The following is a 72,089-nucleotide window of genomic DNA, read 5'->3' as shown; positions in this document are numbered from 1 at the left end:
CCTATAGAGTATAGTATGAGAAGCCTGAGTGGTAGGGATGGTGTTGTGCTTCGCTGTTCTTTGTGGACAACACTAAACATATACAGAACGTTGAAAGATGTCTTTTTTCCCTTTTCAAAGTATTTATTTTTCTTGATGTACGTACTTTGGCCTATGTTTTTCATCCTCTCTTTCTGATGCTTTCACTCTGGCTGTTCTCTTTGTCTCTCGCTCTTTCTCTCTCTCTCTCTCTCGATCTCTCCCCCCACCCCTTTTTCTCCCTTTCTCCATTTTTCCCTTTCTCCCTTTCGCTACCGTCTTGAAGTTGTTGACTTACACACACTTCTCCTCTATGAACATCAGCAGACACGGTATCAGTGAGAGTCTGACTGACTTTATCACATGGTACACAGCTTGTTAATAACTTCCTCTGACAATTCCTCCTCGTCTTTGCTGATGACCAGAGGGACAGCCATGATTGTCATGTTTGTAGGGAAAGAAAGACTCTAAACAATGATGTCACGTCAGCCCCTCTATTAAAAGACTTCATATTTTGAGCGGCATAATTAATACTCTTGGGCACGCCGCTTCCAAGTTGGCACTCCAGGCAAAGGGCTGCCACTCACCTGATAATTATTTTTGGAAACGAAGCCCAAATTACAGTGATTGACAAATGCAACAAAGCAGAGACTGCCTCGAGCGCTCATGGAGAAAGAAATGAGAAAATAGTTAACTAGATAATGTACTGGCAGAGTAGTGTTAAAGTTTGAGGTGGCTGGATTTATGTGTCCTTTTATGACTCTATATTTAACTGTGGCTTAGTCAGACAAATTATCCACTGTTATCTTCTAATGGACAAGCAACTAAACCTAAGTGGCTTCAGTATCTGCACTTAAAACTCCTTACTGTCAGTCAACAATGGCACTTAAAGACGTCCTCCAGCAATGTTGGAACTTTTACTGTTCAAAAGCGATATCCCAAGTATTAATACAGTAAAGTACACATACTAAAGGGTAAAAAATATGTTTTGAGCAAAATAGCGTTTTTTAGACACAACTGCAAACTTCATGTAGTAGGACATTTAAGGAGTTGGACTGATGGGAATATGTGATGTCATTGGCCTCTCTCTTGCTGGAGGAACAATAGAGGAGCAATAGAGAACAAAAGACAAATCCCACCCCCTTGTGTGATGTTGTCATGACTTACCTGGACCACCAAATGAAATGTGACTTTTGTTAAATAAATTAGGTGTTAAATTATGTGAAAGGAGACTGGAGTGCCACTTTAAACATAACTTTGGCCCTATACTGCAAATGTGAAAAATAAGAAAACATTTTAGGGGGGGTCATATTATGAACTATGTCCTGTGACTTTCAATATGCTCATAGACAGTCAATAAGCCAACTGTCAGTGTTTGTTATTGTGTGGTGCTTTAGAAGTCCCTCATCACTGTAAACAAAACTAAAGAATTCAAGAACATGTCTTTCCCCGTAGCTCCCCATAGTACAGTGTCAGCCTCACTGGTTGTACCTGCTAGCTGGTGAGTCTAGCTCATGTTACAAGTGTTGAATTTCATGTTGTATAATTACACAAAATTGAGTAATTCCATGCTAAATATTACTGTGCATTCATTTTGTTGTTGTGAGTGCCCTTTTTAATGCTGCACACTTCCTTCCCTTCCTGTATTCCCCCTCATAAACATCTCCTGCACTCCTTACCTCTTCCCTGTCTACTGTACACTTGTGGAAGAGGTAGGATACTGTAAAATCATCCCATGAAAATCAACCCTATATGTTAAAACACAGTATGAGTTTATATGGTCACTGACCGTGTACTATAATGGTCTCCCACGATTATGTTATGATATGTATGCATTTCAGTCATTTATTAACTTTTTATCTTGTAATGTGTCCCTACTTTACATGCTAGCTAGCTACTGTACATTTTATTGTACATGTCGTCATTGGGCTAGCATTGAGCCCTTTTGTTGTTAATTTATACTTTGCAGAGGAACTGGCGTATAAGGTCAGGACAGCATTTGTTTTATGGACATTTTCCCTGTTATTATCAGATATGTTGTGTATTTAATAAGATATTTTGATGATATTTTACTGCTCGCAGTTTGAAAGTGTACTTCGCCTACTGTGCTGTACGTAATGCCTGGCTGTCATTGAGAAAGTTGGCTAGCCTTGACCTATAGGCTACTGTACATTTACATGAAATACTGTACATTGCATTTGCATTATTATGTGAAACAACATGATTGTTATTGGCCCTGTCTGATGTAGCCATGTGGAAGTGAGGAGTTGGCGTATACAGCAGAGCATTTGTTTATGGATGTTTTTCCTGTCATTATCAGAGAATAAAAGATCTACACCAACCCGGATCCTATGGTTATAGGTAAGCCGATCAAAACACAATGCAGAGGCAATCTACACCGGTCACACTTGGTGCCGTGACCCGGATGTGCGGTTGGGCTCAGCTCGATGGCTGGGGTCACTGTGTAGCGAGTTTGAATGGGGTGCTTGAAATGGAGTTAATTAAGAACATACCGTAAGTGTGGGTGGGTCATCTAGGGGATTATATTTCTATGTTGGCCAGGTATGGTTCCCAATCAGAGGCAGCTGTTTGTCGTTGTCTCTGATTGGGGATCATATTCAGGCAGCCATTTCCCCTTTGTGCTTTGTGGGATCTTGACTATGGATAGTTGCCTGTTAGCACTATTGTTAGCTTCACGTTTCGTTTCGAGATTTATTGTTTTTGTTTTGCTGTGAGTTTCACCTAGAAATAAAAAGATGTGGAACCCAGATCACGCTGCGCTTTGGTCCAGTTATTCTAACGATCGTGACAGTAAGTTCACATGTTGCGGTTGGACACTTCTAAGTGCTCCAATGTGAGGTGGCTCAACCCGTTGGAATGTTGTCACGGTGGGCGGTCATGTGTGTTGCGAAGCAAAGAATCACTGGTTGGAGCCTAGTACGAGGCAGTTGACTGTGGAGTAAGCTAAGCTATTAGCAGCACACTGACCTCAGTGACATGCCTCTCCGCTTTTACACCTCTCCTCCCGTGTAAATCAGACACTCCGCCATTCCACACAGAAGAGAGAGGGATGAATTACAGTATGTCAAGTTATTTGTTTTGTACCAAAATGAAATATTTATCAGGAGTGAACACCTACCAGGAACAGACGATAGGCCAAGGTGCTTCATCTTCCGAGCCTCATATTTGTCTTCCACCTCTGCAAAGGCCAAGCCATGTCCTGAGGGTTTTCAGTGATTCAAGGAAGTCCACTAGCTTTGAATCCAGATTTCAAAGCATGCGTTGAACTGGAGGACAGTGTTGGAACTGGAGAGAAGTACACACTGCAGCCAATTATTATGGTGATCTTCTAGACTTCTGCATATGTCCAAAGGGGTTAGAATACATATCTTCATGCTTCCTTATTTCTCCTGTTTCCATATTCATTCTGAAATGTTTCAATAAAACACTATCAGGAGTTGGGTCTTTGTGGTTAAGAAGTTTTCCACATGACTGTTTTGTTTTGAGTGAGATGTCAAGTTACCATAAAGTTACCAGTTGTAATTTGTTTTTTTACAGAGCACCATGAGCATACACCACATATTACAATTTAAGCCTAAAATACTAGTTTTTGAAGGAAAGATTGATGGAAATTGTGGGAGGAAAACATGGCAGAGGAAACATTAAATCCTGTAAGTAAAGCTATATTTTGGAACATTTCACAGAGACAAACGCCGACCGGAAAACCATAACATAGTTGATCATTGAAATGGAATATTTCTACAGGGAAGCTTGCAGAAGGAAATGCATTCCATAGTAAGGGGCAGTTTGGTGGTAAAAGTGAAAGTATTATTACTTTATTCCTAGTGGACTACTAAACATTTACATTATTGGTTAGTAGAGATGCCTTGGACCTCTGCTCTGCGTCCTTTGGTACATCGTTAACCGTATATCAACAACAGCTTCCATTCCTCTTCACTGGGAAAACCATTACCATATTTGAATGCTAAACACATTAGCAGAACGAGAGGGAAAGCAAAAACAATAGAATCATTGTACCTCTGTCCAAACCCACTACAACACTGACCCCTCTGACTTCAAAGTAATAATGATTGAGACAGCCATCCAGACTTCCCTGCCAGTAGGCCTACCTGGAAAAGTCCTTTCGGAGCGAGCGCTCGTTTGATCATGTGCGCAGGCGACGTATGTCACGCTGGGTTATTCCCACAGTTAATATTCTTTCATGGCCTGCCATGCGGGCTGAACCTGATTATTTTGGCACCTGGGCAAACAGCTATGGATTTCAGGTGCTGCATACTGTATCACAGACCCTGGTCACCAGGGTGATCCTATTCGCTGAAAAGTCAGGCTTCTGGCAAAAGACTCAGCGCCTTGGAGTAATGAACCAAGGCTTTCTCTGTGAGCATAGGCAGACCAGGTTACATTAGAAATGCATGAAGGGCAATAGGTGGTTACCCTAGGTCTGCTCAAACCCATTTATATTCCATCAAGTGATATCAAAGAAGGAAAACATTTGTTGAAGGGGGAGAAGGAGAGGTGTGAGGAGAGATGTGGTGGGATTTCAGTACATTTCCATAACATGCAAAAATGGATTTGTCAAATGTTGATGTTTGTTGCATAAAAAGATGCAATGGACTTCAAGTAAAATGATCACCACATAGCACCAGGAGTATTTGAAAGCCTCACCAGGCTTGGAAAGAGTACGTTTCTCTTCATAACTAAAAAATGATCCCATGAATGTATTACTTTCCTTTCTCAACACACGAGTCCAGTTGGCACATGAGAGAAAGAGGGGGTGGGCCAACCAGTGCTGGCCAAAATGAAGACCTGGTTCTGGGCAACTTTCCTGCTGTCCACCCCCTCTCTCAAAGTATTGGTGCTTACTTAATCATGATTAATCGCTGCCTGGATAATCAGATACAACATCAAAAGGTTGGAGATGACAGTCCAAGGACGCTAGGGAGGAAACAAGGTATAGTACGCATTCATTAGCTGTGGCATGGCAGTCATACATTAGCCCATAACCCTTTATTGTCCTAATTAGGCTGGAGTGGAGACACTAGCATTAGCACTTCCAATATTATGCACATACAATCAGAGGGATATTAGTTTACCTGAACCTTCAAACAATAAACACACTCCACTCTGAAAAATCCATGCAGCCTTCTGTATTCTATCATATTCAGGATATGTTGGGTCCTGTTTTCATCAAGTGAGACGTAGTGGTAGTCCTACTAGTTTCTCCATACGGTATGTTGTGTTTGTTATTCTTTTGCTCAAAGTCGGTATCTTATATGGGCAGCCTTTTCGATTGACTACACCTACGTTGTTCGGGAAACACAAGACTCTTCCTTTCTTTCTCTCTGAAATGTTTACTCATCTCACCACACTGTGAGAAGTAAGAGTGACTGTATATTTCCTTTTCTCCTCCCTGCTTGTAAATCTCTGCGGATGAAGCCTGGCTTTCTGTGCGCCATTTTCCAGCTACAGTAGCATTGGTGCTGGCTGCTGGATCCTGTTCAAACCCATTATTTCTGAGAGCCAAATTCCCATGGTCCCAGGAACAGGCGTGCCAGCTCTGCCTTCTTGGCTCTCTTCCCTGGTATTGTTTCCTTTGTTACATCCAAAGCTGCATTTCAGACCGTTAATGTTTGCACTGGGAGGTCCAAAATTCCCAACGTTCATCCCCAGAAAAGGTAACTCGAAGTTCAGAACACAATCACTTTTTGATGTTGCGTTGCTTTTTTTCTCATACAACCTCATGGTGTATTTCTGTAGTAAGGCAAAAGCTATTGCTAGAGTTATATATTGTATGTAGCTTATATCATAACCAATCACAGGTACAGTTCAGTTGTGCTCGTGGTTTGTAAACCAGTACCTAGAAACATCAAATTATTGTTTGATTTCATCGATGTACAATACTATCTTTATAACATTCATACAATCACTTTTTAGGTACCCTTTTGGCCTGTCATTTGCTCTGGCACACAAGCCACTACAGCAACTACAGCTACATCCCCACTCATTTAATTCTGACAATCCTAAGATTACTCCAGGGTGATCACATAAGACCTCAGACTGCCATCAAGGAATAACGTCTGAGCGTTCCTCTCCATTCAAATATGATGGCATTTCCCCGTCATTAATCCACATTATCTCCAATCATACCACCCTTACCACCATAACTCCCTTTCTCTGATGTCAACTCATGTAACCATGGTGGCGGCTCACACAGGGGACTTAATGTAAGGTTTGCTGGCTTTGCACAGCGTGGGGGGGTCGTCTCCGACTGATGTTGCTGTTCCACTCTGAGCCAGAGCACTTGTTTCCCAGAGCAGAGACAGGGAGACGCGGCGGTGTCAGGTAATTCTCAGAGGAAGATCCACACACTCCTGCAGAGAGCGGTGGGGGAGCCTGTATCACATCTCAGGAGTTGTAATAGCAGCTTTGAAAACGCCAGTCCATTAATCCCATCATGTGATCTGGTGTCTAATAGACCTGCATGTAATTCACAGCATTGTGGGGGTGTTTGCTGTCAGTCACACCAGGAGAGGCATACTGTGTACAGTGTACATGTTCTGTAGAATAAATAGAACGCGAGCAGTTGGGTGGCACAACTCTTTCACAAACACACACACACAGAAACGCATGCACACACACACCTGGAATAGAATGATCACGAATGACTGCCTGTGTGTGCATACAGTATAGCCACAACCCAGGCAAAGGATTGTTTTGTACAGCATGCTTAAGAAACATCCAGACAAAGATTTTTTTTAATTTACATACATTTATACAAATAAAAGCGAGCTGTGGGATTTTTTTTGTCTCTCCTTCATACCCAGAAAACACCAAATCATAGCAAAAGGAATGTGTACCACAACATGGAGTCCCTCAGTATTGAGTGAATGAATCCCTCTGTAAATGTGTGTGATCATTCACAGGAAAGCTGGTCTGTCAAAAGTTGAATGACAGATGCATCTTCTGTCATGAGATTATCTAAAGTAGAACTGTACACATTAGGGCTGGCGTTAACTTTAACACATGTAAAACCATTACCGCTATTGCGGACAGTAGGACATAATCCTGCTTTAAATTCAGATATTGACACACAATCAAAAGCTAAGCTGTGATAGCAGCTAGGTTGTTTCTGTCTAGGGGGCTGAAAGACAGACAAATGAAATAGCTCCAGATTGACTGAAGAGAAATACGCACAGTAATAACATTGTAAGTGTGTGTGTGTGTGTGTGTGTGTGTGTGTGTGTGTGTGTGTGTGTGTGTGTGTGTGTGTGTGTGTGTGTGTGTGTGTTGTGTGTGTGTGTGTGTGTGTGTGTGTGTGTGTGTGTGTGTGTGTGTGTGTGTGTGTGTGTGTGTGTGTGTGTGTGTGTCGTGTTGTGTGCATGTGTGTGCGTGTGTGTGCGTGTGTGTGTGTGTATATTCTTTCTCGTGTAAGAGGTGATTAAACTTACTCTCTTGCAAAGACAATCAATTAATTCTTAAGGTGGAACCAATTAATAGTGTTTCACTTCAGAACCTAGTGCTGGCTTTAGCCATTCATTTTAATAACCATGCCTGCATTTCTAATTATGAACCATGCAAATGGATTTTTAAACCATGCTAAATTAAATCTAAGTTCATTAGATATAAACTGTTGAAAGATTGAAGGGCAATATTATATATTTTTTTAAATGTTTGAACGTTATTGTCCTATTTTTAATGAGGACGTTGCAATGTAGGCGGGGGGAAAGGAAGTGCGGATGAATAATCTTACCAATATGAAATATTAAGTCACTGTTTTACCCTGTGTTTCTTCTCAAGCTCGTATGTAAGGGTGGATAATAGAAGATTTTCCTTTTGTGAGGCTGCAGTTTTGAATAATACACTGAAGTGGATGAAGGGAAAGCTCAATTGTCTAGAGGCAACTGTGGCTCTGAATTACTTGTGAATATATTCATTATTCCTTAAAAAAGGCATTGTTGACAGACGTCAGTTTCATCATTAGTGAATAAGTATGGCAGACAGTAAATAAGTAAACTTTGTTTCCTCCGATTTTGTTTTCTTAGGAAAAGGGTTGAGGTTAGAAAACTTCAGCTTTCAATTTTTAACCATGTTTGTTTGCTAGATAAATCCAAGCTTTCGCTGTGCTTTCTAATCATAGTTATCACAGTGTAAGTATTCTAGACTGTCATAACATGAGACATGATGTTGCTTTGCCCTTGAGATGAGAAGTCTGGTAATAAATGTTGCAGTGTGTTACAGTGAAGGTTATTGCTCGCAGTGCATCCTCTGCTTTTACAGCTAATAGAAAGAACATATGTTTGACATGGCACCACCCCCTCCAAACTATCCTCCCTCTCTCTCACACCACAGAACACATACAATTAATGGTGAATGTTCTAAAGATAAAAACATTTTAAAAGGCTGAAGGTTTAAACATGAAGATGAGAAACTTTAGTCACGGCTATGGTGGAAATGATTCACCTTGGCAACACCAGCAGACAATCAAGTGGCTGGATCTGAGTTCAACACCTAGCAAGTCTCCTCTATTAACTTCGGTGCCATCTTTCTCGTGCTCGTCTGTCATAGTGGGACTCAGAGACAGATCTGGGTCTACAACAACAACCTCTAAGGCCTCTGCGTTGTGTGGGGTTAGCACTGTGTTCAATGTGTAACATCTGTAAACCGCAGACCAGATTATTATTTACTCTGCATGATGTTCTGCCTCCTCGGCTGGTGAAGTAGAATGCCAGAACAACCTTTGGATTTTGGCCAGTAACCTTGGAGAGAGAGGTGGGGATTGAAAACTGGAGTATGAATCCAGGTCAGTCATTACGCCTTCAATTCTGAAACAATGAGACAAAATTAATCTGACTGCACTGAAGCAAATGTTCTGTTTTGAACGGAGTAATGACGGCAGGGAGCAAAAATGAATTTACAGGATTTAATCTTTATTACTGGAGGCAAGAAACGGATAATAACCAATTCAATAAACAGATGGATTAATGACAAGAGGAAGAATCTTCCTTTAGATTTCAGATCCTTTGACTAATTTGATAATTGCTTAGTTTTCCATTATAGCCTAGGGAGGTTTTTCCTTTACCTGTTGGAAAAATGAAAGTGTTGAACATAGCATCTTTCAGCCTGATGTGACACCCAAAACCCTAGAGTGATTGTGTCTCTTACCCTGCAGGAGAGACAGAGAAGACGATTTGTTGAGGGGCCCTAGGGATTGAGTTTCCTTTGAAAACAGGTAGTACCACAGCGTGCCTGGAGGGAATATTTGTAGATACTCAGGAAATGCACAAAAACAAAACATTTCCCTCCAACAAAACAAATGATACAGCACAGCATTACATTATGCAAGTGATTTAATCTGTGCCACACTCTGTCAGATTTCACTTGATATATTAACCATATCTACAGACCTACTATTTAAAAAAAAAAAAAAGCATTTCCTGGGATGTTCGTGATTGTTTTGTTATGACTTTTCGTATCACCCATTCAACATGAGCTACAGAAGCTATATGTTGCTCTTGTTGTCAAGACTGGCCAATTGAGTCACTCGTGCCTCAGTGAGATGGGTCAGCAAGTACAATTTCCTCATTTTTGACAAATCACTCCAAAATATATTAGCAGAGAGGCCAGCTGTCAATCCAGTCGCCCAGTGGTCATTACAGGGCTTTTGGAGGTGCTGAAAAATGATGTAATCAGCCTGTCCTTCCCTCCTTCCCCGGCTCCATCCATCCTCTCTGTGGTCCCTCTCCCCTTGGCCTCGCTCTGGATCAAGTCCCCATGCAGCCTCCTGACCCCGTTAGAGTAGCATGATGGGCGGTCCTGTCACTACAAATGGCTGCCCAGGTCCGGTCTGCGGATCACCCCTCACTGTGAGTAAACCTCCGCGTTATTTCTGTTTTATAGGTTACGCTCGGATAACTGCTCTGGATGGATGTGGCCAACTTAGTCATTGTCACTCAGAGCGGGGGAGTGGACGTGTTTACTGGCTGGCAATGGAGTTGGCGTGAGAGCTATGAGAAGTTATGTGCTGTAGTTTCTCTCAGTGTGATAAAGAAAACCACATTTCTTATACCATGTTTAAAATGAAAAGAAGTGAAGGGGAGGGCTGCTATGTCTTTAAACATGCTGACATATACCGGGTAGTATGGTACCAAAGACGGTGTTCAAAGAAGTTATTTACATTTCATGGAAGAGGTGTATTTTCACTTCTGGCGAGCTCTGTGCCTTTGATGGAGAGGAGGACAGACGTGGGTTTGTTATTGAAGTAAAGAATAATAAGGCCACTGCTAGTTGGCGGTCTCTGCCTGTACAAAGACCTTGAGATATGAATCCAATGCACTATGTATGGCCCTTAGAACAAGCAGGCATCCAGGAACGCATGTGGCTTTTGATCCTGCTTCCCCTCTCCGGTCTTTCATCTGACCCATCCTCCCAAAGTATTGTCACTGAGACCTGGGCAGAGGATGGAGCAGGAGTGTACCTCTGTAATCCTCAAGGACTGCAGTGTCTCCTCGTTTTCATGCCCAATTTCAATTAATGGGTTGTTAATGTCATTATTTGGCCAGTAAACATAGCTGCTTTCCCCATGCTCTATATACTGTAGGTCTAGAATTACAGGCTACCCTAAAACTGCTCATGTCTGGCCAAAAACATAAAATAAGAGGTCATTTCACTTTACTTGTGTTTCAATATTTCACTTGATTTAAAGTAAATGAACTTGTACTAGACAAAGATGTGATGTTAAGTATTGGTCAAAAAACATTTTTCTTTCATAAAGCAATGTGTTTTGTTAGAAGCTTCACCTCGAAGTCTCCAGTATGTGTGAACATGCCAGCAAATTACACCCTGTGAACAACTCATCAGAGCTATGAAGAGGAGGGCTTTAGGAAAGATAATATGTTTGGTTTGGAGCTGTTCTGCTGAGCATGTACATTTTTCTCCCACTTACATTTCCCTGGTCCGCCCCTCCACAGCAGTATATCCCCCAACACTGAAACAGCCCACTTTAATTCACTGGATTCAGCATTTAGAACATATTGACTTCATCCCCATGACCTAAGGGTAGCATTTATAGTTGGAACTGTACATTATATATACAGTAAATAACATATCTGAAAGTTTAAGTGTTCTTAAAGCACGGCCCATGGTGAGTAGTTTAGATACATGGTTGGGGAGTAGTGACCTTTGGTTAGTTACAGCGTGAGACCTAGCCTGGATGCCTCCATCACTCCAGTGAGAGGTGAAACAAAGCATAAACTTTGTGAAATTGAACAACAATCATAAATGTCTCTAGATGAATAGCAAGGGCGGGAAACATGTAATGCAAAAGTTTTGATACATTTGATAAAAATGTTGCCCTCAACATGTCGACAACAAAAGTACTCACGTGATAACAATGTATCAAGCAAGTCAGAAAGCTTAGTCCCAGGTTAATGAAACAGGGTACCTGAAGATGATCCTAGACATGTGTGTGGTACAAGCCCACAATTCTCATCTAGTGTGGGAGGTTAGGTTCTGGATTACTAATCACAGGGGAGAGCTGAGAGGTGGGAGAGGAAATCTGCTTCATTCATCACAACCGTCCTCTAGTGAGGAAACATGGCAAATGGCCAAATGAATGCACTTCATAAAGCCCCACTGACTCCTTTGATATGTATCTCAATGAGTTTCTGTACTAGGGAAAGATATCTGCCGATATTACTGTCAGAGGACTGCTAAACTCAGCTTCCCCCCACCCAAGCCCAAGCGTTATGGACGACTTAGTGCATGAGATACAAGAAGAACAGTACAGTGGGACGTACAATACGGCAGGGAGGTGGTATGGGCCTGCCTGCCCTGAGACGTACAGTACCTTTCAAAGGAGAAGGCAGTGACAACAGGAAGGAACTCTCCCCATTACTCTCCACTTTAGTGCTTTCTTGCAGTATTGTGTTCCATTGCATGCTCCTTCGCCTTTTTTGATAACACGAGTGTTGGTATTATGGTGGAAGTCAGCACAGAAGAGTGGTTTTCATAACCGCAGATGACAAGCCATATAACACCATCTTAAAGCACAAAGAAATTCATTTAAATATTTTACTGAAATATTTCAACATTCAGAACAGTGTTGATACATGCTATAACACTACTATGACAATGTCATTACAATGGGAATTGTCAATATTGTCACCAGTAGTACCTTAATCTGTGAGAAATAGAGTCAAGAAGTTTGGCTTGTATAATTACACCTCTCACGATGGCATATTTACTGCGACTGCACTTGAGGTCATGCCTCCGTCCTGGTAAACGTAGGGAGGTGTGAAAGAACCAATTACAGCTCAACAGGGCAACCTTTTAACAACCATTACCACATCCTATCTACACATTATCATTATAGAGCCGTGATTCCTAAGAATTACAACATTAGGGTGAGACGCATTCAACTCATGTGAGCATGTGTCTGACGATAAAGCCAGCATATCCCTGAGAATCCGCACAATGAAAAAAGACAAGTGAAAGAATAGAAAGCGAGGGGAAAAGATGAGGGGGGGTGCAACAATAGACCATACAGTACATTAGCTGAGGATGTCAAGCACTCCAGTCGTTCCCAATGAAAAGCACAACAAATAAGACGTTGCCCTGTTTGTATTCATTATCAGTCAGCACATGCCCCGGCTCCTGCATTAAACATTAGACTGCCTCTGATGTCTACTTAATAGTTTAATTCCCTCCCCACCGCTCAGCCTGTCATAATAAACCCAGCGAAGCACACACAATGTCAAATAAGAGTGTGAGGGGGCTGTGTGTGTGTGTGTGTGTGTGTGTTGTGTGTTGTGTGTGTGTGTGTGTGTGTGTGTGTGTGTGTGTGTGTGTGTGGTGTGTTTGTGTGTGTTGTGTTGTGTGTGTGTGTGGTGTGTGGTGGTGTGTGTGGTGTGTGTGTGTGGTGTGTGTGTGTTGTGTGTGTGTGTGTGTGTGTGTGTGTGTGATAGTGAGAAAAGAGAAGAGTCATTAAGCCACTCTCCTCAGTAGCCTCTTCTTTCATTACTGCAGCAGGGATCTTTACATAGAGTAAGACCCGGAGTGACACTCGATGTTTGTCTATACCCCATCCTGTATGTGCGTGTGGATGGGTGCGTGTGAGTGTGTGCCTGCGTGAATGCTTTTTTGTGTGAGCTCGCTATCTCCCTGATACAGGGAGAGGTTGGCGCACACGCCACATGGCGATAGCAGGTCCTTGAGAATGGGACCAGCCTCTTAGGTTGGCAGGCTGGCACCAAAAAGCCCAATCCTGTCAAGAAGGAGGAGATCAAATAGGCATAAAATCTCCATTCCAGAGAAATGATTAGATACATTATATAAATCCACTGTATCTCTTGTAATTCTGTGTGCTCAAGAAATATGCCAGTGGTATTGGTAAAGGTACAACCTTCCGCACAGTGACCCTGATAAAAGGATGACTATCTGGGCCATAATCAGAGAGGGATGGCAATATGACGTCTTTCACTTCTGACATCAAAATTGTTTGGATATATATAGACTTCATTGTCTGTTGGTCCCAAAAATGTGAGAAACGTACAGAAAGTGCACTGCGTCAAAAAAAAATCCACAACCAAAACAATGACATGGTATAGACATAACATTAGTCATCCAAACTCATGAAGAAGAAAAAAGAACAGCCTACAGACATAACATTAGTCATCCAAACTCATGAAGAAGAAAAAAGAACAGCCTACAGACATAACATTAGACATCCAAACTCATGAAGAAGAAAAAAAACAGCCTACAGACATAACATTAGACATCCAAACTCATGAAGAAGAAAAAAAGACAGCCTACATACTTTTACCCCTCCCTTCCCTGTCTTGTACATCCCCAACATAAATACTCGGAATGTATTACACATCCCCTTTACAGTATGTTACTGTATGTTACAGTATTGTCTTCATCAATGTTTTCATTTATTTGGTTGTTGTCGTTTTCGTTCATGACTGAGAAGATTAAAAAACAGGCAGCTGTCAAAGTGATAACGTCTCCTAGAGTAATAAACCAAATCGTTGACCGAAACGTATTTTTTTATAGATATCAATATCTGACTTGAAATATATATATATATATACAGTACCAGTCAAAAGTTTGAACACACCAACTCATTCAAGGGGTTTTCTTTATTTTTACTATTTTCTACATTTTAGAATAATAGTGAAGACATCAAACTATGAAATAACACATGAAATCATGTAGTAACCAAAGAAGTGTTAAACAAATACAAATATATTTTATATTTGAAATTCTTCAAAGTAGCCACCCTTTGCCTTGATGACAGCTTTGCACACTCTTGGCATTCTCTCAACCAGCTTTATGAGGTAGTCACCTGGAATGTATTTCAATTAACAGGGTGCCTTGTTAAAAGATAATTTGTGGAATTTCTTTCCTTTTTAATGCATTTGAGCCAATCAGTTGTGTTGTGACAAGGTAGGTATAGTATACAGAAGACAGCCCTATTGTGTAAGACCAAGTCCATATTATGGCAAGAACAGCTCAAATAAGCAAAGAGAAATGACAGTCCATCATTACTTTAAGACATGAAGGTGAGTCAAAACTGAACATTTCAAGAACTTTGAACATTTCTTCAAGTGCAGTCTCAAAAACCCTCAAGCGCTAAAATGAAACTGGCTCATGAGGACCGCCACAGGAAAGGAAGACCCAGAGTTACCTCTGCTGCAGAGGATAAGTTCATTAGAGTTAACTGCACCTCAGATTGCAGCCCAAATAAATGCTTCACAGAGTTCAAGTAATAGACACATCTCAACATCAACTGTTCAGAGGAGACTGCGTGAATCAGGCCTTCATGGTCGAATCGCTGCAAAGAAACCAATACTAAAGGACACCAATAAGAAGAAGAGACTTTGGACATTAGACTGGTGGAAATCTGTCCTTTGGTCTGATGAGTCCAAATTTGAGATTTTTGGTTGCAACCGCCGTGTCTTTGTGAGACGCAGAGTAGGTGAACGGATGATCTCCGCATGCGTGGTTCTCACCGTGAAGCATGGAGGAGGAGGTGTGATGTTGTGGGGGTGCTTTCCTGGTGACACTCTCAGTGATTTATTTAGAATTCAAGGCACACTTAACCAGCATGGCTACCACAGCATTCTTCAGCAATACGCCATGCTATCTGGTTTGCGCTTAGTGGGACTATCATTTGTATTTCAAACGGACAGTGACCCAACACACCTCCAGGCTGTGTAAGGGCTATTTGACCAAGAAGGAGAGAGATGGAGTGCTGCATCAAATGACATGGCCTCCACAATCACCCAACGTCAACCCAATTGAGATGGTTTGGGATGAGTTGGACAGCAGAGTGAAGGACAACAAGTGCTCAGCATATGTGGGAACTCCTTCAAGACTGTTGAAAAAGCATTCCAGGTGAAGCTGGTTGAGAGAATGCCAAGAGTGTGCAAAGCTATCATCAAGGCAAAGGATGGCTACTTTGAAGAATCTCAAATATAAAATATATTTTGATATGTTTAACACTTTTAAATTTTTATTCCATAGGTTTGAGGTCTTCACTATTATTCTACAATGTAGAAAATAGTACATTTAAGAAAAACCCATGAATGAGTAGGTGTGTCCAAACATTTGATATACAGTATGTATACAGTATGTGCTCACTTTCCCTTGCAGGAAAACACATGCCACTCGGCACTGTAAGAAAGCACTGCATTTACAGATATTCTTTCACAACATGCGAAAGGAGAGAAGAGTTCGCATTTTCAATCATTTAGATTATTAATCATGTACATGCACCATGAAGAAAGACTCACATTAGTAATTTGATGTGCCTTTTCTGGGGAAAAATATGTATTGTATTGAACAAGGAGAAAAATGGGGCCCAAAGAGAACAGCTATAGTGATACAATGTGTGTCTTTTAAAAGGCATGTTTAGCCAGCAGAATGTTAACTAAGGTAAGCAGTGTTGTTTTAGCCCCAGCAGTAACCACACCAATTATCTGTAAACTTATTTTTTCGACTTCCATGCATACTTAATGCATCCCCTGTTCCCCCCTCGCCATCTGCCCCCTCCCCTCCTTCTTCTCCTCCTCCTCCTCCCCCTCTCCAACATTCTGGAATTTTACGAGATAGGACAAAAATGGGCACTTCCCTTATTACCATCTCACAGTGGAAATCAAATATGCAAGGAAAGTAGTGTATCTACTAATTAGTGCTGAATTCATAATTACTGTGCTCATTGATGGAGATACATTTGAATACGTTCATTTCCTTTGGGAGAGGGGCAGGCTGTCCTGGATAGTCTGGGAGAAAAAAAATCCCCTAGCCCCCCCTTTTCTTTTGGAAATTAGGGATCCGTGGCACATGGCGATACTACCAGACTAAGATCCCAAATGCCCACAATTTTCTTCAGATATAATTAATCAAGTGAAGCTTGTAACCTAATGAATGTGTTTGATATGACACTCCTATTCAAATATGGGCTTTATCGCGATGTGCTCCGGAATTGCTGAGAGCGATGCATAGGCAGTGACATTGCTTGGAAATGTTCTTCAACAGTTTCTCTTTGCATGTAAACGATATCCATGCTTGTCAAAGCATGAAAACAAAACTGACAGTGAAACACATTTTAATTCCTCTAGATTAATAACAATTAAACCAGAGAATGGTGGCGAGCTGACAGTACTGTGTTGTCGCCGTGGAGGTAAACTCATTGACTGCATCTCATTCTGACAAGCAGCTGAAAAGGCCATTTTTAAAAACTTGTTCCTAGTGATTATACAGTCACAAAAATATACATTGTCCGCAGCCATGATTTGCCAGACAGATAGATAAATTACAATGAGATGGATCGAGTCCAATACAGTAGCCAGACAAACAGATAAATAGACAGATGGGTGAACGAGCGAATGGACAGACAAACGGACACACCGCCAGATCTTTACGTCCTTACCCTGACCGCAGGTCGTCAGACCACTAAAGTCACATGGCACACGAAACGCTCTAATGAACAGAGAGGACTCTGGGAAGTCTGGTGTATAATGAGGCACCATGCCGGACGGGCTTCCAGTGCAGTGGGGACTCTGGCCATATGCAGGCCCAGCATCGCATGCAGGAATTTACATAGTGTAGGTCAATGGAGCATATGCACACTCCAAACTGACTAATGACTTCCTGTAGCTCCTCTCTCTGGATGAGTATGTTAACCTAATGAGAGGAATGTATAGGAAGTTACTACTGTAATATATTTACTAATACATTAGGCAGATCTCTAACTACATCTTTGGAGTACAGAAAGAGAGAGAAGCTGCTATAGCACTGAGGTGGAGCAGCGGGGGGCTAAAGCCTAAATGTGGTGCAGTTAGGGTTGAAAGATTCCTGGAACTTTCAATAAATTCCCTGGTTTTCCAGAAATCCTGGTTGAAGGATTCCGGATTTCCTGCTTACTCCGGGAACTCTCCAACCGGGATTTCAGGGAAACCAGGGAATTTATTGAACATTCCAGGAATTTTGCAACCCTAAGTATAGTTGCCATCCTTGTCCCACACATTGACACCCACAAACAACAGATGCTACAGTACCCACACCAGTCTGAAAGTCTGCCACCAGCCGCCCACAGCATGCATGCATGTGTGTGTGTTCGTTCGTGTGTGTGCATTCTCCCCTATTGGAGGGGAGAATGGTGTTAAAAGTAGGAGCGGCATGGGGGGTGGCTCTTATTTGGCTGGGTGAGAGAAGAAATGCCCCCAGGTCTCCTGATGGAAGAGACAGGTATTAGCTCTGAGACCTCCACAGTCCCAGCTTGCCATTAGTTTCCTCTCCAGCTGCACCAGGATCCGGACTATGAATCTGCCACGGCTGGTCATTCATCAGTGTCACAGTCCGCACCAGCACACACACACATTCCAATAACAACACAGTGAAATAGTGAGTGAGTGAGTGAGTGAGTGAGTGAGTGAGTGAGTGAGTGAGTGAGTGAGTGAGTGAGCGAGCGAGTGACTGAGTGAGTGAGGTGAGTGGAGTGAGAAAAGGAGCGAGAAAAGAAGAAGTGTGAAAAAAACCATTGTCGTAGAACTTTACTTTAACGGTGGTCTATGCCACTATATAACTAGCTGGCAGTTATCGGTCATTGAGAGACTGTGGTTTGTGGTGCATGATGCAGGTGTTTGTGGCCGGTGATTTTAATGCAGGAAAACTGAAATCCGTTCTACTTCATTTCTAAAAGCATGTCACCTGCTGCAACTAGAGTGAAAAAACTCTAGATCACCTTTAATCCACACAGAAAGTGCATACACAACTCTAGATCACCTTTTAATCCCACACAGAGATGCATACAAAAACTCTAGATCCACCTTTAATCCACACAGAGATGCATACAAAACTCTAGATCCACCTTTAATCCACCACAGAGATGCGTACAAAACTCTAGATCACCTTTAAATTCCACACAGAGATGCGTACAAAACTTCTAGATCACCTTTAATCAACAAGAGATGCGTTCAAAACTCTAGATCACCTTTAATCCACATAGAGATGCATACAAAACTCTAGATCAGCTTTAATCCACACAGAGATGCATACAAAACTCTAGATCACCTTTACAGAAGTGGTCTGAATAATGTTAAGCTACAGGACTGTTTCGTTAGCACAGACTGGAATATGTTCCGGGATTCATCAGATGGCATTGAAGAGTTTACCACATCAGTCACGGCTTCATTAATAAGTGCGCCAAAGACGTCGTCCCCACAGTGAACGTACGTACATACTGTATCCCAACCAAAAACCATGGATTACAGGCAACATCTGCACTGAGCTAAAGGCTGGAGCAGCCGCTTTCAAGGAATGGGACACTAATCCGGACACTTATAAAATATTGTGGTACGCCCTCCGACGAACCATCAAACAGACAAAGCATCAATACAGGACCAAGATCGAATCCTACTACACTGGCTCTGATGCTCGTAGGATGTGGCAGGGCTTGCACACTATAACGGATAACAAAAAGGAATCCCAGCTGCAAACTGCCCAGTGAAGCGAGCCTACCAGAGGAGCTAAATGCCTTATATGCTCGCTTCGAGGCAAGCAACACTGAACCATGCATGAGAGCACCAGTTGTTCCGGACGAATGTGAGTAAGATCTTTAAGCAGGTTAACATTCACAAGGCCACAGGGCCAGACGGATTACCAGGATGCGAACTCAGAGCATGCACTGACCAGCTGGCAAGTGGTTTTACTGACATTTTCAACCTCTCCCTGACCCAGTCTGTAATACCTACATATTTCAAGCAGACCACCATAGTCCCTGTGCCCAAGAACGCCAAGGTAACCTGTCTAAATGTCTATCGCCCGGTAGCACTCACATCTGTAGCCATGAAATGCTTTGAAAGGCTGGTCATGGCTCACATCAAAACCTTCATCCTAGACACCCTGGACCCACTCCAACTTGCATACCGCTCCAACAGATCCACAGATCACGCAATCTCAATTGCGCACTGCCCTTTCCCACCTATACAAAAGGAACACCTACGTATGTGAGAATGCTGTTCATTGACCAGAGCTAAGAGTTCAACACCATAGTGCCCTCCAAGCTCGTCACTAAGCTAAGGACCCTGGGACTGAACACCTTCCTCTGCAACTGGATCCTGGACTTCCTGACAGAACGCCCCCAGGTGGTGATGGTAGGCAACAACCCGTCCGCCCCGCTGATCCTCAACATAGGGGCTCTTTAGGGGTGCGTGCATAGTTCCCTGCTGTACTCACTGTTCACCCACGACTGCGTGGCCATGCACGACTCCAACACCATTATTAAGATTGCTGACAACACCATGGTGGTAGGCCTGACCACCGGCGATGAAGGAGGTCAGGTGCCAGGAGAACAACCTCTCCCTCAATGTCAGATAGACAAAGGAGCTGATTGTAGACTACATGAAACAGAGGGCCAAGCACACCCCCATTCACATCGATGGGGCTGTAGTGGAGCGGGTCGAGAGCTTCAAGTTTCTAGGTGTCCACATCACTAAGGAATTATCATTGTCCAAACACACCAACAAAATTGTGAAGAGGGATCGGCAATGCATGGGCATGGGCCCTCCGACCCTCAAAAAGTTCCACAGGTGCACCACTGAGATCATCTTGACTGGCTGCATCACCGCTTGGTATGGCAACTGCTTGGCATCTGACCCTAAAGCGCTAAAGACAGTAGTACATTCCTGGGGCTGAGCTCCCTGCCATCGAGGACCTATATCCCAGGTGGTGTCAGAAGTAAGGCCCTAAACATTGACAAAGACTCCAGCACCCAAGTCATAGACTGTTCTCTCTGCTACCGCACAGCACGAAGTACCAGAGCACCAAGTCTGGGACCAAAAGGCTTGAGAACAGCTTCTACCCCCAAGCCATAAGACTGCTGAACAGTTAATCAAATGGCTACCCATACTATTTGCATTGACCCCCTTTTTTTTCTTGCACTGACTCTCTTGCACTGGCTCTATGCACAGTCACTGGACTCACACATACTACACTGACACTGACACTTCAACACAAACACACACACATGTGGTGGTCGGTGCCATTTAAGACGAGGGAGGACGATTTTTTATTACACCAAATTGGATGACTGTCAATCATATTCCATTCACCCAGCTCAATGTAACATTGATAGGTTTAGACTACTACATGATACTCAAATTTTCCATATACCCATCATGAGATTGCTACAACCTAGCCTATGAATGAAAGTTTACAACGTAGGTGCACAGGTCGAGAGAAATGTGAGTAATCAAGGTGACAGACATTGACACATTCAATACCGCCTTGCACACTCTTGCCTGCAACTAGTTGATCTAGTGTGTAATCATTAGTCCAACAGTTGCAAAGGAAAGTTTCTATTGGACAAATGCATGTATGTTTATCCCCATTTCAGTCCGTTTGCTTCCCTTTAAGAAACTTTTTTCAACAGAATCGGTGGAATGAATACACCCCTGATTACACACAAACACAGTTCACTTTCATACCAGCCACATACAAACAGCATGATCCCTTTGATCGTTGTATAATTCCTTCTCTCATCTACGCGCTCTCCTCCTCTCACCTTTTCCCTTCCCTTGTGAACTTCAGTGCACAACACATCAGCTGTCTGTGTCCAATCCCAAAAAATGTTCCAAGCCAAACCTATCATAACCGCTAAATGCAGCCTACATCGTTGTCACCATATTAGCTAACATCATAGTCAACATAACTACTAGAACTAACACATTAGTAAACCCGCTACAATCATGCAGTACAGTGTACAGTCAGCAAGCAGTTTAGCAGTTACAGGGCCCCGGAGGCAACAATTTCATAAAACCAAAAGCTTACGTTGACTTGAAAGAAATCCAGTGTTGGATAGCCATAGCCAGCTAGCTTACATAGCATCCCTCTCTGTTTGAGCCGGGTGTTTGAGTAGACTAAACTAGATAGCTGCATTTGCTAGCTAAGTAAGTGAAAGTACTACCCTACAGATTGCTGTTGAGGGTACTGTAGACCTTAAATAAATTATTTGGTGATGTGAATATATGTACTATTGTTTTATATAAAATGGATAACTTTAATGTTTCACTATTTTTATTTTTATGAAATTCACTGAGGAGGATGGTCCTCCTCCTCCTCCTCCGAAGAGCCGCCACTGACACACACACACACACACACACACACACACACACACACACAACACACACACCACACACCACCACACACACACACACACACACACACACACACACACACACACACACACACACACACACACCACCACACACACACACACACACACACACACACACACACACACAGCTATCCATGTTTTATTGTGTATCCTGATTGCTTAGTCAACTTTTACCCCTACCTACATGTACATAAACTCAGCAGAAAAAGAAACGTCCCTTTTTCAGGACCCTGTTTTTCCAAATAACTTCACAGATCTTCATTGTAAAGGGTTTAAACACTGTTTCCCATGCTTGTTCAATGAACCATAAAACAATTAATGAACATGCACCTGTGGAACGGTCGTTAAGACAACAACAGCAATTAGGCAAAAGTAGGCAATTAAGGTCACAGTTATGAAAACTTAGAACACTAAAGAGGCATTTCTACTGACTCTGAAGAACACCAAAAGAAAGATGCCCAGGGTCCCTGCTCATCTGTGTGAACGTGCCTTAGGCATGCTGCAAGGAGGCATGAGGACTGCAGATGTGGCCAGGGCAATAAATTGCAATGTTCGTACTGTGAGACGCCTAAGACAGCGCTACAGGGAGACAGGACGGACAGCTGATCGTCCTCACAGTGGCAGACCACGTGTAACAACACCTGCACAGGATTGATACATCTGAACATCACACCTGCGGGACAGGTACAGGATGGCAACAACAACAGCCAGAGTTACACCAGGAACGCACAATCACTCCATCAGTGATCAGACTGTCCGCAATAGGCTGAGAGAGGCTGGACTGAGGCAGGTCCTCACCAGACATCACCGGCAACAACGGCCACAAACCCACCGTCGCTGGACCAGACAGGACTGGCAAAAAGTGCTCTTCACTGACGAGTCGCGGTTTTGCCTCACCAAGGGTGATGGTCAGATTCGCGTTTGTCGTCGAAGGAATGAGCGTTACACCGAGGCCTGTACTCTGGAGCGGGATCGATTTGGAGGTGGAGGATCCGTCATGGTCTGGGGCGGTGTGTCACAGCATCATCGGACTGAGCTTGTTGTCATTGCAGGCAATCTCAATGCTGTGCGTTACAGGGAAGACATCCTCCTCCCTCATGTGGTACCCTTCCTGCAGGCTCATCCTGACATGACCCTCCAGCATGACAATGCCACCAGTCATACTGCTCGTTCTATGTGTGATTTCCTGCAAGACAGGAATGTCAGTGTTCTGCAATGGCCAGCGAAGAGCCCGGATCTCAATCCCATTGAGCACGTCTGGGACCTGTTTGTTCAGAGGGTGAGGGCTAGGGCCATTCCCCCAGAAATGTCCGGGAACTTGCAGGTGCCTTGGTGGAAGAGTGGGGTAACATCTTACAGCAAGAACTGGAAAATCTGGTGCAGTCCATGAGGAGGAGATGCACTGCAGTACTTAATGCATCTGGTGGCCACACCAGATACTGACTACTGACTACTGACTTTTGATTTTGACCCCACCTTTGTTCAGGGACACATTATTCCATTTCTGTTAGTCACATATCTGTGGAACTTGTTCAGTTTAAGTCAGTTGTTGAATCTTGTTATGTTCATACAAATATTTACACATGTTAAGTTTGCTATAAATAAACGCAGTTGACAGTGAGAGGACGTTTCTTTTTATGCTGAGTTTATTACCTCACCTCAACTACCTTATACCACTGCACATTGAAACGGTACCGTTACTCCTTGTATAGAGTAGTGCGTACAGGGCGGCAAGTTGTCTAGTGGTTAGAGCATTGTAACCGAAAGGTCGCTAGATTGAATCCCTGAGCTGAAAAGGTAAAAACCTGTCATTCTGTCCCTGAACAAGGCAGTTAAACCCACTGTTTCTAGGCCGTCATTGTAAATAAGAATTTGTTCTTAACTGACTTATCTAGTTAAATAAAAATATAGCATTGTTATTTTATTGTGTTACTATTTATTTTTTATATTTAGCAAATTTTACTTACTTTTTAGCTCTGCAGTGTGGGGAAAGGGCTCGTAAGTAAGCATTTCACGGTAAAGTCTACACCTATTGTATTTTGCGCATATGACAAATACAAGTTCATTTTATTTGTGCGTTCATACATGTGTACGTATTTGTGAGCACATTTGTACGCACATGTGGACATGTTCGTGAGTGTATCCACATGGTATATGAGAGATGAGGTGATGAGACGTGGTATAAATTATACCAGGTTCCTGCATACTGCCATTCGTTTCGCGCTGTTGAGCGCTGCTCCTGGTCCCACAGAGTGATGGGGAACTTCCTGTTAAACAGGAAGCCTTTAAATGTTGGCTGGAGAATTACGGAATTGCCTGTGGAAACATATTGGAGGAGGTCAGATAGAAAGGTCAGTCCCTAAGACTTTACATGTCAAGGTCCTCTTGAGTCAGGCCCTTTGAGTCATCCTTAGGCTATTTGAATTTACATGTGCTTCTTGATATTTAGCATTTCCAAATGATGCAGCCTTTTAGCTACCACATTCATCCATAATATGAAATAAATGTAAGTATTTGGAGAACCAATAATGTCGCTATGGATCAGTGTTGTAACAAGTACGAGCTACTCCAGTGAAATAATTCTATTGTGTCATTCTGCTGTGGAACTCGAAATGGACAATATCTAGCGATTCAGTTGCTGGGTTGATAGGAACAGGACATGGGCACGGCAGTGAAAGTCCGGTTAGGCAACAGTGACACGTCGTCACCATCCATCTTCAGACTGAAACATTTTAGGATGACTGACAGAGCGTGGAGCTTGCTTACACTCTTCCCAGAGGAAACAGTCCAGACTGGTGGCATCTTGACATGCACTAAACAGTGAGCAGTCCAGAGGTCCTAAGGGCCATTGTTTTTCCAGCCACAGACTTAAGGTTATATCCTATCAAAATGCATAAATAGGAATACAAGAGAGAGATTTTTTTTGAAGGACTGCTGTTGAAGTTGATAATAGGATTTATTGGATATTCAAATCAATTATCTTTTTAAAACTTTGTAATGCCATTGTTTGCAGATCCTACGCCTGTCTGTTATTCCTGTTACTAAGAGGACAAACCTGGTTAAATAAGTCAAATGAATGAATACTTAGAGTGTATACTTTACTTCATATCAAATGTAATATGTTACCACGAAGAAAATGGGTGAAAAATGTACTTTGCTCCTCCATTCTTCATATATTTTCAATCTCTTTCACATTTTATAGCAAATCTACAGAATATGAATGTATACAAATGTATTACGTCTATATTCTATTGACTTAATTTTTACGAAAATCATGTATCTTGGTCAGACACCCCCAAAAAATAAAACTGGGGATAGAAAGAGAATGGAGCAGTGGTTGTAGTAATAAATCACGGGATCGCTGGTGACATTCATACAACACAGATACAGTGTTAACTCAATGAGTCGGACAGCCCTAGCCTGTTCCTCCATCCTGACCTTGCCTCCCTGTCGTAATCAATCATGTTGGCACGGCACACACGTTCCTTATTTATTATTACTCTAGACCCACATGTACTGTAAACAATGAGTAGAATACATTGGAAAGAGTGAGAGGCTGGGGGGGGGGCTATTATGAGGAGGCGGTGAGGGTCCAGTGGAATAACCGCAGGGCATATGTGTCCGGCTGGATGGTTAAAGAGTGCTGAGTAGCTTGGTGAGCTGAGCACCCACCATGGCATTATGGGCTATAAGATGGAAGAATGAGCTATAAGATGCTCCTCCTTGTGTCAAAGGTCACATCCCTGTATTGTCATTATGAAGTTTACTAGCATTGCAGGTGTGATGCTCTGCATGTATTTGCTTCAATGTATTGCGGGATTATATGAAATCTTACTGCATTGACTCCTACAGAAAGGAGATTTCGTGAGAGGGTGTTTGGTAAAGGAGTGGAATTTATTGGAATTTGTTTCTGAAAATGGATTTAAGCACTGGGGTGTGTATAACTATGTTTTTTTTGTCCTCCTGGAACAGAAGGTTGACCAGAGTGACTTGTTTACAATGTAAGGCTGACAGCACCATACACATAAATACCATAATAATGCACCAATGGTAAATTGCCACAGTGTAACCCCTGATATTGCCTGTCGTAAAGCCAAAACTAAGACTGCCATAACGATCTATGAAAAGCAGCCAACCTGCACACACACAGATCCATATGGAGCCTATGCAGGGGGCCTGGTCTGGCAACAAAGGGGGCCCCACGTAAGGCAGAATTCCCCTCAACTCTCCATGAAGGATGGCTCGCTACGAGGAGCGGCCAAGGGGGAGACAGTTTAAAACACATACCATATGGAGTTAGGGAGAGACTCATTTATCAGCCCCTCGGACCCCTCCATTCCCCTATCACTCCCCCAGAAGGAACTCACCTCCTCACCGGTCGGTGCAGATGACAGGTTGCCGAGGCCCTGGTTCAACAGCCGCCCATCTCACTGCTCTCTTTGTAAATTACATGAGAGAGGAGTGGATGTGAGAAATAGAGCTACTGTATGATGATTTAATTAGATCAAAAAGTAGAAGTATGACATACAATGAAAAAAAATTATGTTTCCATATGTGTTTTTAACAATTACCATTTTATAAATCTCTCCTACTTCTTTTGACTTGATGGTTTAACTATTTCTGTTTTATCTGAACCTCGTAAAAGGCTATCTAAAATACCTCTCTTTTGCCCTTCTCTTAACCTTCCTGTCCCAGCTCTTCTTCACAGCAGGATATCATCTGGCCCGTGAAAGGCACATTGTTAAGCTCACTCTACAGCGGAGGTTAGAGCACATAAGACATGTGCAGTCGCCACACTCAGCGCAAGGTTGGAAGTTATAGCATTCAACACAAGGCTGTAAATTACATCTAGTGAACACACAAACACACTCTTCACTCAACTGCACTCCAGCAATTTAATGCACCATTTGGAGAGCATGGCATGTCCCTTTTTTTTTTTTTTTTTTTACTTCAGTCTCAAGCAGCGGGGAAGTAGCCCCATGGTGAACGACCATGGCATATACGGGGGAGATCACGGACAGACAGCTGGGCTTTGAACTTGTTACCCCGACGTTGCTGGGGTCAACAGCTTGGTGGCCGCAAAGGTCGACCTGCTGTAAGAGGCGGTCTTCAAGTGAACTCCTGGACTGTTTTCACAAAGTCCCTATGGCACGATTACCTCCTAGGGGCTGGAGGTGAAGTATTGAGGAGGTATCTGGTGTAGTGGGATTTTGGAATAACTTAGATTAGATGCATAGATATAGCCAAGGTACACATACTGTGAAGAGCCCAATGAATGGTGCATGTACGCTTGGATTTGAAACATATTGTACATGAAGATTGTTATCATAACAATCTTTTTTACTTAATTATTTTTTTACTTAATATTTTATGGTTTCCATATGCACCTTCAGGATATAACTCTGATTTGAAGTTGAGACACAGTTGTAAATGGTTGGTAAATGTCTTAGGAGATATTTCATTCCAAATCAAACATTTCATCTGTCTGTTTGAAGAACAAGCATCCTTGTTGCTCCTCATTACAACCAATATTTACACGCTCAAATCCCACGTCTAGTCAAGGCAAGGAGCTCACTAAGATATATGGGTCACTTTATTCATAGCACTTCAATTACAAAATCATGTATTGAGGGAAGGAATAAATTAATAATAAACCCCCTATGTGAACTTCTAATATTTTGCTTGGCGAAGGGAAACGAATTACCCTTTTCAGAACTGATGATATATTACTAGCGGTGGATCCTTGGAGGTTTCACCGTGCTCACATTCATTACTTTCAAGTGCTGAGGTGTATCTGCAATTAGAAGCACCTTGCAGTGGATTCCTGACACTCCTGCAGACTTGAAACACCAGATCATAGAATTATCACAACATTATACTGCAGGAGTGAGGACGCTGAAGGTCTCCACCCCCTTATACGATGGGGGAGGGCTTAATTCAGCCATGTGCCCATAAGTGAGGGGAGCCGGTAAGCAAATGAGGACCTTTCATTAAATCAAAGGTGATTTTTGTTCTGCTAATGGGCGCCCCAAAATCTGATGTAGCAGCGAGACATGTGATCAGTCTCGGCGGAGCCTACTGTACCTCTGCAGAGCGGTCAGGGCTATTCTTATTACTGTATGCATAATGTAATGGGTGTGCTTGTTTAATTTAATCACACTGAGTGCATTCTGTATTAATGTGTCATTTACCGACCCAGTCGTATCGCCATGTGGTCTGATAAAGGGAAATAAATAATACAATTACTAAATCGGATGAATGATGTTAGTAGTTTAAGAATGGCAGTCCCATAGACCTATGCTGTTACTGGAAGTTATTTTTTACTGTGGCATGTTCTCTTATGCTGACATTAGTCCCACTGGTTCCTTTAGATGTACTCCTAAAAGTTTTCAGAAAACTGCAGTTGTAGTATTGTCCTCAAGTTCCATGTTGATTGGTCAAGATGGGACAAAATGGATGTCACGTTGATGCATCTAAGAGAGGCAAAGTAGCTTCGGCCAAAGAACACACTGAGCCATTATGTTAAAGTAAACGACAGCACTTCCTAATGTCGTTTGGCAGTGGTAGCACTGGGCAATTAGGCTCTCTCTTAATGTGACGCTGGGAACATTTCTCCTCAAGGTTAGCGCCTCATTTCCCCACGATGGGTCTGCCGGGCAGCAGCTGACGCATTCTGGGAGCTGGGGGGCGCAAGTTAGGACAGGTGTCTGCCACCTTGGAAACATCCCCACGCAGCTGGCACCAGCTGGTACCCCTGATGCCCTATCCGGACGGTCTGCTCTCTCCTCTCTGCCGAAGGGGGGGGGGGGCATGTCAAGGGCAGCCCCGGTACAAGCTCACTCACAGGGCACCCATGCCATGACATGACCTGGCCACTAGGGGACCATGCAGGCCAACAGTGATGGGGAGGAGTAATGTGGTGCAGCAGAAGCATGCCCATTTGGAGACCTACTCTAGCATCCCTAATGGACCGGCAATGATGAGACCCAGCAGTGCCAGAGGGTCAAAGGCAGCTTCAGCGGAGGACACTACACAGCACACACTGGGATACAGACTATGCATTGTGTGAAGATGGTCTCTTTGGATGTAGAAGATATTTTGCCACTATTAGGGGTGAATGGAAGATGAACTAAAAGTGCACCATTATCAAAACATGGTATACCTGTACAATACTAGCTTAAAGTAAAGAGAACGCTCTATTCCAAAATGAATGCAATATAATAAACATAAGCATTGTGAATGCAAACAGAGTGTTTTCAGTCTGGAGAAATCCCCTGACATTATAACCACATTACCTATCAGGCACTGCACCATAGTGATTCCCATTTCAGAATGTGGTAATTTTCTTAATACGTCTTTAATGGGGAAAGGGGTACAACTATTTAAAAGGGTTTCTATGCTGACCATTATCTGAAATCAACCGTAATGATTGAAAAGTTTTATGTTAATGACCATTATCACAGTGACTACCCTATCTGCCAAATTACCATGCATTTCTTACTTGCGACTATGTGACTTAATTTTTAGTCATGTGGTTGTGATGTTATCTAGATTTCTATGTTATCACTATTCAAACCTATAATACTGAACCTATGTTGGTCTTTTGAAGTTGTTAGCACCATACAGTGTACAATCATTAGCCTCATAATGGATAATATCCATGCAGAGATTTCATAGTCTACATATTAAACAAAGTGTTCACCCTCAGCACAAAGGTAATTGTGAATCTGTAATAATAATTTGTTATAACACACGCTGACTCGCTGTGTCGGATGCCACATGGATCCTTTGAGGTGCAGACTGTTGATTACTGTAAATGAGAGCTGTTTCAGGGTGGATTGTGGGTAATTATATGCAGTGCACCCTGGGGACCGGTGGTGGGACTCAGGGGACAGTGACTCCACACAAGAGAGCGACTACGAAGAGAGCAACACATGCTAGGCTATCGACTCACACAGTGCATGTACAACTATTCAACAGGGCTATCTTTTAATTGGAATATCAATGATATGTCACAGAATCCCTATAACACATTCACAAGAAAAGTGTGCATATTTTTATGTGATTGAACAGCATTATGTCTTAATGAACCTAAGATGCTTAAAGAAAACAGACACAGCTGTAGTTTTCTTCCAAACTATTATTATAGCTACTAATCAAAGAAACATATAATCAAAGTTAGATATAAAATCAAAATGAGAATCAAAATTGACAACTGAATAGGCTTTAGAACAATATTCATGACAATAAGTAAACAAGGAATTGGGGTGATAGCACAATCAGGCCGACATTGTAATTGCAGGGATACAATTAAAATTGGTCACATTAGCAACTGCAACACAAATTCATGGAGAACATGAACAGGGCTGTCAAGAGTTCAATATTACTGGCAAGGATAATGAAGACAATAAAAATAGCATTGTATAGGCCCAAATATATGTTTTTATAATTGTCTTTATGACACACACATACTGTACATTGGGAATTAAATTCAAATTAGAATGCACTGTGTGGTAAAGTTTCAAACCACGCTGGGAGCCCAGCAATCTCGTTCTCTTCACTTGAGCTCATTTCGCCACTAATGACTTTGCCCCCTGATGCAAGCCAAGGGATCGGCAAAGGTCCTTGAAACAAAAAAGGGAAATATAGCAATTACTGGGACTTTCATCGGCAAGAAAAGAGATTAAAAACCCTTGTGGTTGTATAAGCACCAGAGTTGCAAACCATGACTTTTTCCGTAATACGCATATATTCAAACTGCAGTTCTGTTTTCAATACAGAAAATGTATTATTTCCACAACCTTAATTCATTCTCCTTAACATGATAATGGCATCAGATGTGTTATGTATTACTAATCACGATTATAGCCTTTGGTGGTAGCAATGCATGTTGATTTCAAAATGCTGTGCATGTACGGAAAGAAAAGCTATTGCTTTTTAACACGGGCCTAAGGGACTGAAATTGTCCCCTAGTCTCTATATACCCATTGACACAAAGGGTCTCTTAACAATTTCAAATTATTACTTTATTTTCTCTAATATAATCCACCCCCTTTATTAAATCTTTCACCTTCTGGGACTTTAGCGATATAATCATATTACAGTGCTAAGATGTTTACATTTGAGAGACAGGCAGCTTTACTTGTTATGAACATGTAGCCTATACCCTAAGGACTGTTAAAATACGTGTGCATGCTATTTGGTCTAAATGAGGCTCGGGTCACCCATTACCTCAGGGCATCAGGCTAAGGCTGACTGAGCAGAAAATGGCCCCTGATATCCATAGATGCGATCTATTATACATTAAACATGCTTGTAAATATTCACTAGTCAAACCATTTGAATGGAAAATATTGTTTTGTTCTGAGGTCGGTGGGAATGTTGTCTCTAGAGGAAGTCCCATTAGAATAGGACCAACAATGACAATAGGAAACACCTATAGGGGACTGGAGAGAACATTAAGAGTTGTTTAACATGTTTGACTGCAGGACAGCAATGATACCAGAGAGATACATGATGGGTACTTATCATACTGGACTAATCCGGTTTAGACACCACAACCATTGGAGAATTATAGTTATAAATTGAAGTGAATTGGAACTGCATTGCTGCAGCATATTATACTGTCACATGTGGTTAACAAAAAAAATGATGCATTGGACCCTCAGAGTAGCCAAACCTACAAAAATGTATAACATTTGTTGGATTAGTGGTTTGTCTCTGTGACAGGCCTACATGGCCTAAAATGATTGTATCATGTTGAAGTCCAACTATGGTGTTACTGATTGTTTTTGTTTCTAGCCTCATATACAATTTTAAGAGCCAGGAACAATGTGCTCTGACAGATATATTCTTTATAAGAGAGTCGTGGTCTCTCTAATTTGACACAGTTGTCAGATATAAAGCTCCTTAGAGAGTGTGGCCATGCTCTGGGTAAGAATGGGGATTACATTAACACCCCCACATCTTGTGACCCCAATAGTGCAGAATAAAACATACACCATGACTGAATCAAAGACTACTTCATGCTTCAGACCTCATTTTATGGACTTGGTCTTCTAAAAAGATGGGGTTTTGTTTTGTTTTCTACATGTTGTAATAGATTTTTTTATTTAACTAGGCAAGTCAGTTAATAACAAATTCTTATTGAATGATACTAAACAATATTGTATAATATAACCGACTTATACCATGGCATTGTTGAATAATTGTTTCTGATTGAAGGGCATTCTAGAATGTGCATTATTTCCCTATCTGACATATTTGTCATCTTCAGACACCTTTGAAACTTTACTGCAAAAAAACACCATGAAACAGTTGATATAACCATTCATTACGTACCACTCATAATGTTGTAAAATCAACATACATCTTTCATATAGGTACTGTAAATTAGTGGTAAAGGACACCCACTGCCACAAACTTTACATAATGTAGCAGTACTATTTAAAGGGACATTTCTAAAATCTTCATAATCTCCAGCCCAAACCCAACATCAATATATGTGAACATTGTGTTTCTATGTTTTATAGAAAAAAAGATAGGAAGATAAGTGTTTCCATTGATATCATCGGTGTGCATCGTGTGATTTTAACTAATTATGAGTAGGTATTGCCTAATAATGGTCTACTAAGTGGTTGATGATGTCATTGGAAACACTTATCTTCCTATATATTTTTTACTACAAAACATAGAAACGCATCATTTTCACATATGTTGATGTTGACGGTGGTGCTGGAGATGATGAATATGAAGTTGAACATTTTGGAAATGTCCTTTTAATTTCATATCAAATGGCCTGACACAGAAAACATTATCAATCCAACAGTAAAATAGATCATATCACATTCTAATGAAAACATAACATTCTCTTAAAATGTCTGTCCCCCTGTGCAGCCAGTCAGTCTTCTCCAGATGACGTGATGAATAGGGAACACTGATGGAATATGCATCAAAGTCGAGCTCATGATTTATGTAATAGCAGTCACTTGGACAATGATTAGCTGCTCTGTCAAGCGTGTAATACGAGAGGTACAACCCCTGGTTTATCAGTCATTTATCTGAAGAGTGTCCTGATATTATCACTGGATCCTAATGTCATCATTATGCCGCGCAGCATGTGCGGGCCAGTGTATCACAGCGCCGGCGACAGAGCCTGTCAGGAGTTCAAGCCTCTTCATTTGCAAAGTGCTCAGACATTGTTAACACTGTCAACAGTAAAATAGGAAAATCCACAACATTCCAGAAAAAGGGGGATAGCAGTACAGAGGCACTGAATAAGTGTACACCAGTATTGGGTATAGAGATTTATGGCATCACCACTTTTAGAAGGGGTGGGAATGTATTGTAGGGGTCAAGTTTATTCGGTAGATGGATGTAAATAATAAAGCAGCACTAAGCGTAGAATATATATATTTTTTATCTCATACAATACTGTAAATATAAGGGGTTTAATAGGAACAGTTCACACCTACTGCACATTACAGGAACTCCACAGTGTGAGGCCCAGGAAGCATTTTCTTCCTGATTAAATTCACACTCACATACCTGTGAAAGAATGAGGGTGTTCATATCTCCCAGGACTTTCCTCTACTCCTCAAGCATGCTGGGTATTATAAACAGCAGCTCCTCCCACGTCAATATCAGGAGAAGTCTGCGAACAAAGGAAAAGGGCGAGACAGAGACACACAGTATAGGACAGAGCCATGACAATCATACGTACAGGAGTGGATGGAAGAAATTGCTCATAAACAATTTCTGTGTTCATGAAGAAGGTCCTGTTATTCTCACAAACATCTGGTGCCATAGGCTACACTAAAAGGAAGCTGTACTTTAAGTCCATCAACACCTCACACAAACAAATATAGTGAGGGAAACTGAACAGGAAAAGGAGCTCTTTGAGTTTCAAACAAAAGAGATCAGCCTTGCTGCCAACACAGACAGGGCACCACACCTTTACACTGATGCTGCTCACAATCAAAGGAACAGCCGTCACCAGTGGAACTGTGTTTTTAAAGGATATCTTAAAAAGATTCAAATGTGTGTCATTGATGGAAAACAATCGGGACTGAAAGCTTTACTGTACAGGTCATTCACACACACGTTATTCATTTGACCCCACCATGGTCAGAGTTTTTCCTGTTTTGTCAAATATTTCCACTCCTTTGATTTGAATGAATACTACTCTGGTGATGCTTAATTCAATGGAATGTATATGGCTTTGATGTTTCAAAACAGCATCAGGCATATACAATGGGTGAGTACAAAAACAGGAGTATGACGGATATATATATATGTATATATATATTTATTTTTTTACTTCTTAATGCTAATTTGAGTCACTACAACATCTTTGTTTGCTAAAATTGGATTAGAAGATCTCCAATGTAAAATGCTGTAAGAGCAGCATAGGTCTGGCTATATTGTTGATGGAACATCATCATAATTAAACCNCACACACACACACACACACACACACACACACACACACACACACACACACACACACACACACACACACACACACACACACACACACACACATTATTCATTTGACCCCACCATGGTCAGAGTTTTTCCTGTTTTGTTAAATATTTCCACTCATTTGATTTGAATGAATACCACTGCGGTGATGCTTAAACCAATACATCATGTATGTGACCTGGATGTTTCAATACAGCATTGAGCCAATACAATGGGTGAGGGCAAAAGCAGGAGTAAATATAACAGATAAAAAACAAAAGTTCTTAAAGCTCATTTTAGTTACTACAACATCTTTGTTTGCTCAAATTGTAAAACTCCAATGTAAACTGTTGTAAGAGCAAGGTAGGCCTATATTTTTGTTGGCACATTATCATTAAACCAGAAGTCATGGCATCATGGCCCAGCATTTCCAGCAGAGGGGGCTGCTTACTGCAATCATATGGTGATTAATTGAGCTTGATTCTCACCATGCTGTGAACATAAGCTGTCCTACATGAAGTTATGTGAATAAAGGTCGCAATGCCTCTAATAATCCCTAACTCACTTACTTATAGCCTACATCAGAATCACATGCAGAATTAAGAAAAGTGTAATTTATATTATCACTCATGCAAGCTAATATCAAACCAGGTTATGTTCATTTTTATTAGGTCTAATTGTGCATGTTCCTCTAATTAGCTAACGAGAGACAAAAAGCAGGTTTAGAGCAGCAAAATGCAAATGACTTAGAAATTGCACAAAAAAGTAAATGGCAAGGCTGAGAATCATCTTTCATTGAAATGTCAGAGATAAATGGCTCAAATGTCACATCAATTAAAACGGGGGACAGTTAGTAGTTCATTAGAGAGAGCCATATTGCACCGTCGGGTAGCGCTGCCAACCCTTGCTATCTGGGGCAGACTGGCAGAGGGTCCAGATGGCACGGAAATCCTCAAAGATTTGAAAATGTTCTCTGCAGGGGTGGCGTTTTCTCCCCGCTCCCACCCTTACCACTGAGTGGGGTGTGGGCCTTGCCTGGCTTGCCACCCACAGAAGCTCAATTGGAAACTTGCATGGAAATATAGTACAGAGAAAGTGTAGAGAGTAGGCTACCTAGCTGCGGCAAGCTCATGGAGATAAATTATTTATGAGTGGATTAAAAGAAGCAGCAGGAAAGTTGTGGGTGTTACAAATATTTTCATTTAAGTATTCTAGTGGGTGAGATTTGTTTAACTATCTTTTTTCCTACCTGCTTTAAAAAATTTGATTAGGCATACAGCCTTCATAAGGATGACAAATTGTATATTAACTGAATACTATAGTGCATGTGTGATTTTAGTAGTATAGCTGCATTATTTGCTGTGGGGCATAGGGGGAAGCATGTCTGTCCAAATACGGAGTAAAGATAAAGTAGATGCAGCCGTTTGCCTCTTTTGATTGGCTGCCTCATACACGTTGTGGAAGAAACCAGGAAGAGAAACAACTACACATTGTTACATGGAGCAGGCAAGTATTTGGAAGCATTTGGGCATTATATAAAAAAGTTGTAGGCTACGTTCTTGTTTGTTATTTTCCTGACAATATATTAGGCTACTGTCAATATTACTACACCAACACATGCCATACATGTTTGCAAATGTTTTTGTTGTTAGAAGATATCAACGTGTGCTGCGCGCCTCATTTACTAGCTAATATCTGCATCTCTATCACGTTGAAGTTGAGATTTAAAATGGTTAGGGTCATGTTCAGGGTAGGGACAGTATGCGCGCGAATTCCAGAGTAGTTTGCGCATTATTTAGTCTCGCGAGGCCATCCAAATCTCGTCTCGCTGACCACTGACAGACTGTTAGAATAGTTGTATGGCTTTGTCTGTTCATTATGTGTACAAATATGCTAAATAAACATAGTATACTGTAGGCTATACTTAAATGCATACACAGTTATTTGCACCAAATTTATAAAAATGTCTATTAGACCTAATCAGCACATCAAACAGCTGAACTCTATATTCCTCATCATTTAAATGTTTTGGTTACGATACCCTTATCTAGTTTGTTTAGGATTAAAATATTGTACGTGTGTCATATGTGTAAAGTACCCCAGTGTCAAAGCTGTTTCATTGCTTGGTTTGCCATTGTGGGCGCTGCTCTGCAACATTGCAGCTTGATTGTCTTAGTTCATAGCACCCCTCCCCCCCTCCCCTCCCCCAACCTGGGAGTTGCTGGAATAGTTAGGGAGGAGTTTACGTGCTCTCCTTTTTCCTGGAAGCTATTATGTGGTTACTGTAGATAGAGAGGAAGGGAATTGAGCTGTAGGTCCAGTTAAACAGATCTAAATCACTTAAATTATTATGACAGCAACAAATTATTGTATCATGGTTGTGTTTTTGTCTGTACCTCCTGTTTACTTTAACAAGTGCATGATGATAATGGGGAAATGTAAACCCATTGTTATTTCTAGACTTTATAACTGATGTGCAGGCCTGTATAGAAAATAGAGATTTCTTGGAATCAATGTGACCTTTATGTATTATAACCCCCATACCTCAAAAAGTCGCAATATAACATAGTCAATCATCTCTCCTTCCCTCAAAGTAAAAATAAAAAATAAAGTGCTGTCTGGTTATTGCCAAAATCCATCTCAGTCGTCAGAAAAGCTGCACGTTTTCACTGTTGTTAAGGGCTGGAAACCGGAATCCCCTTGGAGTTGCACCCTAAGGAACAAATTTAATGCTAGGAAAACATCCCGGCCATCAACCAAAAATGATGGATTGAAAATAATGTTGAGCTATCTAGGGAATCCCTCACCAGACAAGGGAACATACTGCATTGTTTTTCTCATTTATATGATATATAGAAAAGAAATGCGGGGAAAAAACGAGCGATTTATTGGTTAGATGGGCAGATAGTTTTTTTTCTCCATAAAACAAAGAAATACAGGATTTTAATGTAAGGATCATGTCACATCATGACATTGTTTCAAGGGTAGGTGTACAAATCATGAACATTTGACTCTTACGTGGTTTGCTTGCTTTTCAACAATTCCTTCAATATAGAATGTGTCAAAAATTCTGTATTTTAGCCACCTACATGAATACAACATTGCATATGTTTCCCTACCAGGGCAATGACATGAAGAGTCCGAGTCAGTGCAGACAGAGGACCATCTCGTTGCAAAGTCCCCTGGGAAAGATCCAAATCAGCGGATGTGAAAATGGTGTGCACACCATCCAGATCCTAATGGATGTTCCACCTGCAGAAAGGTATTGTACTGTACAGCCACCGACATTCTAAACAAAGGTGTGCAATTTACAGGCAGACAGCATCCACCCGTGTGATCGAGTGCTCCCTATTCCTCATTGGAAGCAGGGGCATTTTTGTTGATCCCCTAAGAAATATCCCAAAGAAAGTTGGGCAAAATATAGGAGACACTAGAAATATGAGGGGCACTAGAATACAGTTGCGCTTGACATTTGATTTCTGATGGCACATTATTCCTGCAGTATATTTGAGATCTTCTGAAATCTAACTGTTTATTACCAACAGGGGTGAGTATTAGAGTGGAAGGCTAGGGTCAGCTAAGGGCATAGGGAACATGGCCTTTTCTGTACTGTATACCGGTATGTATTTTGCTTCCTAGTTAGAACTGATATTTGTCAGTTCTAGAAAACCCTTTTACACTCTGGTACAGTGGGATTTCAGAGCAATCATTGCTCAATAAAATTGACTATTTGCAATCTTGAATGATTGGAACTGATTCAAATCTGCATAAATAAGTACTCTTTCATTTTCAACAAATTCCAATTTTCAGGTCCATGCCCTACATTTCAAATTGGTTTTGATTAGATGGAAATTAAATATCCCTGTATCACAGATTCAAATTTGATCAACTTGATTGGTTTGGGAAATTAAAGCTTTTTCACATTCACCAAAAAGGAAGTCACCCTTTTAGTAATGTATGGAAAACTGTAATTTATGGAAACATATTAATGCCCTTGTATATTTTAAATCAATATGTCTGCTACCTAGCTGTCTCCCATCCCCTAAAATTCATCAAGCAGTAAAAACATTATACTTGTTAATCAGCAGAAGGGTAGAAATTAATAATATGGAATGTGATTATCGAATATGTCCTGTAACCATGCACAAGCACCTTTTCTGCCCCTCGTTCTGGATGTGGTTTAATTTGTGTGTTCAGGTTCAGTGAGAATATGCAAATGAATTTAATGATTTGCATCAGTAGATGCTGCGTTTAATATAATTTGCTATGTCGGTCATCAGAGTAGTTTCTATTAGGCTGCAATGTATCTTCCCAAATGTAAGAACAAGTAAGGATTTAATTTGGATAATGTTTGAATGCTATCACGATCAGTTAGATACTGGCATTGATAAATTATTTGAGTATGTCAGCAACAACTTAATTGTAAAGTAGCCTATACAATTAGCATCAAAATGGCAAAACAAAGCAACAAGAATCCAATTGCCTAAGCCAGTCTTCCTCAAGATTTATAATTCTCCAAAAAGTGTATCATTTTTGGTTTTGGTCCAGGAGTGTTTTGCACTAGAAGAGTTGACAACCAAAGATGTGTGCTTGGTTGAAGCCTAGGGTTAGCATTGTTCAGTGCAAAACAACAGCAGTGGTAACAAAGCATTTGCCATATTGAAAAAGTGTGATTGATAAATGACATTATACTTACACAAATGCACTTGAAGCATTGCTTACACACCATGACCGTCAGCTTTTCTAATAGAAACGTCTCAAGCCCCTTTTGCTTCCTAACTGATATGGCAACATTTGCTGAAATAAACCTCTACCAGTCTAACGACAGCCCTGAAGGCAGCGTCAGATGAACAAATTCATTATATCTCAACAACCCCTGTTGGGGACTAAGTCACCCAACACACTGTTAACCAGCATTCCCTTTTTAACATGGCCATAACATTGTTCACTGAAAAATGATACACATTTTGTTTACAGGAGATTACTATTATCTGAAATATGATGCTTCTCACCCCAAAACAGAGACATGTTATACAGAGGAAAAACACAGACTACTTTTTTTGTTAGGGTGAAAAATGGAAAAAGGCTGGACTTTTGGCCCCAAGACATTTTGTGGGCATATTATTTTACAATGCTTTGATCAATTTTTCTGTCAACCTTACTGAGATGTGGGAGAGCTGGAAAAAGCAATTTAGCTTGTGAGGTCCTCAATAGAAATGTAGTGCAGATGCCTGTGTGTGACATGTTGCATTAGTTCTTGAGTAGTCTTTATTGCCTGATAATGTTGCAAGGCGATACTGATATCAATCATTCTTTAACAGCTACCAGTATGCTGCAATTTTGTGACAAAAATAATGCATACAATAATTGATTTAATTCAAAGGTAAAGTATTAAAGTGATATATTCCTGCTTTAACAAAAAAAAAACATACAGTAGGACAACCAGAAAATGTGGTGCTCTAACAGAAACTGTTAGAAATACTGTCGGCCGGCCCGCGTATGGTTCCATAGATATTCTCATTAATACTACACGGATAAACAATGAACACTCGGTCTCATTTGCATATAGATATAAACAATATATTTGTGCATCTGAATTCCCATCACACATGGATCATGTGATGCGCCGGAAATCCTAAGTGGCTCAAACCAAAATTGTCATTATACTTCCCTATGCCATAAATCCAGCTTTTTTCCTCTCTCACAAAGCTGTATAAATCTGTGTCTGATTTTTCAACAGTGCACATTGTTTTTAGCTAATTGTTTTCATCTGTTTGTTTTGCCTCTGATAGCAGGGAAATCTACCATATGCTCTTCCAAAAGACAAATGATTAGCAAATGAAATTCTGGACAGCTGTCTGACTGAAAGCATTTGGTTGATAGCATTCTGCTACCATAATTAGCTTAAGCTTTGGGTTAATTAACTTTCTACCTGGATATGCATAATAATAGCAGCACCCTGCACAAAACCAAGGAGCTTGTGGTATATCAGCAGGAAAGGCTGTCTTTATTTTATATTTCAACAGCATATTTCAATTTCAAGAGGCGATTTAACTCGGGAATATCATCAAAATTGTAGATTTTCCTTTCCGAGCCAGATAATTCTGAAACAATAGGGGTGTATTATGTGGCAGAAATGCCATTTCTGAATGTAATTAAAATGGATGAAAGCAATCACTGATTTTTAAATGCTTTTGTTCAGCATCAGGCCTGCTTGTAAAAGAAACACCCATTGAGAGGAGAAAGAGACAAGAAAACCTTACAGTACACGAGTAATTAGTATTTTGTATGAATGTGCTCACCATACTTGTTATAGTAAAGCATAAGAGAGGAAGACTGTGTTACACACAAGAGGAATGGATATTGTCAGTGTTTTAGTCTATTTAGCCCCAGCTAGTATAACCTATACTCTCCATTGTCATAGACCACATGAGGCCGAGTGTTTGATTTGTAACTGTTCTCCCTCAATGTTCACTGTCAAACTGTCTAAGCATGCCTGCTATATTCTGTCTAATACCCCAGCTGTCACAGCAGTTTTAACACACTACTAATACTACTAACACTAGTTTGCAGACTCGGTCCTCGAGACCTCAAGGGGTGCATGTTTTGGTTTTTGCCCTAGCACTACACAACTAATCATCAAGCTTTTGAATCAGCTGTGTAGTGTTAGGGCAAAAAACAAAACTTCCACCCCTTGGGGTCCCGAGAACCGAGTTTGGGAAACGCTGGTTAAACTATGTCATCATTTTGCATTTAGATTTTATAATGGCCTTAGGTACTGTAGATGTATTTTGTTTATCTGGCCTAGTGCTCAGCTGCAGGTTCATTAAGGTGCAGTTCCCCGTGGCCCTTGGACCCATCTGTGCTCTGTGCCTATAGCTCTGTCTCCTGGGACTCTTTCCCCAATCAGGCTGCCTGTGTCATTTCCTGTGGAAACCAACACCTGTGTTGACACACTACCTGTAAACAACCCAACACAGCCATTCATTTGTGAATGTAGATTCACCCAGGGCTGAATCCTAACTTGAGATCTGTGTGAAAATGGGAGCACAGATCTCAAGTTAGGCCGGTTTGGATTCATGTTGGATTTATTTCACCCAGGGAAGCTGTATTTTTTTAAGCCGTTCTAGATCAGAATGTTCTATTATTATCTGAAAACTTTTGATGGTAGCATGATGCCATGTGGCTTGTTTTTGAGACTGAACGTATTCTACATTTGTGCTATTCAACACTGTACAGTGTATGGTGTACTGAGGCAGGAAGATGGTTGTGTTCTGACATCTTGAAGAGAAGTATGAGTCAATTATGGCCAAGTGTTGTTCTTGCTTATCTTCCTGCGGCACCAAACAAGGATTTAGTCAAGGATTTAGGGGTGAGGGGGGCGGTGGTGGGGATCATGGTAAGCGGTTCACAACAAAACACTCAAAACTCCTGGGAACGGGCACTGATTTAAAAATAAATTACAGAAGACGAAGCGCTAACACTCAAGGGCCCTCAGCAGGGCTGGCATACACAGGTGAAGATTACCCTCCTCACTAATCAGAGGAACAAGGCAGTCATTTGCTCCGAACACAGACGGCAATTAGGACTTGGTGACACTGGATTCCCATAATGCCTTTGTGCTTGACATGGTCAAATTTCGACAGAGGCTATCCATGCAGGGTCACTGTCCCTCTCTCTCAGCCCAGGATAGACAGTTGTGGCTCCAAAGGTCCTCATTCCAGGAGATCCTTAATACATTTACTCCCTCACTGCCTTGTTACTGTACCACTCTGGTAATTAGAATCTCCTTGGAAGACACTGGAGACTAGAGGCTGAAAACACTATTTAAAACTGCTCACTAGTCCCATGTAGATACATATTGCTGAGTGGGTTGTATATGGATGATAGAGTAAGAAATAAGCCACTGGTAATGTGTGTCTACTTAGAGTCCATGGTTACTAAGCCGTGTGTTACAGCCAGCTTGAAGTACCTCACTGTCTCTGTGGCTATTGTAGCTAGATACTGTAGTGGGCTACCAGCGGAATTTCAACTGCTTCATTGAGCAAGTGGCATACAATTGTAACACACCCTTTGCCTTGAAGCCTATCAAGATCTTCCTTTTTTAGATAGTAATTTCAGGCTGTTTTCATGCTCTCTCGAGTCCTAACATCTCAGAGTTAAGTATCTGCTACTGTAAGGCTAAGGAAAATATGGACCGGTCTTGCCCTTTTCTGTTTCATCCTCTGACCCGCCATGTTAGCCATGATTGGTGAAGGAGAACTCTGGTAAGTGGTGCCAAACGTGGCTGCCAATCGAGACAGGATGAGCAAGATCACACTTCACAGGATGGAGGCATGAAAGCTGAAGGTTTTTCCTCCTTCAAAAATACTCTGACAACAATGTCGACAATTAGATGAAAGCAATTCCTTTTAATGACAGTAGATACTCTCACCAAAGTATGTCCCTGATACACACTGTGCAGTAGATAGCATAAGTCATACTGTAGAAGACCTATAATTAGTTTTGACAAAACATTGCAACAATATTTTTGTTGATGCGGTATCGCTCCCTGATTAATTATTTTATGTTCATCCTAGGGTAAATGAAATAGCCATCCTAATAACTATATACATGCTCAATTCATTATTTGTATTAGCTCAAATAAAATAGGTAGAGTGCTAAACGACTCTCACACTGCACAGCAATGATTTATGGTAATTGCAAATCGATTGTGACAGGAGCACAATATTAGAAATTCTTTCAACTCACAATCCACTATCAAGGGAAATATGTTGTCCTCTGACGCAAACCCTTGCCTGTGTGGAAACGAATAACCGATGGAAAACACAGGTCACAGGATGCTAAAAATATTCCGTTCTAAACTATGGAAAAGTAACATTAAAATTGTGCGATTTTAAAAGGGCCTTCAGGAATTGAACACTTCATTTGTGGGTTGGTCGGTATACAAAAGCTGTATGCGATTTGGCTTTCTTTTTGTTTATCTCAAGACACAAGTATTTCTCCTGGGAGAGTGTTATTGTAATTGGAAGAACATTGAAGACATTGATTGGATATCTCTGATCTCACATTTCAAGGTCATGGTTTCTAATCTTCCTCCTATAAAGTAAAAAATTGTTTTTTTAAAATGCTTTTTCTGTTGAAAGAGATGGTCTCGTGCTTAATCTGAGTTTACAAATTGCATATGACGATAAAGAGTACAAACGCCCAGCCTCTCCCAATATGTCTTCAGCTAAACTAACTTTGTAACTTTTACACAATAACATGAATGTTTGCTGACTGTATTATATTGACTTGTACTAAATGTACATCTCAATGTAGGATCACTCATACACCCTCATTGTGAGGGTATATAGCAGAGGCCTGTGGGATAACAGCCATAGTGACAGGTCTAAAGTGTGAGTGGAGGTTAAAGGTCCCATGCCTTAAGCAAAGGTGCTCTAGCCTCTGTCCAGTAGATTGTAAGGCCTGCGGGTCCAACAGGAACATTTCCACAAACAATATCCCTGAGCTGTCAGTGTGCAGTGGCTGGAACATCCTCACTGAGAGAAAGAGAGGGATGGGGGGGGTCTGGAGAGGGAATAGAGAAATTCAGAGAAGGGAGAAATGAGTAGAGAAGGGGGGAGCGGCGATTGGGGAGGGGGAGAAGGGGGTGAGGGAGAGACAATGAAAAGTAGGGGCTGGCTGGGCGCTCACCCATGCCGAAAGAGATTGCTATGAGCCTTAGCCATTGTTTGACTGGGTCTCGGCTTGGACCAGGGCTAGGTGTCTGAGTTGTCAGCACTTGACTATAAACTCAACTGTGGTTTGGTGTATTTTGATATGAGTATTTACACCTTTTACAGTGTTCACACCTACTGTAAAATAGCACCCCTGAGAGTTTCATTACAACCACAAACACCTAGGCTATGCTGCTTTCTGAAAACTGAACTGCACCATAACACACTAGCTAGTAAACCTCAGCCAAGGATGTTGAATTCGTTTTTTTTTTTTTTTTTGCACAAACTGTTTCCTGCAGCAGTGTTAAAAAGTACACCATGTTGACTTACGTATTGTGGGTTCGAAAAAAATATGCTCTTTGTGTTTAACAAACTAAATGTGTATTATTAATACTATACAGGATAAACCAATCTTCCAAAAAGGCACTTAAATGGTGTCATTATTTATTTACACGTCCGTACACCAGTTAATGGAATTGGCGGTGTTGAGCTGCAACACAGCTTGGGGTCTACTTTACTGAAATGCACATGTTACGAAATGGCTATCCCAGTAGGGTCTTTACATGTCAGATATGGGTCAGTCCACTTGCACGGACCTAGAGGCTGGTCAGCATCACAGAGCAACCTCATCTTTGTTAAGTGATGCTAGCTCAACCATAGGCAAAGTGCTTTCCCAGATGCAAGTCCAAGTTTTGTTTGTTGCTTGTAGGCACCCCTTTATATTGATATGCTGCCATTTTTTACTGGGACTAAACTCGTTTTAGAGCCTTGCTGCCATAAGAATAATTGTAAATCCTGTTATTTTCGACGACTGACATGCAATAACACTGTTGCATGAAATACTTAACTTTTGATGTAATGCCAAACTATTCAGCTGTTTCATTCACATCAACAACGTCTGTCAGTTTGCATACAATGAAACACTTTTGTCATTACTCTATCATTCATGCCCTTTCATTCAGGACTTTTATTACACACATGACATGCTATGATACTGTCTAACTGAGAATGGTCTCTTATTAATCTTCTTTTTGGGGGGGGGTGCTTCTCATATCTCTCACAGGAGTGGTGATGCCTCCCTAAGCTGTGTGGTCACTGTTAGCAATGGCCAAGAGCAAATGGGCCCAGAGTTGCAGCACTGCGTGGAATGGCTTCGGGCCTACTTCAGCGAGCCGTGGACCGTGGGGAGGCTCCCACTCCCAGTCTTTCACCACCCCACCCTGCATGGAGGTCTGTCGCCATGGATAAATACTTTTTCAGAGCCATGACTGGAATCAGGCTTTCACTCTTAATTGTCAGTTACCTCACTTACACTCTCTGGCTCACTGTGTTATAATGAAGTATTTTATGGCAGAGAGAGAGAACAGAACCCGGAGCTGTAACTTGGTTCAGTAATCTGTGGCAGCCCTTACCATGCGTGTTAGTCTTGGCCGCTGTTCCCATGATTCCTGGCACATTCTTGAAAACTGATCAAATTCCACTCTTGACATGTTCAGACAGGAAGCTTTTTTTTAATGAGAACATGTGAATGTTAGTAAAGTTTCAATGAGGGCATTGTTGGCTTGACCAGTCACCCACAGCAGGGGACAAGAGAGCCTTCACAATGGACAGTTAGTGTGCTTTCAAGAAATAGCTGTGATTTCATAGTTTATAGGCAGCAGTACATTTGACCGAAGATAGGTAGGCAATTATTAGAGCATTTTCTGCAAGAATAAATGAGTATCATAATGCCATAAGACATTGTTAAAATGACACACTTTGGAGGACAAAATCATTTCCAAGAAAATGTAAATATAAGTCAGTTAGACTTTTAAGTCTGAATGCTTATTGTATTGAAGCTGATCATTTTCCGAAGCGGTTTAATTTAGGAGGAAATAAAGCGCACCTACACCCAAAAAATATGACAGCACTCAAATCCACTCCATTGCATGTACTCAACAACCGTGCTACTCTTCCCCTGCTATTAGGTTTTAGTTGCAGTCTAATTTCATGCAGATCCACACAGTGCTTGAGTGATGGCATTTTCAATGAGTAGGTACTCCATTGAGACTCTGTATACTGCAACGAGTCCCACGCTCCCGCAAAGGCAATGCAGAAATACATCAGGAGCAATTACGATATCAACTTCCAGCGTGATTCCCTCCACCACCAAGTGCTTGTGTACCCGCCCCGGGCTCTTTCAAATCGCATCTCATCTGAAGTCTTTGGGGTTTTAATTAAATTTCTGGATAGATGGAATTCTTCATTAGTACCTGATCTGAATAAATGATTGTGCTCTGTTAACCCCCCCCACCCACACACACACACACACATCTCTGTTGTTCTGAGGTTGGGTAAATAGATGGTAGCCTAGGAGTGAATTGCTCTCAGTGGTCCAATAGCTGTAACGGTTGTCAGTGAAGACATGTTAAATGCAGGCAGCATGAGTATTTGTCTATTGAGGGAAGAAAATGCACTTTCTATATTTTTGATGATCATCAGAATTTTTACATTTTCTTCTGGTTATGAGCAGGGTACAGATGTTTTTATAGTTTGAATGAATTGCTAGTTATACTAACCTGTTAAGTGCCCTCAGGATATTTATGAAATGCATATTGTAATTAGAATGATTCATGTCCAACATAAAGGCTTTGTTTTTTTGGGGTGAAAAAAGCTGAATGTCACGTTACTTACAGCTTCACATAGGAATCATTGCCTCTACTTTTTCAATGTTGTCACATTCATTTGCTCTGTTCATATAAAATGGAACCACTTTTAATATTAAGCTTCTTTGCGTAAAGTAGCAACCCGGTTGAGGTGACATGAAACAAGATGTGGAACTTGTTTTCCTTCACTCGCTGTCATGCACCACATCACACACAAACTTTGGTTGGTCGAGAAGAGATGGAAAATGTGAGTGTGTGTCTCCTCAAACACAGACACCACAGGTTCTCAGAATGATGCATATTCTTTCATTAATTATACATCCATATGTAAAAGACGAGAGGATCTTAGTCTGGGTAAGCGGCACGGGGAACGTGTGGGGAGGGGGGAAGGGCCCTCTTCAAAGCCCATATGACTGGGTTCCTGCAGGAGTCTGAACCTCCCTCTGTGCACAGCGCAGCGCGAGATGAGACTCTCCAGGACCCGCCCCTGTGATGTGGAGAGGAATTAGGGAAATGAACGTTTTCAGAATATCGAATAATCAGAGAATCATGAACACCCCCGTCAGCCTTCAAAAGTATGGATCCCCTAAGACTCAGGAGACACTTTGACTAGGAGCCAAATTCTCTCCTCCCTGCCATTAGACACAAAGGATAATGAGGGGGCCGCATTTCCACTATTATACTTTATGCTCACAACTACAGAGGGTTGGGTAGCAACTGGAAAATGATCTCTCCAAATCTCATTGTTAGTTAGCTAGGCTCATGTAGTGTCTGCAAATGTTCCACACAGTTCCACACCTACACAACATTATGAACGGCTAATAAACTACTGGATTTATTATTTTATGTACAGTATTACATTTAAAAAGAACAATTACGTCAATAGATTTAAAATCATATAATCCATTCCTACCCATCGATTTTAGTCGCAGCCAATCTGGCCTCTCCAATGTCCCTGTCACCTGCGCTTATGGTAGGTAATGACCTGTGACATCATTATGGGAAGTCTGTAAAGGTGTAAGTGGTGCCCCTCAACTTTTATTTAAACAATTGACATCGGTGTGACCCAATCTAAACAGGGTCTTGACCCCAGACACACCATATTAAGCCCTTTATGAAGTATGGGGCTAAGGGACCGCTCTCAAATCATTGCTGGTCACCTGAGTTGACCCTCATGAAACTCTCCAACACTGTTGAGGCCGGAGTTGTTTAACCTCTAGATGTATAGGTTTATGTCTGTGGAACCAGTATAAACCTTTTTCTTGTTTGACCAAGAAACTGGGGGTGTAGACTCACTTAAGACATATAGTGCAAGTTAACATAGCCTTGGACATGATGTAGAGTCTGTCAATTTGACATTGACTAGTTGTTTGTCGATAATGTGTACATAAACACTGATTTGTATCTGTAGTCAGGAAGTGGTGCTGTTTAGCCACCAGAGTCACAGCGGTATCAATATGTAACACACACGCCATGCACGCGAATCCATCATTTACAAGCAAGAATAATCTAGTTAAAAATTGAGGATAAAGCTTCCTCTCTCCTCTTTACATGAAGTCTGCCTTCGTAAGAACCCATCAGCTCGTTGACAGCGTGATTATTACCTGAAAAATTATTAAACAGTACCTACGGGCCTCGTTGAAGACAAAGAACTCACATGGGTACGCATCAATCAAATATATCCCCTTCAGGTGTTACACTTATTCCCCCCAGTTTAGGCAAATTGCCTTGTTGGCGTGGCTTTGTGTAGCGGAGAGTGACTATAAGGTGAGAGCCTAGGGAGTGAAGGATGTTCGCTCTGTAGAAGAGATACTGGGGGGGTTACATGTTTTCACACAATGCCAATTTAGAGTGATTTCACATACTGTAGATCACTTGTCATGTGCTCTCTTAGACCAGAATGAGATGGCATGCTAGATGGCTAATTGACTGTGTAGGATGCATGAATTAAAGGACCAATAAGCTTAAGCTGTTCACTATTTCACTTTACAAAGGTACGGTTCAATTGTACACAGCTAGTCAATGTTCAGAGTAAAAATAGATCAGATTTGAATATATTGCATTTCTACTGTAAGTAATCAGAGTAGTCTGGTAGTACAGCTAAATATAATGCTACCGCTAAAGTGTTAATGAAATCAAAGCTGTTAATGTGGCTTCTTAAACTGCAAATAATTTCTGAATTCCACCATTTAAGAGAGCCTGATATAATGAATCTACTCTCAATAGAAAGCAATTAAAAGGACAAATTAGTCTTATTAACCTCGAAGTCATCCCACTGCCACAAATGGTGTGCAACATTCAAATTATTTTTATTAAAAAAATTAGAACAGATTTGGTGTCTATTTGGCCTCTCTTAATCCTTTTAAATGAAAGAGCGACCTTATAATTGTAGCTGTGACCTTATCTAATATAACCTAGATTGTCCTTCTTCAGAAATAATTTCCTTCATGTAAAACTCTTTCTCTTTTGTAGCTGGTATTGGCAGAAAGGTTTGGAAAGCTCTTTCTTAGTTGTCTATTAAAGATGCACTATTCAGAAATCGCTCTGCCATTTCCTGGTTGCTAAAATCTATTAGTTTGCCTAATTCAGTTTATGTTACAAAACAAGCAAGAATAGTGTCGAGAATCATTGCACCATCTAAACCTCGGTGAAGCATTTTATTTCCATACCCAAAAATAAAGTAATTTTAGCTGTTTGAAGCTGGTGTACAAAACTGAATGTAAAATACGCAAAAACAAAACTTAAGCACAGGAAGCATAGAAATTGAGCACATGGAACAGATCTACCGCTTAGACTTGCTTTCAATGAGAATGACAGATCTCTAAATCACATTTCTGTGTGAATTTGATCAGGTCACCCAAAAAGTTACATAAAATCACATTTTATTTGTCACATGCGTGGAATACAACATGCGTAGACCTTACAGTGAAATGCTTACTACAAGTCCTTAACCAACAATGCAGTTTTAAGAAAAACAAGTGTTATGAAAGTATTTACTAAAATTAACTGAAGTAAAAAATAAATAAATAAAGTAGAATATATATAACAAATAATTAAAGAGCAGTAGTGAGGCTATATACAGGGGGTACCGGAACAGAGTCAATGTGCGGGGTCACAGGTTAGTCGAGGGAATTGAGGTAATATGTACATGTAGGTAGAGGTAAAGTGACTTTGCATGGATAATTAACAGAGAGTAGCAGCAGCGTAAAAGGGAGGGGCAATGCAAATAGTCTGGGTAGCCATTTGATTAGCTGTTCAGGATTCTCATGGCTTGTGGATAGAAGCTGTTAAGAAGTCTTTTGGACATAGACATGGCGCTCCGGTACCGCTTGCCATGCGGTAGCAGAGCGAACAGTCTTATGACTAGGGTGGCTGGAGTCTTTTTGACAAATTTTAGGGCCTTCCTCAGACACCGCCTGGTATAGATGTCCAGGGTGGCAGGAAGCTTGGCCCCAGTGATGGACTGGGCCGTACGCACTACCATATTGCAGTTTTAACGAATTTACTGCCTGGTGATGTCACCAAAACAGGCTGAAATTTCAGGTTGTCTTTTCAAACAGCTAAAAGGGCATTATCATAATTTTCACAATTTCACTGTATTATTCCAATATTATAGTGTGACATATTCTGTATATAAAATACAGGAAAATCACTTTTTTTACTGCACTGTGACTGATTAAGCGTCAGTCTCTACCTTTATACCTCCAACTCACTCCCTCTATTTTTCTCTCTTTTATCTTGCAGATGCCTTCACCAGCCGGGTTCTGCAGACTCTTGTGCGGGACGTGAAGGTGGGAGAGACGGTGTCGTATAAGCGGCTGGCTGAGATGGCAGGAAACCCCAGGGCCGTGAGAGCTGTGGGAGGGGCCATGAGGAGGAACCCGGTCAGTAGGGCTCTCTTTGATTGACACGTACACTCCTCTGAGATTAGCCATAGGTAGTCAGGACCACACCACAGTTGGCTTTAGTTTTACCAAAGGTATACCTCTTTTAGTAGTGGGTATCAAGTACATGGGTATGAAGTACAAGTACATACCTGTTACAGCTTCAGTAAGGCACAGACAGCTTTAGCATCCAGCCATGATCGGGAGTCCCATGGGGTTGCTCACAATTGGCCCAGCATTGTTTGGCCGGTGTAGGCCGTCATTGTAAATAAGAATTTGTTATTTTTGTTCTTAACGGACTTGCCTAGTTAAATAAAGGTTACATTTAAATACAATTATGATTTATTCAAAATAATAATTTAACTCAATCATGAATTTTATTCTGAGTATCTGCATTATTGTAAAGGCTATGTTCAAATGTATGGCTCTTGTAGGAAAGCAGTCATACCCTCTATCTTTTTTACTGGTGATTTTATTCAGTCTGTACAAAATGAAAAGCTAGAGGGAAAACGCTGTGTCTGCTTTTGATCAGAACCTTTGATCAAAGCCCGTTTAGCTCTGCCCATGTAGTGCTGTGGGCTAGTCGACTAAACTCCACGATTTGCGATGGAGTTGGGTGGAGACTAGTGTAGGCCGACTGGAGCTCCAACTTCACATAAGATTACTTTTTTTAATCAAAAACTACTGATTTCAGCACCCAAAGAATAGCCGCAATATCACAGAACAATGTCGTTCATTTTTTTGTGACATCGGAGCTCCAGTCGGCCCACACTAGTCGCCAGTCAACTCCATCGTTAATCGTGGAGTTGAGTTTAATCGGCTAGCTGTGGGCATGTGTTGGAGGCACTGCACAGCAGTAGTAGTAATAGTAGTTTTGTGAAGACACACACATTGTGTTTTTACAAAGTAACCAATGTCTGTTTTAAAGTCTAAATGTATGGTCAAATAAGTACAATATTATGTGTTATGTTACTCTGTAATATGCACTGAAAGTACCCTTACTCACGATTACATTCTAGAGTAATACCTTCCAGTTAAACAATAAAGAGTCTAGCCTTTTGTCTCATGATCTAGAATCAGATCCTCTCAATGTCAATTACTTGTCAGTACTGCTGATACACTTGGGCTTCAGCTGTGAAAAGCTCTGGAAAGTATTGATTTTTGCCTCTCTGTGGCACTTCTTTACCAGGATTTGAGTATTGATAAGCTTTAGTGTTCTTTCCCCGAGTGAAGAGGCTGATCCAAAGGCCTTGAGAGTACCCTACCTAGACTGCTCTTCAAACCCGGGGAACCCAGTATCGATCCACATAGCGTTGAAGCTTCCCTCTGTCAGTAAGGTTAATCTGGGGTCTGAAAGTTTTATTGCTGTTGACATGAGAGTGGTTTTAATGATCGATTTAAAACACATAGGATTTCCTACAGTAAGAGAAGGGCTGAAGGTACAGCCATCAAACCGTGACAACCAACCCTGAACTAGTGAAATCTAGTTCAATTACAGGGCTATGCCAGCTAATATGTAATTAATAATAACATGTTTTTAATATTTGATCATGACAGCAAAATCCAGGTAATATCCAGGCGGCGTAAGAGCAACTCGATGTAAGCTAGGCTAACGTTTGAAAATGCAAACAACTGTTATGAAGTGCCCGCCCTATTGCCACTATTCTTGTTGGGATTCCACAATGAATGAACTTGTGTAATCTCGCTTGTTTTATCCTTCAACAGTCATTTAGTTTACAAAGAACTCCAGACCCCCTGGCAGTCATCTGCAACAAGAGTAAACGCACCATCGACTTCCTCTTTTTAATGATCACAGGGTTATCAGATCTTAATGTTGACACCGTCTCCATTGAATATTCATCCTGCTGGTGTTTTTGCCCATTAATTTTTGATTGCTGCTTTGCTTTATACTATTAAAGAGTCAAAAATCATTTATAACCAAAGACTGAGAGTTCACGTTCAATGTGGATCCGTTCAGGATCAAACCAAGACACTTTTGACGTGGCTTTTTTACATGATCAAATGAAGGGAAAATGTTGTAGATTCATGTTTTCATATATAGCAAATCAGGGATGCCTCAGTGGTTCTGTGTTATCAAAGCATCAACAATTATGCTACATTCACAGTGTCTGTCTGTGTCAACATGAGAATGCAGTCCCTGAATTGTCACGTCACTTGACTAAACGTTGTTATGACATGGACGTATTATCTTCATAACTAGTGGTGTGAAACATAAGGAGAGGCTTGCTCAACCAATTGAACCCCAATATTGCCGTAACATGCAATTTTATTAATCTCTTCACCTCAGGTGCCTCTTCTCATCCCCTGCCACCGCGTCATCTCCAGCAGTGGTCAGAGTGGGATGTACATGGGCGGCAAAGGTAACCATCTCAAACAATGGCTGCTCACCCACGAGAAGGTCAAAGAGGAAGACTGAAGCATAATGAAGTGATATAGTAAGACCAGTGTGGGATTATATTTTACAAAGCAGGGTTGACATGTTATCCAGACAACTTCTATATCCATTCTGAACACTACTTCCTGAAACAGTTAAGAGCTTTCTTTGTGTTATATGGGTGAAAACCAACTATTATTTCTGACTGTTTATCACAGTAAGCAAGCTAACTCCTTTATCCTGCTTTGTGAAATACAACAGTAAGCAAGATGCGATGTCAACAATGAACCACAGCTGAGGAAACCTGTACATAGTTGCGTGACATGTGCACATGGGGCGGCTTCACAATTGAAATGTGTGTCAGCTGTGCCTTATTTTGAAAATGCTGTCTATAACCCAAGGGAGAGCTTTCATGTTTTGATTTTATATCTGCTTCTGTTCTGCTTTGTCCAACTGTCCAGTCTGTGTTCTAATTGAATTCATGTGAAAGAATAAAGTGGAGGTTTAAGGGAGTGGCGGTGTTATGCGAGTTAGTGTAGAGGCCTCAGTCTACCCCCCTAGTGGGCCCTCAGTTTTAGAACGGCGGTAACAACGCATTCTGCATTCCGGCAGCACAGTGAAATAGATTCTAACTATACTGCAGCGGGACAAGACAAGACAATCACACCCATATGTTTATGCCAATACTACTGCTCTTATGTTCTACTAATCATACTGTATAGTTAATGTTGCTCTGAAATTAGAAGGCACTAAAATAACTTTAACATTGAACATTAGGAATTACAAACATATGTTCCCATGGGTGCCAGTTTGGGTTGCCAGTTATTGTTGGAATGGTTTCTCTAAATAATTATTTCCCCAAAAATATGTCACTTGAATCGTTTTCCTCCCTATGCTAAATCACTCTTTGTACCTTTCATTGGTTATTGTATTTCCTGCCAAGTGAATGCTTTGTTCAACATCCAGGAAAAAGGCTTGAAATTGTTTGTGAGTCATTAGTTTTTCTTCATTTAAGATTCACCTACAACGACAGTGTTGAAATGTATTTTAATTTTTCATAAATACATTTAAAGTTTCAAAAGCTTCCTCTTGCATAACCAGTCACTTAATTATTTTAAATGTTGTAGTTATACCGGAACAAACTGGAGATATAGTTTGCAATAGATGTTATTGTGTTCAGTTAGCCATCTCAAATATGGCTGAAATTTGAAGCACCATTCAGAGAATATTATCAGCTTCTTTCTTGTAAAAATGATGATTTCCATTAGAGGGCAGTGTAGAACGGGAAACAGACACACAAATTCAGCTTTCAATTCTTCAGTTGAACAATGGGATCAATTTCCAATTTGAATTATATATTTTTCCTGACAGCGAGGTATATGAAAGCAGCCCTGTAAAGAGTGCATGGACATTTTTCTGTGAGGATTAGATTGACAGTCATTTTAATCTATGCATTATATCATTTCTGCTATTCTATTTTTGCAAACCAGTATCTCACCGACTTTTACTGATGAATCAATGTTTACTGAACTGTAGTACATTTTGAAGTATCTTTGAATGCATCTCTGCCGTACTGTTTGACTCACTTACAGCACTGTGCCATCAGAGCACAATTCCAGCCTCGATGTTGAAGCAGGCAGGCAGAAGGCTGTAGACCGGCAGATGAAGAATGCATTTCAGTGTGTGGTTTCACACAGGACTAATGATGCCTGTGGTGGCTACAGGCTACAGTCAGCCCGTAACCAAGGTTGCTGTGACAGAGCCACCAGAGGATCATATTTAAAAGGAGCACACTCTGAAGTGCACTGTAAGCTCCCTCTTTGCTTGTGGCTAAGTCAAGTCTGTGTAATAGGCTACACCACACAACAGAGGGGAGTAAAAGGTAAACGATACGTTCTATGTATTTAGTCAGTGAGACAGGCTGACAGATTAGCAGATGTGTGAGTAGTTTGGCCGGTACAGTTCAGGGATCAGAGAAGAATGCGGTATGCACTTTGATAATTTATTAGTATCATGCATGTGCAAGTACTCTGTTTTAGTATCATCCTGGCCATGTGATTCAATGGAATTATAATGGAATTATGGACACCATTAAAAGCGGTTGAGACTATTTTATTATCCGCTCTGTTAATCTCTGTGAAACCTCGAATTTTGTCCTAATATTTGCTTCTGTGTGCATGCGTGTGTGTGTGTGTGTGTGTGTGTGTGCAGGCATGTGTGTGGGGGTAAAGTGGATGATATTGAGTCTGACTTCATAAATCACCCAGACACTGATAAACTCCCCACACACCCACACACCGCTAATGGGCAACCCTTAAGGAGTGTGGGTGTCTCGTGCAGCGTTTGATTCAACATTTATTAACGCCCTCAAACACACACGTGCACACACACACACACTCAAAAGAGCTTCTGGAGGACCGGGGAAAGGGTCGGTGGCATTCACATCGTTATTACAAGGATGTGACCAAGTCAGGCTGAATTAATCATTGCTGATACTGTTAAGATGTATTTTGGCTTCTGTAACAATATTTCGCACCATTTCCATTTCATAAGTTATATGCTGTCTCTAATGTAACTCCCTACTTCCCATCTCATATCCTGCCATCCCTCCTCATAACACAGTAATTGTCTGCCCCCACATCAAATACAGACACTCTGTGCTCCAACCTCACACAGTCGACCATAGTTACTCCCTATACTAATCCATCACATACCAGTGTAGTCACAACTCACATCGGCAATTTCTATAAGAGTCCTTCTCTGCTTACCCATCATGCAGTATGTACATCAGTCCAGCAGCCTCATTTTACACGGTAGGCTTACACATACCGTTTGGTTGTGTATTCTAGTGCCTCAACATGTTAGTAGAACTACAACACAGCACCCAGCAAGAGGCAGTATAATGCCTTTGCGATTCCAGAGAATTACACATGCAGATAAGCATTGACCAACAGACCGATATTATACTGGGCTCCACTGCCCTATCATGTTCCCTCCCCCTCTGTCATGATGCCTCTCCGAGGCCCTGACACCAAGGCACCATGCAGCCAGACCAGCTTCCACAGCTGCTGCTACAGCAGTCTAATACACTGCGGATGTAACTAGGCAGGAGCAAGGCCATGCAGATGTGGTCTGAGTTTGGCAGTGGGCACATTGTATCATCTGCAAAGTCACACATAATGTTAACCCTTATGGAAAAACCACATGATTTCACATGTGAAGATGTCCATATTTTGCACATGTAAAGTTTTACTTCACATGTGAAATCATGTGGTTTTGGAACACTTAACATGTGATGATATTTGCAAACCAAAATATGTTGTTAGGATGTCACGCAGTTGCAGTGTTTTCAACATGTTGCGCATGTTAATTCACACAGTTTTTATTATTCAAACAGTGATTATTATTCAGCATGTCTTCATCTGGGATTTGAACTCACAACCTCGTGGTTCATAGTATCCCGATCTTCCTGCTACGCCACCATGTCTGCGTCAATGACTGATTTCACCTGTATTCCTACACTTTGGACTTTAAAGTAAACCTCAGCTTTGTTATAAAATACACTCAAGAAAAGCTGTTATATTTATCATAGTGATTCAGGAGTAACATTAAAACAAAACAATATGTCCCACCAACATTAGACAACTATACAGAAAACCCTCAAATTGCTGAAATAAGTAAATGAAAGCAATGATGAGAGAATAGTCAGATCAGCTGATAACTAAAATTGCAGTGCAGATGGCACTCTGTTGCTAAGGGCAGATATGTATTATAGGTATTGAATCTGTAGGCGACTTCAGTGAGTGCTACATACTTTGTGGCTCAGCAGAAAGATCAGCATACCCTAAATCCAGAGGTTGTGAGTTCAAGTCCCAGGTCGGATCATATTGAAAAGTTAGCACTAAGTGATCATGTTGAATAAAGACATTTACACTATTTTAGCTTAACAGTGTACCACTTACCTTAAAACACCCATACCATTTAATTACTTCTCTTACAAAAGTTACATGAGAACAACTGACCTCACATGTGTCTCTTGTTTGTGAAAACAGCTATTTCACATGTGAAAATGTGATTTTCACATTTTCACATGTGAAATAGCTGTTTTCACATATTATGCTGAAATGTTCATGTGAAAACAAAAGAGACACATGTGAGGTCAGTTGTTCTCATGTGAAACCGTATGTTCACATGTATAAAATGTTGAGCTCACCACCTTTTCACATGTGAGTAGGATAAAAGATTTTTACCTCATGTGAATTGCAGATTTACATGTGAAAAACTTTCATGTGAAAATCTAATTTGCATTTTCACATGTGTGTGAAACATGTGTTCTACAAACTTTGGACTATATGTTTTGTTTTTTTAATACATTGTAAGGCTGCATGATGAGACTCTGATGATGATTTTTTTTTAAGTTGCTTAAAAGGCATAAGCTCTGCTTTGTTTTTTTGCGCAGGCTGTATACATTTCAATAGTCTCTCATTCACAATTTGACAAGCACTTGATAATTGCTCGAATTTCACAGCAGCATCCCATTTGTGTCCATAATGCACCCTAAAAAAATGTATGCCTTTTGCGGCCAGAAGCGCCTCTCACTCACATGGCTCTCCATCACATGATCGGATCTTTCTCACAGGCTACAAGTGAAGACAGACACATCAGTGACACAACTGCACGCGTCCTTATCCAATTTCGAGGTGCATATCGAAGATATTGGAAGAACTGTCCACATTTACTTTTTGTCAGCCAACAAGATGAGTAGGCCTAACGAACAGCAAAAGCACTAGACTATGTAAATCTATTATCACCATAGTACAAAAGTCTACCTATTTTATTCTCTGCAGTAAATAAATATTCCAAACATAGTCTGGGACAGTTGTGGGATGCAATAGATACCAAATTAATATAGCCACTAGCATCAAAAAACAATTTTTTGCACAATGTGGCTGACAACAGATCTGAACGTTTAGCTTAAAATGTTGATAAACTATTAGGCTATTTCTTCACATTATAAGTGCAGCAATGCACACACAGTCCATTAGCGGGAAAACACCACTATCAAGTGACTGCAAATGCGATTACTCATGTAATGCTTTTATTATAAAGGTGCATTTTTATTGTGAAAATGTACTTCCCCAAACTTGAAACTCACGCACTGGTTATGTATGCCAGTTAGGCTCTACACCCGTTATAAAGTGGATTAACGTCCCTAATTTTAAGAAGTTATTTGGACACTTTAGTTGTGATACAAACCTTATCAAAACCTATAGGTCTATGGGCTAGACTACATGTGTGATTTGAAAAAGTCTAAGAAAAAAAAAGTAGTTTCTTAAGCTGGACATTATTCACAAGTGATATGTAATTCACAAGTGATATGTAATTCACAAGTGATAGGTAATTCACAAGTGATAGGTAATTCACAAGTGATAGGTAATTCACAAGTGATAGATAATTCACAAGTGATAGATAATTCACAAGTGATAGGTTATTCACAAGTGATAAGTCATTCACAAGTGATAGGTAATTCACAAGTGATAGGTAATTCACAAGTAATAGGTAATTCACAAGTGATATGTAATTCACAAGTGATAGGCTAATATTGTCACCCATCAGACTATTCTTGATTTAATATTGTCTTTACATATACTAAATAATATATGTGTGACATTTGTTTTGATTTAGAATGGACCATTATCATGCACCTGTCTCGATACAGGGACAGCGGAAAAAATACATAATCTATGCACTTAAGTAACGAATGGAGGACGCTTTTCCTGTCATGCCAGCCAGGTATGCTATGCTCCTGTTGTAAAGATAAACAATGTACTTAATATTATGAAAGTTGAGAAAGTAGGCCTAGTCTATAGAAAGCTGATGGGATCCTCCTTTTAGTAGAGACCATCACTCTGTTTTCTCGCGCAATTGCATAGCCTATAGAAATGTTTCGCAACATGAGGCCATGGGCACTCATGAAGTGTTTGATTAGATTTTCGATTACATTTGCATTGATGTCAGAGTGATTAGCGGGACAATAGAGTGCTGAGTACCAGGCAGTTAGCAAGTTTGGTAGGCTACTAATGACCACCAGCAGCATCAGAGTTTGGAGAAGCCTAATTACGTGACTAAACGGTCACGTGGAATTTGACTTCCTTCATGACTCGTGACCACCGGTGTGGCGGTAATACGCAACAGACCTAGTTACAATTCATCCCAAAGGTGTTCGATGGGGTTGAGGTCAGGGCTCTGTGCAGGCCAGTCAAGTTCTTCCACACTGATCTCGGCCATGGAAACCCATTTCATGAAGCTCCCGGCGAACAGTTCTTGTGCTGACGTTGCTTCCAGAGGCAGTTTGGAACTCGGTAGTGAGTGTTGCGACCGAGGACAGACCATTTTTACGCGCTACGCGCTTCAGCACTCGGTTGTTCTGTCTGTGAGCTTGCGTGGCCTACTACTTCGCAGCTGAGCCGTTGTTGCTCCTAGACGTTTCCACTTCACAATAACAGCACTTACAGTTGACCGAGGCAGCTCTAGCAGGGCAGAAATGTTATGAACTGAGTTGTTGAAAAGGTGGCATCCAATGACGGTGCCACGTTGAAAATCACTGACTTCTTCAAATAAGGCTATTCTACTGCCAATGTATGTCTATGGAGATTACATGGCTGTGTGCTGTCAGCAACGGGTGTGGCTGAAATAGCCAAATCCACTAATTTGAAGGGGTGTCCACAAACTTTTGTATATATAGTGTATCACATGTTGAAATTTTGCATCCCCATGTTGTCACATTTATTTCACAGGAGATCATGTTTTCACATGGGCTCAAATGTTTTCACATGTGTAGTTTCATGTTATCATTAACTTCACATAAGATCACAAGATTTTTTCCAAAAGGTAGCATATAGTCCAGAACACTCAGACTTGTGTTTGTGTGTGAGTGTCCGTGTGAACTTGTGAACGTGTGTGGTGCTGTATGCACTGCAGGGAGAGACATGGGGTGAGTGTGACTGAGTGTGTGTATTCCTTCACGTATTATTAACCTATGACTACAGCCTAGTTTTTAGAGAGTGGGAACCAGAGTGTCTCAGAAAGTGCAGGTCTAGCCTTGTTCTGTTGACGAAGGGGTGGCACTTCAGAGGCTCCAGGACCCCCTGGCACCAGTCTCCCCAGTCCCCCAGACAGACTGGGAGCATCTGGGCTCCGTCAGCACCTCTGGCCCCCGCAGACTGCGATCTATATGATGAGTCTGGGACAGGAGTGGACTGGATCAGGGAGAGGGAAAATAAGAGCCTTGGTGCCAAATACTGTCTGCAGCCTTGTGAGAAATACACTTTACCTATTAGAAGTTCTGTATGACTCGAGAAGATGCACTGTAGATATTGACCAATGTCTAGTGTCTTGTTTTTCTGTAATTCTATCAGTTTAATTATATTTTAAATTGGAGTGGGGGTATCTATGGCGTCTGGATGTAATATACAAGTCTGTCTGAATGTAGTAGTAGTCAATAACATTAGTGTATACAGTATTTATACTGTGTTGTAAAGTGTGTTACAAATTGGATTCCATGTTCATACAAATACTCATGCAGGTCTACTGTATGTGTCAAGCTCTGGACTCATCCAGAGATAATTGTTGATCAGTTATATGTGTTTGATTGGTGGAGCTGGAGTTTCCTCTTACAGGAAAGCTCTGACTAGTCATGATTAATTATTATCCATTGATAAGAAATACACCTGGCCCAATCAAACATGACAACATGTAACAACTCAGTATCTTTAAAATGTTTGAGATATTTTATTTAAAATAATATAGATGTGATTATTTTATTATGATTGATGATTTATAATTAAGTCAACCTGCCATGGCACTACAAAAGCCTGTGGGTTGGAATTGAATCTGACACATACACAGTTCTGCGTGTTAGGTAATTTGTTGACGAAGGGCCAAATTCATTTATGGAACAGCAGTATTGGCAGGCCTGGACACTCTGCTAAAAAGCAACGATAATCACAGAGGTTTGGCGCGGTGTTGACGTTTATTGTCATGAATCTTGTCCTGGAGGCAGTACTGAGGAATTTCTCCTTAGATAGGCCAGCTGCGAAGGAAAAATTGGCTATAGTGTAAAAATGTATGGATTTTTTGTTGTTGTTGCTTTTTCAGGTTCGGATTTAAATCAGATTTTACGACGTGCTAGCTGGTGACCACGAAAGCCTCCAGAACAAGATTCATGATGAAAAACGCTAACCTGCGTGTGACAAGGACTCTTCAGGAAAGGCCCTTACACGCAGGCTTTTGTTGGCCATCGCTCTGTTAGGTGGAGGCTAGAGGGAGACGTCTTCATAAGGCCATGAAGGATAGTATTTTCTGTAGCGTGTAGACAATTTATGAGACATGTTCTTTTAGAGGATGTAAATTATAATGTTTTTATAGTGCCCTAGTTTTTTTGAGTGAATGGGGGGGGGGATTACATGCTGGGTGCTGAGAAAGGTTTTAAGGCTGAACAGTAAGATACAGGTAAGGGTCCAGGCACATACTCTGAGGAGTTCAGGGATATGGGGTAAGATTATTTTAACAATTTTGGAACTTCATGTCGGTTGATCGAGGATCCTGTTTCAAGCTTCCTAATCCCTGTTCAGGTTTCTTTAAAACACACTGTTAATGATCCTCATTGACAGTCAAACTGGTGCTGTCACCCCCCTAGGACGCACAGCTCTCAGACTCTGCCTGTTTGTCACAGTGTCTCCCACTCAGTGTCGACTGTAAGACCATGGCTGGCAGACAGTTAGTGGTTTGTACAGCGGTTCTGACTGAAAATGGCACGCTTCCTGTTGCTTTGCAGCTGCCACCTCTGCTACTTCCATTACTTTCTATAATATGCAGATGTTGTAACAACATTCCCAGACAAGGGGACTACAATAACTGTGTGATTCATGCAATGTTTCAGAGTCACATCAATTTCTGAAGTGGCACAATTAAAGGGAGAAATACAGTACCAGGTGTTTCACAGGCACTGAAATGCGTAAAAAAAAAATCTAGGAGTATGGTTTCATAAGGGTTCAGAAATCCACCAATTTTTACAGCCCTTTTCCTGAGTTGAGCTGTTCTGTGAGTCTTTGTGCGGCAAACCTGTCGCGACCCTCAGCGGATATGGAAATGGGGTAAGGTTTTATGGGCCAAAAGGAATGGACACAGTCAAGCTCAGGGGGCATGAATATTGGATGTTATTTCTGGTCTCTTTTTATGTAATCCATTGCCAATACATTATTAATAGATGATATCATATCCAGAAGTAGTGGACAAAGCACTACTGAGGGGTACTATGAAGGGAGTTCTATGTGTCAGAGTATGGCATTAAAATGCAGTTGAAGTGATATTATTTTATCACTGTCGTCTCTCACTTTCTGACCTGGGTTTCTGTACTATGACTGTTCTTAGTTGAGTGTGCTTTATGGAAGAAAAATATAGTGGGTCTGAAATACACTAGATCATTAATATAGTATCAAATGACACCCAAATACAAGTTTGAATGGATTTTTTACCATTAGGATACTTTGCTATTCCACAGTGAATGAAGTAGATTTATTTCTGCTGACCTAACTTTATCTGTTTTTTTCAAGCAGACTGGATTGCAGATAGACAGACCAATGGTCACCCATGTGAACACATGTAAAGTTAATGTGATAACATGACAACATGTGAAGCAACATGTAAAAACAACATGTGAAAACATGATCTTGTGAATTTTTTTACACCATGGGGATGCAACATTTCAACGTTTCTCAGAATGTTGTGTCATGGTACACTGGAGGTTTGTGTCTAGTTGCGGTGAAAATACGATAAATCTACAACCAGTTACTGTGTTTTAACACCTAAATTAAGGTGTTAATGTTAAAGGACAGTATGCTGCTGTATGTTGATTAGTCACGACTCAACCTCACTTAGGATTTTAACTCACAATCTTTTGGTTGTTAGCTACCTGAAATTCCTCCTGTGCCACTATGTCTGTACATTTATTGCCAAGAATATGTTTCTGCACTTTGCCGAAAGCTACAGTAAAAATAAAGTAAATATATACGACAACTTCAAGATGTTATTTTTATAAAATGACAGTATGCTGCTGTATTCTGATTTCAATGCTGTACAATCTCCTAAAATGTTGCACTGTGACCACACTTGGGACTCAGCCTTACCTGGGATTTGAACTCACAACCTCTTATCAACCTGAAATTTCCTGCTACAGTATCAGATTGTAAAACAGATATGGCCACAGAGTTATTGGCAAGAATGTATTTCTGCACTATGCTGAAAGCTGCCCAGAATCAAGTAAATAATTGTTCAATTATCACCACCAGCGTAGCATCAACGTAAAACTAACCGTGCTCAAGGACACTTGATGAGCAGTGGTATTCAAACTTTTTCAACGGGGACCTGTCACGTCTACTCCCACTCCCCCTCTCCGGCGGTCGACGTCACCGGTCTACTAACCACTGGTCCTGGCAACCCATCATTACGCATACCTGGCAAACTTCACCGAGAGCTCCAAGGTTGCCACGGTCATTTCCCTGCTGACCGGACGGGCATTGGAGTGGGCTACAACCACCTGGGAGAGAAGAGAAGAGGAGCTGGGTTTGAATGAGAGGTTCCTGGCATTGTTCAGGACGGTCTTCGATCATCCTCCAGAGGGTAGAAAGGGAGGCAAGCTACTTTTCCAGCTCCGGCAGGATGGCCAAACTGCTGCTCAGTGCGCCCTCACCTTTCACACTGTGGCAGCCTGAGGTGGATGGATTGAGCCGGCGCTCTGCACTCTATTCCACAGTGGTGTGCGCGAGGAGGTCCAGATGGAGTTGGCATGTCGGGATGACAACGTATCCTTGTACGCTCTCATCTCGATGACCATCCATCTGGATAACCTTCATGGGAGCGCCGGTGTACACCTCGCCACTCGCCTCCCTCCTTTGGCTGTCCTGAGGCAGAGCCTGAACCCATGGAGGTAGGGGCCACACACCTCTCCGCGACAGAGCAGCGTCGCCAGAGATGGCTGGGGCTCTGTCTCTATTGCGTCCAGGAGGAGCACCAGCTTCAGCGGTGTCCGGTGCGCCCTAACCCAGGGTCCACTAGAGCAGAGGGACAGCCCTGTGACCTTACATCTCCCAGGGTAGGCGTGAGTATTCCATTATCATCGTTTTCCACCAAACCCTTTATGGTTCCTATTTCACTGGCTGGCTGTCCCTCAAGTGTTGTCTCTACAGCTCTAGTGGACTCTGGTGCCGCTGGGAACTTAATCGACCAGGCCCTCGCCTCCTCCCTTAACTTAACCTCATACCCCGCTCTTCTCTCCTTTTCCTGTCCTAGATACGCGACCATTGGCATCTGGCACAATTACGCGCATCACCTTACCACTCACCCTCACTGTGGGACCCATACACCAGGAAACCTCCCCTTCATCACCACCTCACCCGTACACAAGGTAATCCTCCAACTTCTGTGGCTCCAGTGTCACAACCCCACCTTATCATGGTCGAGCATGAAAATCACCGCCTGGAACCGGGCTTTTGGGGGACCTGCTTCCCCATACCCTGTGGTTCCACGCCGGTTGAGAGTCCTGTAAGTGCCCCCCAGCCCATCAATCGGTCCTCCCGTATCGTTGGCCCTGTGTTTTGGGACATAGATGTGGACATCCGCCAGGCTCTGGAGAGGGAACCCGCTCCTGCCACCTGCCCTCCAGAACACATCTACGTCCCCACGGGGGTGAGAGATCGGCTGTTGACCTGGGCACATGCATCCCTTGCCGCTGGACACCCAGGTATCACCCGCACCATCCAATCCCTCTCCAAGAATTACTGGTGGCCCACCTTGGCGCAGGACGTCACCCACTATGTCAATTCATGCTCCATATGTACCCAATCCAAATCTCCCCGGCACGCTCCAGCAGGGAAACTCGTTCCCGTGCCTCAGCGTCCTTGGTCCAATCTGTCCATATATTTTGTTGCTGATCTTCCCCTTTCTGATGGTTTCACCACTGTTATGGTTGTTGTGGACAGATTTTCCAAATCTTGCCGTTTTATCCCCCTCTCTGGTCTCCTTTCCGTTCTCCAGGTCGCTGAGGCACTGTTACAGCAGGTCTTCCAACAGTGACTAGGCAACAGAATCGATAATAGACAGTAGCAGCAGCCTATGTGGCGTATGTGGTGTGTGCGTAGGTGTGTGTTGGGATGTCAGTGGAAGTACTGCATGTGTGTGTGCAGGGTCAGTGGAAGAGACTTAGTGCAAAAAAAGGTCAACTCAGGTCGTAATTTGATTAGCTATTTAGCAGTCTTGTTTAGTAGTCTTATGGCTTGGAGGTAGAAGCTGTTCAGGGTTCTGCTGGTTCCAGACTTGGTGCACTGGTACAGCTTGCCTTGTGGTAGCAGAGAGAATAGTCTATGCTTGAGTAGCTGGAGTCTTTGACAATATCGTCTGACACCGCCTGGTATAGAGGTCCTGGATGGCAGGGAGCTTGGCCCCAGTGATGTACTGGGCCGTACTCACCACCCTCTGTAACACCTTGCAGTCGCGTGCCTTGCAGTTGCTGTACCAAGTGGTGATGCAACCAGTCAATATGCTCTCAATGGTGCAGCTGTACAACTTTTTGAGGCTCTGAGGGCCAATGCCAAATCTTTTCAGCCTCCTGAGGGGGAAGAGGCACTGATGTGCCCTCTTCACAACTGTATGTGTGGACCATGTTAATTCCTTAGTGATGTGGACACCGAGGAACTTGAAGCTCTCAATCCGCTCCGCTGTGGCTCCATCGATGTGGATGGGAGGCGTGCTCGCCCCTCTGTTTCCTGTAGTCCACAATCAGCTCCTTTGAATATCACTGACATAGGGTATAGAGTACCAGTCCACACACACCAACACAGTCATGAAAAAGGTACGACAATGCCTTAGGAGGCTGAAAATATTTGGCTGCACCATTGAGAGCATCTTGACTGGCTGCATCAATGGTTGGTATGGCAACTGCTTGGCATCTGACCACAAGACGCTACAGAGGGTAGTGCGTATGGCCCAGTACATCACTGGGGCCGAGCTCCCTGCCATCCAAGACCTCTATACCAGGCGGTGTAAAAGAAAAATTGTCTAAAGACTCCGGCCACCCAAGTCATAGACTGTTCTCTCTGCTGTTGAATGGCAAGCAGTACCGATGCACCAAGTCTGGAACCAACAGGACCTTTAACAGCTTTCTACCCCCCAGCCATAAGACTGCTAAATAGTTAGTTAAATAGTTAACCAAATAGCTACCCAGACTATCTGCATTGACCCTTTTTGCTCATTACATACGCTGCTGCTGTTTATTATCTATCATGTTGCCTAGTCACTTTACCCCAACCTAAATTTACATATCTACCTAAATGACCTAGTACCCCAGCACATCGACTCGGTACTGGTACCCTGTGTATATAGCCAAGGTACCGTTACTCATTGTGCGTTTATTCCTCGTGTTATTATTTTTCAATCATTTTTCTATTTTTCTCTCTGCGTTTTTGGGAAGAGCCCGTAAGTAAGCATTTCACTGTTAGTCTACACCTGCTGTTTATGAAGCATGTGACAAATACAATTTAATTGATTGATTGATAGAATAATACTGTGAACTTGTGAAAATTATGATAATGCCCTTTTAGTGTAAGAGCTGTTTGAAAAGACCGCCTGAAATTTCAGCCTGTTTTGGTATGATGGATTTTTTTGGCCTGCCTGGTGACATCACCAGGTGGTAAATGAATGAATGAAATGACCAATAACAGTTTTCCCCGCCCAACTCCAACCACTCCCGGGAAAATTCTTGCTTGAGAAATGTATCTTTGCTAAGAAGCTGTTTTTGTTTCTTTTTGACCATATTAATTGAAAACAATCACAGTGAGATAAAAACAGCTGCATTGGACCTTTTAATGTTACTTCTGAATCACAATGATAAATACTTGTTTTTCTTGAGTGTATTTTTACAAAACTGAGATTTACTTTGAAGTCAAAGTGTAGGAATACAGGTGAAATCATTCATTGACATATACATGGTGGCGTAGCAGGAAGAATGCCGGAATTCTGTGAACCAAGAGGTTGTGAGTTCAAATCCCAGGTTGAATAATATTTACTGTATAAATGAACATCTTGATATTATACACATGAGGCTACAAAGCCATTACATCAGTACCCCTGAAAGTGAACAAATAAGCACCTGAATATGTGTAAGGCAATATTCTCTTTTAAGGTCATTTTGAATTGTTTTTCCTCATGGGAAACTGTGGATTGATAAAGACCGAACAAAACCCCTTTTCTGAATGCTTGTCCTCCATGGCCTCAATGAAGGTTTCAGTCCTTTATATCGTCCAGCCCAATTCCCAGCATGCACAGCCATTGTGACTCTTTCAACTGGATCTCTCCATTGACTGGCGCATTGTCCAGGCAGGCTTTTGTGTGACACTATCACTGGAGTGCCATCTTTCACCTGAACACTATAGGAACATTGCAGTGATATGGCCAGGTATAGCATCTGAGGCAACCACATCTGAGAGGAATAAAGCAATGGTAGAGACAAAATATCTAGAACAACAGGAGCTGTGTCAGTAGTAGCAAATTAAATAGTCAGTTCATAAACATTGAATAGATATATTCAACGTTACCTTCTTATTTGTGTAATGAAGAGGGGGTATTTTAAAATGTAACAATATGTGAGCTGTTAAGATTTCTCTCCTTTGACAGATAACCACTACTGAGGAAAGTATTGATAAGAGTAGCAACATACTGTATGGATGTGGTGAGCCTTGGCCTCCTTTGATTGCATGACCTCTTGACCCCAGCCTGTGTTGGAGAGTGTGAGTGTCTGTCAGGCCCTGGTTATAGGGCGTTATTGACTCAGGATTTATAAATATTGAATGCACACATTAAGAGCATGGTGGAGGGCGGCCAGGCCATTAGAGTTCTCCAATAAAGAGGCTCTCACTATGATTGAGTGTTGTGGCTATGGACTGGCTTTTGGTACAGAGAGAGCCTGGTTTGATTTCCAAGCATTAGTATATTCCTGCCTGGCATTACTTGGCATGCACCAAAATGCTTGCTTACTATGTTTGTTATCCTATTAAAGGTCTCACATGCACATTAAATCATTGTTCATTGATAGACATAGATAAGGGATGGGCAACTGGCAGCCCGCGGCCCCCCTTTTGTAGGCCAGTCAGGGTCTCAACTTGCTGTTGAGAGTTAGAATAATAGAATACATAAGGTGCAATTTCGACCCATGAGCCACTGCGGCCCATATGATGAGTTCCGTTCTTTTGAGGCCCCACCCCCCATCAAAGTTGCCCATCCCAGACATACTGTAAATATAACACTTAATGTATGCTAAGACTAGAAATTATAACAAATGTTTATATGGAATAGATTGATTCAGTTTTTCCTTTTAACTAGGTTTTTACATTTTTGAAGAAAAAAAAGGCCAGAAACAGATAATACTATATCAGGAAGCAGGTATGTGACTATTGTTATCAGACACGTCAGATTAACGAGGGAATCTTTTGACGCACACAGCGATCGCAGTTGAAAATTGTATCATTCTCTGGTGTATCTGACCTCACACTATCAGCATCACCTGCATTATCTTATGTGCCATGACATCTATGCATTCCGCTGGCATAATAAGCTGGGATTCGCTGATTCCTGCTCAACTTGCATTCACTTAAACGTGATTATAGGGTGAGATGGTCATGGACACTGTTGCCTTGATGAGAAATTGACATTTTGTGACCTGGTCTCCAGGACCACTCAGAAAGCCAGATAAGATGTTTAGTTGTTTTACAGGAGAGGCGCTATTCTTCCCCGTCGCTTCTCTATCTCTGTTTGACCCACTTGATGAGTATAGATTTCACAGGGCCCCCTTTCAGCGTTCAAACTATGAGTTTCAAAACAATACCAACCCCTTATAGACAAAGGATAACCTTGCTCTTTCAATGTATTGATTCTTTATTAACTAGGCGGCCTAATGCAATGAAATGAGGGATTTTAATGGAGCCTCTTTAGGGTGCTTTGAATAAAAAGCTCACGCCATTTATGAAAGGCTACAATGCATTTAACAGGCTATTTTAAAGCATGGCAGTAGAGAGCGATGCCGATATAAAGATCAATATGAATGTGCCTCAAAGTCAAATTGCTGTGTCAATAGAGTAAAACAGAACTGCACACAGATTTGTTGTTGACTATTTAGGGAAGATTGGAAATACGTTTTACGTTTCTTTTAAAACGTATTTCTAATCTTCCCCAAAAATTGTCAAAACAAATCTGTGTGCAGTTCTGTTCTATTGGCCCAGCTTCCTGTTGCAACCTGTTTCTGAATCGAAAAGGCTAGAAACTACCATGGAGAGAGTGGACATCCCTGGTTCTTACAGGGGCAATCCAAGGTTTCATGTACAAAAGTGTTCTGTGTATTTTATCATTGTCTTTTGCTGTCGTATTTCAGGTAAAGATAACAACTGAAGAAATCCACAGGCAGTAGCAAGTTTTTTTTGTTTTTTTTTTACTGAAAATTTTAATAAAACATGACTTGTTCATTTCTGTTTCCATTCCAAATTTTGACATTTTGAATTTTTGTTCCCTGTAAACACATTTAAGCTATGTGGCAGAGTCATAAGTGGTGAGTAAAAGTGACTTGTATACATTCTACAAAACAGAAAGAAAATACTACCACAAATGGAGTCCCTTCCTCCAAGGTTGTCCCTCATGCACATTGTTTCTATTGTATCTTAACAACTATCATATGGGTCACAAACTATTTATTTGACAATACAACCAACAAAGTTTTCTCCAAAAATGGTCTGTATAGATAATTTAAAATCAATATAAAAATAAACAATGAAGTTTGACTTCCCTTTTAAAAAATGGACAGAGAGTCTTGACAGAGTAACAAAACTTTGAAGATACATGTGAAATATATGGACATTGCATTTTATCAAATACAAAAAAAACATGAAGGCAACAGTTCTTGGCTGAAATTCTGTGCTGCATCACTATTAAGGGCATGACAATTAATACATACATAATGAAAAGCAATATACAAAATATCAGAGATAAATACAATATTTATAGTTGATATGTTACAAAATTTCCCTCAAGTGAGCGCAAGTGTGTATTGGAACGGAAATATGACAATGAACTACTTTCCATTTTAGATGGAGTTTAATTTTGCTTTAAATGTTGTTGATCTAAAATAACATGGAAAAAAGACAGATGCATAAATATTTAGCACAATTTTGGCAATATCACAATAGTCTACAAGTTTATAACCACATATAAAACACATAAGGGGATTTGGAGCTAGAAGGAAGAGGATGGCCCTCTTCAACAAGAAACAGACTTCACAGTAGCCTAGGAATGCATTAATATACAGTGCTAGCAAAAAAGTCAAAATAAACGTGGCAAAACACACTTGCTTAAAAGGAAGCTCTAGCCAGGCGTTCTACGTACGCCAGTGTACTTGTTGAATCCAAGATAATTTTCACTTTCGAAGATGAATTTCTAGCTACAATAAATTACTAATTTAATTTAAGATGTATGAATGAAACATGACACAATCTTACCCACCCACCCAGCCGCACCCATTTACTTGCATTTGCTGTATTTTATGATTGATTTCTACATTATATATCTCATATATTTTCCAGTTGAAAATCTTAAACCTTCTTGGCCCCATTGTATTTTCTCACACATAAAAATACAAAAAAGTCACATTATAAAGACACACAATTGTGAATCTATTGAAAGAGAGTTAAAACAAAAAACATTTTCTGAGGCAAACAAGTTCATAGGTAAATGTACATCAGTGTTTACATTAAAACCAAATGATGAGTCCACAGAGTTTCTTCCAGTATATGGTTCACTGGACAAAGCCCAAGTTCAACCCGATAGGTATGCAAAACGTACACTCCATCGTCCTTTGTCTTCTTCCAGGTTGATCAAATGGAGAGAAAAAAATGAGCAAAAAAAGCTACAATTGTTGAGTTCCTAATGAAATGCTTTGTCCAAATGTCCAAATCTTAACTCTTGAAATAGTCTTTTAAAAGAAAATCATGTTTTTATCTTCATTAAAAACAGAATAAGATGTTGACTATATCCTCAGTATTTTAGATTACGCCAGTGTCTTTGCTGTGTGATAAAGGGGTGTCCTGTATCGTGGTGAGAAGATTGGTGCTTGAGACGATGAAAGTGCATTTACATTGGAGGTACAACCAGACCGGACATAGCTGGAAAAGAGAGAGAGAGAAATTGTATTTAGCAAATTCACCCTTTCCAATGTATTCAATTGGATAAGCAAAACATTTAAGCTATTTACATCTTGGAACTTTAAAACAGATGTTAAGTTATGATGTTGTATGTGAGACTGTGTGTATGTGTGCATGTGCGCCTGTGTGATGTGCGTGCGTGTGTATGTGTGGTGTGTCTGTGCATGTCTGAGTGCAAACCTCTCTAACAGGATAGTTTTAAAAGCCTCCCTCTTGCTCTGACATTTCAGGCCCCAGCAGGCCAGCGTGGCTACGTGTGATATTCCTCCTGGTGTTGAGGTAATGGCAAACAGTGAACCAGACTCCTAGGAGAGACGGCCCTGCCGAACATGGAACAACAACACGGCCACTACCCACAATGCTGTGCTACAACCCCCACCTTCGTCACTTAAGGACTCAACTGACTCCCCAGGCTGATCTGACTCCCCTCAGACCCAGCTGGCTTCCCTCAGGCTGATCAGACTCAGCTGACTCCCCTCAGACTCAGTTGACTCCCCTCAAATTCAGCTGACTCCCCTCAGACTCAGCTGACTCCCTCAGACTCAGCTGACTCCCCTCAGACTCATCAGACTCACTGACTGCCCCTCAGACTCATCAGACTCAGCTTGACTCCCCTCAGAACTCATCAGACTCAGCTGCACTCCCCCAGACTCATCAGACTCAGCTGACTCCCCTCAGACTCATAGACTCAGCTGACTCCCCAGACTCTCAGCTGACTCCCTCAGACTGATCTGAACTCCCCTCAACTGATCAGACTCCCTCAGACGATCTGACTCCCCTCAGACTCAGCCCTCAGACGTCAGACCCCTCAGACTCAGCTGACCCTCAGACTGACTACTCCCCTCAGACTCAGCTGACTCCCTTCAGACTGATCTGACTCCCCTCAGACTCAGCTGATCCCTCAGACTGATCGACTCCCTCAGACTCAGCTGACTCCCCTCAGCACTGATCAGACTCACCTCAGACTCAG

General features: G+C 41.5%; 2 protein-coding genes across 3 annotated transcripts in view; one reads left to right on the top strand and one right to left on the bottom strand.

Moving 5' to 3' along the window:
* The first annotated feature begins 35,290 nt into the window (after window positions 1-35,290).
* Window positions 35,291-53,335, top strand: mgmt (O-6-methylguanine-DNA methyltransferase). The gene is made up of 5 exons (XM_023970442.2): window positions 35,291-35,686; window positions 37,303-37,442; window positions 44,963-45,129; window positions 50,289-50,428; window positions 52,737-53,335. The coding sequence occupies exons 1-5, from the start codon at window positions 35,678-35,680 to the stop codon at window positions 52,863-52,865; spliced, it is 585 nt and encodes a 194-aa protein (XP_023826210.1). The 5' UTR covers window positions 35,291-35,677; the 3' UTR covers window positions 52,866-53,335.
* Window positions 53,336-69,337: 16,002 nt separating this feature from the next.
* LOC111951838 (transcription factor COE3) overlaps window positions 69,338-72,089 on the bottom strand; it is a 25,133-nt gene continuing 22,381 nt past the window's right edge. For both annotated transcript variants that reach the window (XM_023970082.3, XM_023970083.2), the window contains exon 8: window positions 69,338-71,080. In XM_023970082.3, the coding sequence (XP_023825850.1) occupies window positions 71,049-71,080 (32 nt within the window). In that variant the 3' untranslated portion in view covers window positions 69,338-71,048. The remainder of the gene's footprint in view (window positions 71,081-72,089) is intronic.

This window comes from Salvelinus sp. IW2-2015, linkage group LG25 (assembly GCF_002910315.2).
Source record: "Salvelinus sp. IW2-2015 linkage group LG25, ASM291031v2, whole genome shotgun sequence".
NCBI classification, from domain to species: Eukaryota; Metazoa; Chordata; class Actinopteri; order Salmoniformes; family Salmonidae; genus Salvelinus; species Salvelinus sp. IW2-2015.
This window is presented reverse-complemented; position numbering and strand designations above follow the sequence as displayed.

Coding starts and splice junctions, on each gene's coding strand:
- mgmt (XM_023970442.2), top strand. Junction 45,130..50,288: donor CCACCCCACCCTGCATGGAG/GTCTGTCGCCAT, acceptor TTTATCTTGCAG/ATGCCTTCACCAGCCGGGTT. Junction 50,429..52,736: donor GGGCCATGAGGAGGAACCCG/GTCAGTAGGGCT, acceptor TCTTCACCTCAG/GTGCCTCTTCTCATCCCCTG.